Consider the following 72,089-nt stretch of genomic DNA (forward strand, 5'->3'; position numbering starts at 1 on the left):
ACCAAAGGTAGATAAAGGACTTCACAGCTGAAACACCAAAAGCAATGGCAACAAAAGCCAAACAGACAAATGGGATCTAATTAAACTCCAGAGCTTCTGTACAGCAAAGGAAACAATGATTTGAGTGAACCGGCAACCAACAGAATGGGAAAAAATTTTTGCAATCTACCCATCTGACAAAGGGCTAATATCCAGAATCTACAAAGAACTAAAACAGATTTACAAGGAAAAAAACCAACAAGCCCATTCAAAAGTGGGTGAAGGATATGAACAGACACTTTACAAAAGAAGACATCGATGAGGCCAACAAACACATGAAAAAGTGCTCATCATCCCTAGTCATTAGAGAAATGCAAACCAAAACCACATTGAGATACCATCTCAAATCAGTTAGAATGGCGATCATTTTAAAATCTGGAGACAACAGATGCTGGAGAGAATGTGGAGAAATAGGAACACTTTTACACTGTTGGGAGTGTAAATTAGTTCAACCATTGTGGAAGACAGTGTGGCGATTCCTCAAGGACCTAGAAATAGAAATACCATCTGACTTAGCAATTCCATTATTGGGTATATACCCAAAGAATTATAAATTGTTCTATAGACACATTCACACGTATATTCATTGTGGCACTGTTTACAATAGCAAAGACCTGGAACCAACCCCAATGTCCATCATCGATAGACTAAATAAAGAAAATGTGGCATATATACACCATGGACTACTACACAGCCATATAAAATGATGAGTTCATGTCCTTCATAGGGACACGGATGAATCTGGAAACCATCATTCTCAGCAAACTGACACAAGAACAGAAAACCAAACACCATATGTTATCACTCATAGGCAGTGTTGAACAATTAGAACACGTGGACACAGGGAGGGGAGCATCACACACTGTGGTCAGCGGGGGGGGGGGGGGGGGGCGGGAGGGGACGGACAGCTGGGTGGGAAAGTGGGGAGGGATAATGAGGCGAGAAATACCAGATATAGGTGATGGGGAGATGAAGGCAGCAAACCACCTTGCCATGTATGTATCTATGCAACAATCCTGCATGATCTGCACATGTACCCCAGAACCTAAATTACAATAAAAAAAAATGTTTATTGCTTTTCCTTTCAGAAACTCCTCCAAACTATCAAAGATAAACAAATAAGAACAAACAAACAGAAAAGCACAACAAACAAGGCCTGTTATTAGATACGATGTACATACTTTACACAGCACTTCCCGAAAAGAAAGAAATCAATAGTGGTTTATACAGGATTTGGCATGTTATCCACGCCCAGTGATGCATACTGCGTTATAGTCAGAAAATAGCACATTTAACAAAAAGTTGGGTTGGATTCGTGGGCAAAAAAAAAGTAGCATAGATGCGATTTGCATTCGGCTCTGGGCGGGTCCGCCCCCGCCGAGCCCCTCCGCCCCGCCCCATACCCTCCGCCCCGCCCCGCCCCACACCGCCCCATCCCCTCGGCCTCGCCCCGCCCCACCCCTCCGCCCCGCCCCATCCACTCCGCCCCGCCCCACCCCGCCCCATCCCCTCTGCCCTGCCCCGCATCCTGAGGCATGCGCGGTGCGTCCAGCCGGCGGGGCTGGCTGTTTGAGGACTGCCCTCGGAGCTCCCTGGCCCGTCTCTGAAGCCGTCAGTTCACTGCTTGAAACGAATTTACCGGTCACTGGGAATCTGAGAGTCCCTTTCCGCTGTCCTCCTGTCCCTCGGGCTGCTGCGAATCCTCCCGTCGGCCCCCAGGACCTTGGGCTGGCTAAGCGGCCCCGCCCCCGCCCCGCCCCCGCAGGGCCCGCTTAGCGCCCGGCATAATTTGAGAAAAATCACGACGGGAAAAGCCCAGCCCCTTGTCATGCAGACGGGAAGCTCGGGCGCACGTGTCAGGGCCCTTACGCCCCGCTTCGCTGGCACCAACACCTGGATCGGGGCCTCCTTGTCCTGTGGGGGCAAGAACACAGGCCCGAGCCCCGGCGACCCCGCAGGCCTCCCACCCTCCGTGCGCAGCCCGCACTTCTCCGCACCCCAGCACTGCGCCTGGCGGGACCACCTGGGTCATTTTTCCATTCTGATAACGTCCCAGTACTTCGTGGCTGCAAGCTCCTCAAGCTGGAGTACCCAAGCCCCAGGTCTGTGCAGGCACGAGGCAAAGCAGCAGAATATCCGTGCTACATCTTTCTGGGGCACCCATTTTACTACCAGGTTTGGAAGGAATGAAGTTAAGTAATTTCCAAGGTAAGTAATTAAAACTTTCCTATGAAAAGGCTGGAAACTCTTCTGCTGGTAGTAACTGTCAGTTATATCTGTGTCTGAAATGTCAGACTTTCTCTGAGAAAAAAAACTGAGAACCTGTTTCCCATTATTTTAAATAGGAAATATTACAGGGCCACGCAAGTTAATAGTAAAACCCCTTCCAATTTCCTCCCTCAGTGTGGTTTAAGTTGCACATAAATTAGGGTGTAAAGTGCCTAAAATGTTGCCATTTGGTCACTCGCATTTGAAATGGTTGTTAACATGCAGTTGCTTCCTGTGCAGTAGCAGTGGCTAAAATGTTGTCATTTTTGAAAACTCAAACACTATCTCTACAACTATCAGCCAAAAAGTTTGTTTGAGACAGGTTTTTGCTCTGTCGCCCAAACTGCACCATCACAGGGCCTGCAGCAACCCACCTGCTTCAGTCTCCCCAGTAGCTGAGACTACAGGTGTGTGCCACCATACCCGGTTAATTTTTTAATTTTTTGTAGAGACTCCATTTCTTCGCACTGCCCAGACTGGTCTCGAACTTCTAGGCTCAAGCAATTTTCCCACCTTGGCCTCCCAAAGTTCTGGAGTTACAGGTGTGAGCCACTGACCGCACCCGGCCTGAAAAATGTTTTGTGAGGTAAATAGCTGCTATGCAGTTTAGATATTAAAAACTAAGACATGGTCTCCCAGAAAAGTAATAATTTGGGATATATTCTGTGTCACATCCTGTATTATGAAATAGATGGCAAAAAAAATCCCATTGATTTTCAAGATTTTAAAGATGGAAGCTGTAACTTCAAGTAAATTTGGAGCTGAGGATTCTCATCCCCGGCTGTGACCCCAGAATTCTGTACTGATTTCTTGCTAGTATCCACACACAAGCATTCATTAATGCTATGTGTTAAACAAATAGACCTTTGACCCAGGTTTCTATTTGCCGTTCAGTTTCTCTGCTCCATGCAACTACCTCGCCTCATGTCCTCTCTTGAACCCACTCCTTTCTAGCTTTCCTCCAGGGCACTTTGCTGAAATGACTTTTACCTCAGTCATTTAGCTGCATTTGACACAGATGCTACAATTGACGAGTTCCTCCTTGAAACCCTTTCGTCTGGGTTTTAACAACCTTCCCTCTAGGATTCCCTTTCACCTTTATCTTCCTCCTCGTGCTCTTCCTCCACCAGATTTCTAGTGATCCTCTGAGAATGATCCCACACAGTCTCATAGCTTTAAATGCCACTCATCTGTAGAGGCCTCTTCCCTGAGGGGAGCACCAACAGGCATCCCTGACTCTTTTCCCTTCTCCCGCAATCCCCATGCAACCACACAGCCAGTCCTGTGGGTCTGCAGGCAGCCAGCATCCTGACTGACCATCTCCATTTCCACAGCCAGTTTCAGTTACCTTCCTCTCCCACTGGTCTGTTGCCAAAGATCTTCCAACCTCCTTGCATCCTGTCTTGCCTTCCTACAGTCCAGTATCCAGTCAGCATCCGGAGTGATCTCTTGAAAATGTGAAAACATGGTATATGTGTAGGGCTGAGGGCCCCACAGGGTTGTAGGGTGTCCCTTATGCTGTGCTGAGGTGCAGGATCTGAGAAATAAAGAGACAGGACACAGAAGTACAAGGAAAATGCAGCTGGGCTCAGGGGACCACACCACCTATGAGTCGAGTCAGGCGAGGCCCCGAATGTCCAGAAGCGTGTGTATTTATTGTGTATAGGTTAGGGGGCAGGGCAGTGAGTAAAGTCATCTTTAAGGATAGTGATAGGATCGTGAGCAATAAAACAAGGGGTCCACCCCCATTAGGTCACCTAGGCTAGGAGGTGGACAGTGCACAGCAAGGGGTCCATTCCCATTAGGTCATCGAGGCAAGGGCCGTGTGCAGTAAGGGGTCCACCCCATTAGGTCACCGAGGCGTGGAGGTGGGCTGTGCGCAGTGAAGAGGGTGCAGTGTGCAATACCTCTATCTATGGGCAAGCTACTTCTAAGAAGATTTATGGAGGATGCTTTAAGTCACACAGCAATGACAGAGCTGTCAGGGTTACTGCCACCCGCTGGCAGCTTCCAATGAGTTCTATAGGAGAATGCTTTTTGAGCCCACAGTAACAAGAGCTGATAAAGTTCACAGTCACCAAGGTGCGGTTATCTGGAGGGGTTTTGAGCCCTCGGATGCTCAAGGGATAGTTGGTCTGAGGGCAGCCCTCTGCAAGAACTGGAGCAAAGTCCTACAACTCCTTTATCAGGAGGAATGGCTCTTGCCCCAAGCCTGCCATACAGCAGGTATCTTTGTGACACTGAATGCTGTTGCCTGGGCCATGGATTCTTGTCCCAGTATAACTGTTTTCCCTGAAATCATGCTCTGCACTGTATCTGCTGCAGACATTCCTCTGACTATAAGCTGCTTATTCCTTAATTCATGCTCTGTACTGTGTCTACTCTAGGCATTCCTCCAATTATGAACTAAGATATAGTTATATGTAGGTATATATATATATATATATATATATATATATATGGAAATAATTGAGTGGTAAGAGATTCTTTGGGCACTCATCCTATGAACTGACTTGATTATATATTGAGGATTATATAAAGAGAAATAACTAAGTAGTAACATTATAAACTGAGATATTCTCCAAGCCCTAATTCTATAAACTAATATATGATTATATAAAGGATTATATAAAAGGAAATCACTGAGTAGTAACACTATAAACTGAGATATTCTTCAGGCCTTAATTGCGCCAGGATTCTGCTTAGCTCTCCTTCCTCAGTGCCTATATGGGGGGTTACCCACAATATGCATCCCCCCATCCCTGTGTAAACCCTGCTACTGTCTACTCACTGCAGCAGAATAAAAGATCAGACAACCTGGTGCCTGCCTCTTCAGCCTCATCTCCTTCCCTTGCTTGTTCTTGCTATGTGAGTCAGATTATCTAGAGCTGAAAACAGTCTTAACTGACAGACATTAGATCCCTATGCATGGAAGGAAAAGTCTGACAGAATGAGGGCCAGAAACATGTATTTAAAAAAAATAAAAAGCACAGGAAAACTGTAAACCTAACTAACCTGTATGTATATACTCAAAAGAACATGATAACAAAATGAACTTTTCAGAAACTGAGCCAACAGACTTGCAAAGAAATAAAAATATCTTTGGTCATATTCTGAAAACAAAAAGAATCCTTAGTGAATATAAAAGAACAAAAAGTATATGCATCCCATTTGTGGGTCATAATGCAATAAAACTAGAAAGAATTGAAAGAGGATTTAAAGGTGTTCAGCTTCCTGAACATGTTAAATTATCCTTTTAAACAAATTCATGCCTGAGTCAGGGTGCAAATTCAAAACACAAATTCCATGCCTATAAAAATATGTTCTTGCAAACAACAGTGTATCGGGATGTAAGGAGAGAGCTCACTGACTCAGAAGCTCTCATAGTGACCAGGTGTATTCATGGGAACCACAGCACTGCCCTGGAGTCATTTGACATCATCTTATTATAAGTAGGAACAGCCATGCTGAGAGATTCTCAGATGCCAGTAATAAGTCAGAGGATTCTTTCTGAACGTGACCTCCCAGTCCTCTTTGGCACAGGGTTCTAGGCAGTGACCACAAATCCATCAGTGAGAGCTTACAAGATCAACCTGCCCTCAGGCAGTGGAGTGGAAACTGACACTAGCAGGTACTGTGGAAAAAAATGAATGGCCTCTAAGAATATGTTGTCTGCCCCATGCAAAGACTGGATCCCAGAAGTCCTCCTTGTAAGGACTCAGAGCCAGACAGCTTCATTTTTGTCACCTGGGCTGCTCTCCCTCTGACAGCTGTGGAAATTGGTGAAGCACAGGAATGTGTTAGAAATGGCAATGTGTCATGCCAATGTGTGGAAGTGTACAAATTAAGTAATATTTTGAAAACAGAACACACAACAGTTTGCACAGTCCTGCCAAAGTTCTGTCATGTATGTTTCTAGACAAGTGTGAACATAATTTGGAAATGGCTGACATTTTTTATAAAGCTTACTCGGTTTGCTTAAATGTCAAAGCATACACTTAGAAATAAGTTACTATGTAAATTTTTTTTATTTTACTTTAGGTTCTGGGGTATATGTGCAGATCATGGAGGATTGTTGCATAGGTACATACATGGCAAGGTAGTTTGCTGTCTTCATCCCCCCATCACCTATATCTGGTATTTCTCCCCTCAATATCCCTCCCCACCCCCGTTGTCCCTCCCCTAGGCCCCCCCAATTGACCGCAGTGTGTCATGCTCCCCTTGCTGTGTCCACGTGTTCTAATTATTCAACACCTGCCTATGAGTGATAACATACGTTGTTTGGTTTTCTGTTCTTGTGTCAGTTTGCTGAGAATGATGGTTTCCAGATTCATCCATGTCCCTATGAAGAACACGAACTCATCATTTTTTATGACTGTGTAGTATTCCATGGTGTATATGTGCCACATTTTATTTATCCAGTCTATTTATGATGGATATTTAGGTTGGTTCCAGGTCTTTGCTATTGTAAACAGTGCTGCAATGAGCATAAGGTGTGCATGTGTCTTTATAACAGAATGATTTATAATCCTTTGTGTATATACCCAGTAAGGGGATTGCTGGGTCAAATGGAATTTCTATTTCTAGGTCCTTGAGGAATCGCCACACTGTCTTCCACAATGGTTGAACTAATTTACACTCCCACCAACAGTGTAAAAGTGTTTCTATTTCTCCACATCCTCTCCAGCATCCGTTGTCTCCAGATTTTTTAATGATCGCCATTCTAACTGGCGTGAGATGGTATCTCAGTGTGGTTTTGGTTTGCATTTCTCTAATGACCAGTGATGATGAGCACTTTTTCATGTTTGTTGGCCTCATCGATGTCTTCTTTTCTAAAGTGTCTGTTCATAATCTTAGCTATCTGGAAGCTTCAAATACCTAGAATAAGCATTTCCAAAAGGTCTCTGTAATTTGGATTTTACTATAGTTCGGAAACTCTTGCTGGGCATGGTGGCTCACGCTGGTAATCCCAACACTTTGGGAGGTTGAGGTGGGCAGATCACTTGAGCTAGGAGTTAGCAAGCAGCCTGGGCAACATGGCAAAACCCCATCTCTACAAAAAAATATTTTAAAAATAGCTGGGAATGGTGGCAATGCCTATAGTCTTAGCTACTCGGGAGGCTGAGGTGGGAGGACCCTTGAGGCTGGGAGGTCTGGGCTGCAGTGAGCCGTGATCACACCACTGTACTTCAGACTGGGCAACAGTGCCAGATCCTGTGCCCCTCCCTCAAAAGAAAGAAAACTATTAGTTCATAATGCAGTTGATGGAATAACATACATCCACAAAGAAAGGAGCAATCATGATAATGTGTATGTAATTACTCATTATTAAAATATTGTATATAGTATTATGTATATAATATTGAATACCTGTAATGAATGGGGAACTGCTTTAAGCACTTTATACTTATTATCCCACAAGAATTCTCTCTCGGGTAGGTCTTAGTATATTCAGTTCGAAGGCTAATTATTAAGCAATACATGGAATTGAACGAGAAGCTATTTAAAACAGAAGGCTCTCAGAAATGCAGTGTGGAATGAGTGATGCAAGTTATGGAGATACATGGCACATTTATAGAACGTGTAGAAACTTACAAAGCTAAACAGTATATTATTTAAAGAAACAATATATTTATTTCGAGATATTATTATGTAATGAAAGTCAGGGAAATAATGCTTTTTGTAAAGCTTCAGATGAATGATTCTCCTAGATGGGGAGGCAAAGGGCTACATTTCAGAAGGGCCAGCCTTGCAGACAGCTTCAAGTGTAGTGGTGCAGGTGATGGCTGTGGTGTATTTATTTCATTTTTCTTCTGGTGACTCTGTGTGTGTGTGTGTCTGTGTGTGTGTGTGTGTGTGTGTGTGTGTGTGTGATTAAGTATGCATAAAATAGTTCACAATAATGTTTTTGCGTTGGGGCATTTCTCTGTCTCCTAGGCTGGAATGCAGTGGCATGATCACGGCTCACTACAGCCTACACCTCTCAGGCTCAAGCGGTCCTCCCACCTCAGCCTCTCAAGTACCTCAGACTACAAGTGCACACCACCATGCTTGGCTAGTTTTTTTAAATCTTTTGTAGAGATGGGGTCTGGCTCTGTTGTTCAGGCTGGTCTTGAACTCCTGGTCTCAAGCAATCCTTTTGCCTCAGCCTCTCCAATTGCTGGTATTACAGGGTGAGCTGCTGTGCCCAGCCTACTTTTTTGATTTTTTAAACCGCTTTATTGAGGAAAAATTTACAGACCTTATGATCTGCTAGGGTTTAGTGTGATCACAGATACGTGCAACCAACACCATGGTTAATTTTAGAACATTTTTATCAGTCCTATACCCTTTAGCTATCACCCTGTAATCCCCTCACCCCTACCCCATCTGTAAGCAACCACAGATCTAGTTTCCATCTCAATAGATTTGTCTTTTCTGGGCATCTCATATAAATCAATCCGTAGGAGTGTCTTTTCATGTCTGGCTTCTTCCCATTTGTCTCATTCCAGAAGGTGACTGAATTTTTCCACAACTGGGAATACTAAGCTGTGAAGAGAATTGTTGGTTCACAAGTGAATGTGAATGAGGCAGAGTGGAAGGAGAGTTCTTTTACTGAGGGAAGGGGACAAGAACCAATGAAAGAAAGAGACCCAGCAGGAGGGGAGGGAGGAAGGAGGGTAGAGAGCTGCTTGAAATGAACAGAGATCTGGGCCGTGACAGCAGTATAGAAGGCGCAAGTGCAGCAGGGTGTAGGTCCTGAGTGGGTGGGAGGGGAAATGTGGAAAACAGCATGTCACAAACTCTGAGTTCCAGCTGCTAGCGATGGGGTCCCAGGGGCCCGGTTATCCCCTCACAGGCAGGGGCTGAAAAGTGGGGCTCTGCTCAGGTTCAGGAAGGAAGTGGGTACACAGGTCGAGTCGACGTGCGTGGGAGCCCACAGTGTGAGTTCTCCCTGCAGAACTTCAGGGAGAACCTGCATTTGGCCTCCAGGCTGGTTGGAAGTATTCTTTCATTCAGCAGCCTTCTCATTAAGTGCCTTCTGTGTGACAGACACTGCAGAGTGCAGAGATGCAATCTTACCTGTCCCAGCCTTCCAGGGAAGGCAGTGTTAGGAACTTCCAGGGACTTACCTGGAAGGCTGGGACAAGGTTATTTTCCCTCTCCCCACAGTTCATGGCACTGTGTTCTGCAGAGAATGGGCAAATTACAACTATCATGGATTAGTAATTGAGGAAATGAAGCTTATACCTCCATGTTTTTTACAAAATGCACTATCTGAGATGTATTAAATATTCACATTGATGTCTGTATTAGTCTATTTTGTGTTGCTGTAAAAGAACACCTGAGGCTGGGGAATTGACAGAGAAAAGAGCTTGATTTGTCTCATGATTCTGCAGGCTTCACCAGCCTGGTACCACCATCTGCTTCTGGTGGGACCCTAGGAAGCCTCCAGTCATGGAGGATGGGGAAGTGGAACAAGGAAGAAAGGAGGTGGGTGCCATGCCCTTTCAACCAACCAACTCTCATGTTTAAGAGAGCAAAATTCACTCATTACCACGGGGACAGCACCAAGCCATCCTGAAGTATCCAACCCCATGACCCAAACACCTCACTAGGACGGGCTTTCAACATTGGGAATCAAATTTCTTCCTTCCTTTCTTTCCTTCTTTCTTCCTCCCTTCCTTTCTCTCCTTCTTTCCTTCTTTCTTTTCTTTTCTCTTCCTTTCTCTCTCTCTCTCTTCCCCCCCTTTCCTTTTCCTTTCCTTCCTTTCTTCCCTTCTTTTTGCTCTGTCACCCAGAGTGGGGTGCAGTACCATAGTCATAGCCCACTCTAGAAACCATGGCTGAGCTGAGCCATTGCTTACTGTGGCATCCAACTCCTGGGGCTCCAGAGATCCTCCCACCTCAGCATCCTGAGTAGCTGGGATTACAGGCTCAAGCAACCATACCCAACTACTTTTTTAGTTTTTTGTAGAGACAGGGTCTCATTAGGAGATCAAATTTCAACATGAGATTTGGAGGGGACAGATATTCAAACCATATCAATGACAATAGGTTTTTTTCCTCATAAAAAGTGTCTATGTGTTAGGAACTTTAGATGTTTAAAAAGTGGGGGCGGGAGGAAGAAATATATAATAAGGGGCACATACTTTATAATCTGCTCACATTTTAAATTATTCTGATAACTAAGACATACATAGATTCATGGGTCTGGAATTTTTTCAGTGACACATTTGTTTATAATTAAAACATGGATTTTTTTCATTTATTTACTTAGAGGTAGGCAGGTGGGCTTGCATATATATTTATTTATTTATTTTCTTTTTTTAATTGCATTTTAGGTTTTGGGGTACATGTGAAGAACATGCAAGATTGTTGCATAGGTACACACGTGGCGGTATGATTTGCTGCCTTCCTCCCCATCACCTATATCTGGCATTTCTCCCCATGCTCTCTCTCCCCAACTCCCTAACCCCTGCTGTCCCTCCCCTATTTCCCCCCGACAGACCCAGTGTGTGGTGCTTCCTTCCCTGTGTCCATGTGTTCTCATTGTTCAACACCCACCTATGAGCAAGAATATACGGTGTTTGATTTTCTGTGTCAGTTTGCTGAGAATGATGTTCTCCAGGTTCATCCATGTCTCCACAAAGGACACGAACTCATTGTTTTTTATGGCTGCATAATATTCCATGGTGTATATGTGCCACATTTTCCCTGTCCAGTCTATCATCGTAAAATGTGGATTTTATCTCCTTGTTCCTTTTTAATTCAGCCCCAGGCCTGAGCCACCATCAACACATTCCTACACTAAATTTGGGGTAGGAAAAAAGGAGGCAGTTGCCTTGAGACAGCTGACCTTGGCCGCCATGCTGCTCTCAGAGTGTTATTCAGCTCGAAGCTTTGTTCCCTGCATGGCATTGCAGCCCCTCAGCCCTAAACTCAGCAAACACTGTCCCACTTCACTCCCAGTGACAAGCACAGGGGCACCATCACAGGCCAGTACCCAGTGTGAACTAAGTCTTGGGAACTTACTGGAATTGTTGGAAGATATGTCCCTTTTTAGTAATGTACACAGCTGTGAATATTAGGTACAATTTGACTCCAGACTCAATTCATCATGTGTTTTGGCTCAGGTGTGGCCTGCTTATGGTATTACTGATAATTAGAAATGAAAATGCCGGTGAGCCACAGAAAGAAAAATCCTGTGTTTTCTGAAAGCTTCAAACACTTTTGGCCTTGTTCCTTAATCATCTGGGAGGAAGAGAACCTATAAAAGCTGGAAAGGCAGTGGCCGGCAACCAGCCCTTGAGAGGCTCGCTGAGCTGTGAGGGTCTGGAGGAGGAAGAAACACTGCATTGCTCCTGCCGCCCCAGTGCAAAACGATGCTGAATTCCAGCATGATACTGAAATGAATGTATTTTATTTTAATGTTAAATCTTAAGTTTAAGGTAATATTGGGGTGAAAAGCTTTATTAAGTCCTTTGTTCACAAATGGAAACAGCCAAATGACAAATTATTTAAAATGTTCAGATTTCATAACCTTCCTGGCCCCTAGCATTTTGAGGAGGCAGCCTGGGCTTTGGAAGGGAGGCAGTCCTCCAAGATAGCCATGTCCAATAGAAACGGAATATGAGCTCTGCCTGTCTGTAGTTTTAAATTTTGTACTAGCCAGGTTAAGGAAGATAAAGAGAAACAGGTGAAATTGATTTGTAATAATATAATTTATTTCACCCAATGTATCCAAAATATCATTTTGATGTGTGATCAGTATAAAATTATTAATGAAACTTTTTACATTCCTTTGTCCTAAATCTTTAAAACCCACTCCATATTTTACACTTCTAGCACATCTCAGCTCAGAACAGCCACATTCCAGATGTTCTGAGGACTCTGACTTACCTGACCTCAGGGAGGTGAAGGGCCTGAACCCCACTTCTCTGCCAGGAGTGAGGGAGCTCCCCCTCCCTGCTCACATCTCTTCTCAGTCCCAAAGGAAGAGATGGTGCCCTGAGAAAGCAGGGCTGCCAGCAGGAGGTGTCCACAGGTAGGCCACTGCCACCCACTTGCTGCTTGGTGGGGCCATTCTCCCCTCCTGAGATCAGAGGACAGTGGGGTCCCAAGAGGTGGGACCTGTCCACAGCCTTGAGGGCTCCAGAGTTTAGATGTGGAGAGAATAGATTCAAGACAAACCCCTTACCTTGCCATCTGACCTTGGCCCTAGTGGTCAGGCTGTCATCTGTTTCCTCCTGTGTTGTGTGATCCTGTGTGAGTTTAAGCACATAATTGTCTACATGCATTTCTTTTTTCTTTTTGAGACGGAGTTTCGCTCTTGTTACCCAGGCTGGAGTGCAATGGCGCGATCTCGGCTCACCGCAACCTCCGCCTCCTGGGTTCAGGCAATTCTCCTGCCTCAGCCTTCTGAGTAGCTGGGATTACAGGCACGTGCCACCATGCCCAGCTAATTTTTTTGTATTTTTAGTAGAGACGGGGTTTCACCATGTTGATCAGGATGGTCTCAATCTCTTGACCTCGTGATCCACCTGCCTCGGCCTCCCAAAGTGCTGGGATTACAGTCTTGAGCCATCGCGCCCGGCCTCTACATGCATTTCTTTATCACTCAAGGGATCCAATTTCTAATAAGGGGAAAGGGAATTCAGTACCTAGATGGTCCCTTAGTTTGCCAACTAACTTGTAATCAACATGTTGTTAACGCTGGCATCCTGTCAGCACTGGGTGTGTTAGTTAGCTGTTACTGTATAATAAGCCATCCCAAAACTTATATAGCTTACGATTGAGCAGGTCAGCAATTTATGGCAGGTTCCTGCCGTAGATTAATTGCTTTACCTTTATAAGGTATAGCAATCTGTGTGTGTGTGTGCGTGCGTGTGTGTATGGGAGAGGGGGGTCAGCTGCTGGTGAACAGGCAGCTCTGCCCCTGGGGGTGAGTTGGCTGTGGACTGGGCAGCTTTGATTCTCAACCCCAAAGTGTTTCATCCTCTGTCAGGCTAACCTGCGCTTGTTGTCATGGAGACAGCAAGGTTCTGAAAGAAAAGCAAGAAGCATTCAAGACGTTTTGAGACTGGCCCCAAAACTGCCAGCTGGATCCAAGTCTTGGGAAATAGATTCTACCTCTGGATGGGAGCAGCTGTAAAAGTGCATTGCAAAGGGCGCAGATAGAGGGAAGGGTGAAGAATTGCTGTTGTTTTTGAAATTAGCATCTTTATGCCTTTTCTTGCTGACAAGGTTTATGTAACTGTCCAAGTCAAGGAACTTGTCCAAAGCCCCACAGCTACTAAGCAGGCTGTGCTGGGACTCAGGATCTGTGCCCTGCCTGACTCCAGAACACATGCACTTCCATGGGCCACACTACCACCCAGCTTCCCTGCACCTTCAAGATTCTGGAGGGTCTCTTCTGCAATAGAGGCAGGATTCTTGCAAGATCCTCATCCTTGCAGTATTCTTCTCAAAATAATCCTCTCCAGTAAATGATTATGAGATTATGAAGCATCTTGGAAGAACTTGGAATAATTTGGGGAACAGCACCTTAAGAAATCGGGGTGCTAGCAATATATTTTTCATTTCTAATCATAGAAGAAATTTGAAAACACATATAAAGCACGCCACATGTGTGGAAATTCTTTTCATCCCATTTTGGTATTTGTAGGCTATTACTGGTCTTCAACACAGACTAAATCAAAATGCTGTGCCCAAAACAGCCTCTAACTCTGAAAGCAAGTGATGTAAAGATAGATCTGCTGAGAAGTCATTTTCTCCTGCTGCAATTTAGCCAAGCAGCTGAGTACATCTTGAAGCCGTCCTTTGATTTTAACAGGGCAGAGTGTTTTCTAAGACTGCCTGTCACCCCTCCCCGCAAAGCTGAGATGCTGCAATGGGGCAAATCCCCACAGCACACAAGGAAATCAGGCACAGTTAATGTATCCTTTAGCACAGCTAAGGTTCTCACCCCTGACACACCTTAAAATCACCTGCGTGGCAGGGGACTTTTAAAATTCCCAAAACCCAAGTTGCAACAGACCAGTGAAATCAGAATACCTGGGGTAGGATCCAGACATCCTTGCCGTTTAAAGCTCTCCAACTGGTTACAACGTGTGGCCAGCATTGAGAACCACTGCTTTAAGCCAACATCTTTTGATGAACTAGTAGCAAATGGTTTCTCGAATGTGAAGCCTTTGCTGCCTTTCGTCTTACCTGCATTATTTTCTTCCTATCTTTTGCAGGATTTGACCTCTGCTACTCATTTTGTTTCTCATTCAACTCAATTTCACAAGTACTGAGTGCATGTGATGTGCAGAGCACCACACTTGGCATTGTGGCCTTAGTTGGGGAAGGACTTTGTTGGGAAAAAAGAAATCTCATCAAAAATAAGAGTCTTGCTACTTACCAAATTGAGGCAGAATGGGAAGACCTAGGAGGTCTCACCCAAGGGTTAGGACATTAAGGCATCAGAATATTTCAGCTCATCCGATGATGCTATGAGTGGAAGTGTACCACTTTGAAACAAAACAAAACACTGCTATTACTCTGAGATACTAAGTTATGTGTGCAAATATGTGGTATTTAAATATTTTGTTGATATGTAACATGCATACAGAAATACATGCCTAAAGCATTCACTTAAGCTCAACATATGACAAAGTTAATACATGTGGGTAACAGAGAAATAGAAGTAGCTTCACTCACATGGCCCACAAGCGCTGTCTCCCTCCCTCCCTCCCAAAGGTACCATCGTCTTAACAGCTGACATTGTAGATCAGTTTTGTCTTTTCATACAAGCGTTGTCTTACAGAAAAAATTTAAATATATAAAAAATAAACAAAATTGTGTACTAGACCCGTGACCCAGCTTCCACAGCTAGTAATCACGTGCCATTTTTGTTTCTTTTGTACCTCAGCCGTTTCCCTACCCTTCACTTTATTATTTGGAGTTCTTTTTCGGGGAGGTAAGATATACATGCACTGAAAGGCACAAATCTTAATTGTACAGCTTGGAAAAATAAACACACCCACATAACCTTCATCCCTTTCCAGAGTAGAATATTTCCATCCCCAGAAAACTCCCTCATGATCATTCCTAGACAATTTTTAACTTCCCCAGAGGAAAGTACGGTTGTGGGGGGTTTTTTAACCATAAATTCATTTTGCTTGAAATCATACAATATGCATTTTTATGTCCAGCTGTCTCAGCGTAATGTTTGTGAGACACTTCTGTAGTGTGTATTTTAGTCGTTTGTTCCTTTGCATTGCTGAAGAGTATTCTGTTGAGTGAGTCCACTGTGGTTTTTTCATATATATCCCTGTTGGTGAATATTTGGGTTATTTCCTATTTTGGGCTATCATAATGGTAAAGATCTATGAACTTTCTTTTACAAATACTTTTTTGTATTGTTGTATTCCTTTATTAGCATTGAAATGGCACAATTTTTCATTTTTTTAGCAGTTGCTCCAAGGATTACAGTGTATCAAAATCTAGAGTTACTATTGTACTGTTACAGTGAGTGTGAAACATAAAAACTTACTACAGAATAGCACCATTTATCTCCTGTCATTTGAGCTGTTGTTGCCATAAATTTTATATCTACAGGTGTCACAAACCCCACACTGCAGTGTCATATTTGCTTTAGTCATAGATCTTTAGAAGAAATTAAGAGAAAAAAAGAAAGAACTATTAATAAATATTTGGAGGGAGTTTCTTTTTGCTATTAAGTTCTGGTGTTCATGTGCAGATCTTACAGGATTGTTGCGTAGGTACACACATGCCATGGTGTTTGCTGCCTCCATCTCCCTGTCACCTACATCAGGCATTTCTCCCAGTGTATCCCCAACCCTTGCTGTCACTCCCTTAGCCCCCCACACCCCAACAGACCCCAGTGTGTGACGCTCCCCTCCCTGTGTCCATGTGTTCTCATTTTTCAGCACCTACCTATGAGTGAGAACATGTGGTGTTTGCTTTTCTGTTCTTGTGTCAGTTTGCTGAGAATGATGGTTTCCAGATTCATCCATGTCCCTGCAAAGGACATAAACTCATCCTTTTTATGGCTGCATAGTATTCCATGGTGTATATGTGCCACATTTTCTTTTTCCAGAATATCATTGATGGGCATTTGGGTTGGTTCCAGGTCTTTGCTATTGTAAACAGTGCTGTAATGAACATATGTGTGCATGTGTCTTCATAATAGAATGATGTATAATCCTTTGGGAATATACCCAGTAATCAAATGGAATTTCTACTTTTAGATCCTTGAGGAATCACCACACTGTCTTCCACAATGGTTGAACTAATTTACACTCTGGAAGGAGATATTCTGAGACCACAGAAACATACTGTTTCTTCTTTAAGTTTCATCCACAATTTTTGCATTCATTGATGACTCTTTCCTTCACTAATGATTATTGTGGTGTTCTAGTAGTAGTTTTCTGTTTGTGCTATCCTTCGACATTTATTATTTGGAATTCTTCTGTAAGAAAAATTTGTCCTTCCTTCCTGATTTATTTAATCTTTTCTATATTAGTATGGACTGTGGATATTTCTTTTATGTTCTGGGTTATAATCCAGTGCTGCCCTAATTATTTGCCACTCACATTGTTCCACCTTAAGTCATCCAGCGCTCTTCCAGGTTGGCTTCTTTTAACATGTCCCCACCCTTTTGTATTTTTTTTTTTAAGATGGAGTTTCACTCTTGTTACCCAGAATGGAGTGCAATGGCGCGATCTCGGCTCACCGCAACCTCCACCTCCTGGGTTCAGGCAATTCTCCTGCCTCAGCCTCCTGAGTAGCTGGGATTACAGGCACATGCCACCATGCCCAGCTAATTTTTTGTATTTTTAGTAGAGATGGGCTTTCACCATGTTGACCAGGATGGTCTCGATCTCTTGACCTAATGATCCACCTGCCTCGGCCTCCCAACGTGCTAGGATTACAGGCTTGAGCCACTGTGCCCAGCCCTCTTATTTTTTAAAAGCACTTTCTTATTTTCTGGCACTGCAAGATGCTCCAGTCTCATCTTGTGTTTTTCATGGCAGGCCTAGAAGAGGTCATTTCTCCAAGAAGCCCTGGTTTCTTTTATAGGTGAATGGTATTCAGAAACCAAGATCTGGGTATGGGGTGTGCTCACTGATACTGGGATATCACTGCTTCTAGCCCCTCTCAGCAGCCATAGGTTGGTAACACGTGAATGTTTACAAACATGTAAACATGAATACAAACTAATGGATCTACCTATCTATATCTATTTATCTGTCTATCTAAACAGATACGTTAAAATAGACATGGGTTCATACTGACATTCCTGACTCCAGTCCAGCACCACAGGGTTTATTCTAGCTTTCTCCCTTTGTTTTTTTGTTTGTAACTCTTTCACATACAGAGAGAAACTGGAAACTTTATTTATTTTTCTAATTCTCTACAATATATTTGCTAACATGGAAAGTCATTTCAAAATTTCTAACCCATGCCCTGAAACAAATTTGTCAACCAAAAAACTGTACAGTTCTTGAGTCTTACAGTATGCAGTCAAAACACTATTTTACAAAGTCACTTGGGTGACTGCCTTTTTCCCCCACACTTTTCAATATGGGTTAGCCATAATTTGTAATGCAGTAAGATTCATTTGCCATTGACTGCATTCCATCTGACCCCCTTACCATCTTTGTTGATTTTTAAATTTACATAGAATAAAACTCACTATTTGTAGCATACAGTTTTATGAGTTTTGACAACTGTATAGAGTTATACATTCACCTTCACAGTAACAGAACTGTCTCATCACCCCTAAAATTCTCTATTGTTGCATCCTCTTTGTAGTGAACCCCTTCTGCAACCCCATTCTTTGGCAATCACTAATCCCTATCAATCCCTATAGTACTGTCTTTTCTAAAATATCATGTAAATAGGATTATAGAATATATACAACACAGATAAATCAATGGGGTTGTTTGTTGTTGTTGAGTTGTCAAAAATCACTTGGCAATATATACGAGAGTATATTTTGGGGCTCTCTACTCTATTCTATTGGTCTATATGTTTGTCTTTATGCCAGCACTACATTGTTTTGATTACTGTAGCTTTGTACTAAGCTTTGAAATAAGGAAGTATGAGTTCCAAAATTGTTCTTTTTCAAGATTATTTGGACTATTCTGGATGCTTGAAATTTCTTATGAATTTTAGGATGAATTTTTCTATTTTGCCCAGGACATCATTGAGATTTTTACATTCTTGGTTTAGTTAATTCCTAAATATTTTATTCTTTTTGATGCTATTGTAAATTGAATTGTTTTCCTCATTTCCTTTTCATATTATTCATTATTAGTATATAGAAACACAGCTGATTTTGTGCACTGATTTTGTATCCTACCGTGCTGCTGAATTTGTTTATTCTGATAGTTTTGTTGGGGGTGGGAGGATCTTTAGGGTTTTTATTATATTGAGGTAGCTTTCATCACCTCTGCATTTGCTGAGTATTTTATCATGGAAGGGTATTTAAATTTGTCAGATGCCTTTTCTACATCAGTTGAGATAATCATGTGATTTACCACTCCATTCTGTTAATGTGGTGATGTTTGAATGTTCAATCATCCTTGCAGTCCAGGAATAAATCCCACTTGGTCATAGTGTATAATTATTTTAATTTGCTACTGAATTTAGTTTGTTGGTATTTTGTTGAGGATTTTGCACTGATATGCATCAGGGAAGTGATATGGGTCTCTAGCTTTCTTCTCTACTGCTTTTTTTTTCTGGCTTTGGTATCAGGGTAATGCTAACCTCATAGAATGAGTTTAGAAATGTTCTCTCATTTTCAATTTTTTGGGTATGGGGTGTGCTCACTGATACTGGGATATCACTTATTCTAGCCCCTCTCAGCAGACATAGGTTGGTCTAAGAGTTGAATTTGTGTTATTTACATGTTTGGTAAGATTCACCAGTGAAGCCATCTGATTTACGCCCTTTCTTTGTCAGGAAGATTTTGATAATTGATTCAATCTTCTTACTAGTTATGGGGTTTACTCTGATTTTCTGTTTTTTCATGATTCAGTCCTAGTAGGTTTGTATACATAAGAATTTGTCTATTTTATCTAGGCTGTCCTATTTGTTGGCAAACAGTTGTTTATAGTATACCTCTTAGAATTCCTTATTTCTGTAGAATTGGTAACAATGTCCCACTTTTATTTTTGGCTTTGAGTCTCTTTTTCTTAGTCAATCTAGCTAAAGTTTTGTCAGTTTTGTTCATCTTTTCAAAAATCAATCTTGGTTTTGTTTATTTACTGATAAGAAGGGATTTATTTCTGTCATATACTGTATGTTGTTTATATGCCTTATAGCTCTTTTGTTCTTCATTTCCTACATACTGTCTTTTGTATTTAATTGATTTTTGCTAATAAAATGTTTCAGTTTCCTCGTTTTCTTTTCTATATGTTTGCATGTGTGTGTGTGTGTGTTTACCACCACGATTACATTTTACATTTAACTTGCTAGTTTATTCATTTTAATTATTCAATTGTATAAACATACTGTAATTTATGTATCCATTCTATTCTTGATGGTTCTTTGGATTTTTTTAAATTATTGGACATTTTTTAGAGCAGTTTTAGCTTCTACAGAGCAAAAGAAACTATCATTAGAGTAAACAGGCAGCCAACAGAATGGGAAAAAAATTTTTGCAACCTACCCATCTGACAAAGGGCTAATAACCAGAACCTACTAACACAAATTTACAAGAGAAAAACAACCCCATCAAAAAGTGGACAAAGGATATGAACAGACACTTTTCAAAAGAAGATATTTATGCAACCAACAAACATATGAAAAAAAGCTCATCATCACTGGTCATTAGAGAAATGCAAATCAAAACTACATTGAGATACCACCTCACACCAGTTAGAATGGCGATCATTAAAAAATCAGGAGACAACAGATACTGGAGAGGATGTGGAGGAATAGGAACACTTTTACACTGTTGGTGGGAGTGTAAATTATTTAAACCATTGTGGAAGACAGTGTGGCAATTCCTCAAGGATCTAGAACTAGAAATACCATTTGACCCAGCAAACACATTATTGGGTGTCTATCCAAAGGATTATAAAACATTCTATTATAAAGACACTTGCACATGAATGTTCATGGCAGCACTGTTTACGATAGCAAAGACTTGGAACCAACCCAAATGCCCATCAATGATAGACTGGATAAAGAAAATGTGGCACATATACACCATGAAATACTATGCAGCCATAAAAAAGGATGAGTTCATGTCCTTTGCAGGGACATGGATGAAGCTGGAAACCATCATTCTCAGCAAACTGACACAAGAACAGAAAACCAAACACCGCATGCTCTCACTTATAAGTGGATATTGAATAATGAGAGCATATGGACACAGGAAGGGGAGCATCAGAAACTGGGGCCTGTTGGGGGATGGGGAGCTAGGGGAGGGGCAGCAGGAGGTGGGGGTATTGCGGGGGATAGCATTAGGAGAAATACCTATATAGATGACAAGGGGATGGATGCAGCAAACACCAAGGCACACGTATACCTATGTAACAAACCTGCATGTTCTGCACATGTACCCCAGAACTTAAAGTGTAATTTAAAATAATAATAAAAGAAAGAAGACAGGGCCCAGTGCTTATCAGCCACAGCATAGACTCAGCACTTGGGAGAGCTGAAGGGTTTATCACACTAAGTCGTGATGTTGAGTTCTAGGTGTCAACTCGAGTGGGTTAAGGGATTCCCAGATCACTGGCAAACCATTATTTCTGGGTGTGTCTACGGAGGTATTTCCAGAAGAGATCAGCATTTGAATTAGGCTGGGTGAAGAAGATTGCCTCACCAGGTAGGCAGGCATTGTCCAGGCTGATGAGGGACCCAGTAGAGCAAGAAGAGGGAAGAAAGTCGGATCCCCTCTCTCCTCCTGCCCTAGGACATCAGAGCTCCAGGTTCTCAGGCCTGCAGCCTCCTGAAATTACACCAGCATCCCCCTGCCTCTCAGGCCTTGGGACTCAGACTGAACTACATCACCACATTTCCTTCTCCAGCTTGCAGATGGAGGACTGTGAGGCTTCTCCATGGTCACATGAGCCACCTCCTCTGAAACCCCCTCTCATATATCTATGTAGATCCTTTTGGTTCTGTTTTTCTGGAGAACTGGCTCATACACCAGCACAGGCAAGAGGGAGTAGATTAGGTTGAAAGTCGGTCAACTGAACAGTTTCTCTCATTCTCCATTTTTGGGTCTTCCCATGATTAACACATCAGCAGCCACCTCCCTCCAACTGACCCCAGCCGTGCTTATCTCTTGGGAGATGTTCAAGGAGACTCACACCTCTTAGACCAGTGAGGGGGCGTTTGTGTTGCCTGAGGGCTGGCACAGCATTCCCCAGGTGTGCTGGGGCCTTGTTCCTCAAGATGCTCAGTGGGAACCTGCCCAAGCCTTCTGGAAAACTGCAGACTTTCCTCTTCTAAGGTTCACAAGGGACATTTGCATTTTCTGGACCAGTTTGATCTTGGGACCTATTAATCAAGTGTCATTTATTAATATCTCAGGCATCTTGAGTTCTACAGAACATCTTCAGGAAAGCATTTTGTGTGTCCGAGATCTTCTTCATGAGAGTCAGTATTCCAGGCAACCCAGTGGAGTGGGTGAGGCGTGCTTTCTGCCTCGATGGTCCCCAGCAGCCCAAGTGCATTTCCCCTGCCCTGCCTTGCCTTTCCAAATGAGTTGTGCTGTGCTCGTGACCTACACAGGCAAGATCTTGCCTGAAACGTGCCTGCTGCCACTGTGCCCTCGGGGCCGGGCCTCAGAAGGCCTGCCTTGCCCTCTTCCTTCCTACCCTAGCTAACTTGGACCCTCTACCCAGTCAGTCTTCTGTTCCTTTAGGAAGCCCCTGCTCCCCCTGACTTCCCACTAACCCAGTCTGCCTCCTCCCCAGGCTGGAATAAGTGCCCTCCTTTATACTTACCTCCACCATTCAGCAAATAGACATAGAGAGGCACGTCTCTATCACTGGCCTGGGAATGACTCTCCCACACTGTGTTGGCCCCTTGAGGACAAGCACTATATTGTACTCATCTTTCTGGTTCTGGCACCACACAAGCACATTAGATAAATTGATTTGTATATTAACAGAAAAGGATTGGGCTAGGGAAAGGACTCTTTAGTGAGTGTTAAATACACTAGAAAATGGGGGCCAGCTAAAACAGAATGAGAGCAAGCCTACAGCAGTTTGGCACTCAGCAGCCCCCTGCCTTCCAGCACCTCATGCAGCTCCCCAAGCCCCGCATTCTCCCCCGTCTGTGAAACGGACATGTGTAACTAAAAGGAATTGGAATGGTCTAGAGAGTCTTTGGCCTACAGTAAATGCTATTGTTATCTGTTGGCGTTAATATTTTTATGCAGCCTGCTCTAGGAAGTGACAATCCTGTGTTCTCTAAGATGAACCTAATGAGAACCACTCAGGTTAGTAGTCACAACCCATCATTAGCAGAAGCTCAGAAACTAAGGGGTTAAATGCCTGGCCATTAAGTTTTCTTATCATCTTTATTTCTACAGAATCGTCTCCCCTGCTCCGCAAACATGAAAGAAAAGATGAGAGAAGCACCCCAGAAGAGGAAGGGAGAAATGCCCCAGAAAAAAAAATCATCCAGTCTCCGAAGCTTCGCCCAGGTGGGCACATGACAGCCAGTCTCTCCTCTGGCTGCCTGGCAGGCTGCAGGCTGTCACTGAACCTTCGGCCCAGCATGCTTTTGAGTGCACAGAAATGCTGCACGCCCTCTTCTTTGAAAACCTGTTGAGCAAATGCCTGCAGTTTATGTACCTTCAACCTCCACTGCCAAAGCCTTCCGAGACCAAGCGTGCTGCGCACACGGCAGCTCTTTGTGTCCTGCTCCTGAGAATCGCCTGCATCATCTTGTTGAGCTCCATTGAACTCCACGGTCTGCGTGCTCTGTGGAACTCAAGGTCTTCATTTCTCATGGAATTCAGGATCATTTTACGCCATGGAACTCAAGGCCTTCATTTTCTGTGGAACTCAGTCTTCTTGCTCTGTGGAACTCGGGGTCCTTTTTCTCCATGGAACTTAGGGTCTTCTTGCTCCATGGAACTCAGGGTCTGCATGCTCCCTGGAAAGCACTGGGACACACTTGACCCCCCATACCCACACATACATCCTTCGTTTTATTCCTGCCCCTCACCTGTCCATCCTATGAGGTTTCTCCACTTCCACTCTGCTTTGAGCCCATGCCAGGTCTTTTGGGCTGGCCCGAAACATGAGAGTTAGTCGGAGGGAGAGGCTGAGGTCACTCCTTAAGGCAAATTCTGCTGGTGTCGCACCTGATAGAGCTGCCTGGGGAGGACGTTTCCTTGGAGTTCATGCCTGGGTGGCCACTGGCTTCTTATGGTGCCAGCACTGCTGCTGGTGCCATCAGGGAGCCACAGGGCCACATGGAGACTGTGCTGGAATTGGTGGGTCTCATCTCTAGGTCAGGCGGGACTGGCAGGCACATTGACTGTCCTCATGGCCTCTCCCCTGACCCTGGTCCTCCCCAGGATGCTGATTTTCTGCACTGCTGCTCTTCCAGGAGGAATTAAAAGGTGGGGATGGCTAAACCCTCTGCTGTAGATTAGCAGAGACCTTAGGCCATGTCTTGCAAAATGGGGAAGGACTGCAGATGGTGGTGGGATCGGCCGAAGGCTGGGGCTTCACGGTGATGTTGAAGCCCTCCGCCCTTGGCATGTTTGTAGAGCAGGTTCAGTTAGGTGGCCCGTCACCAACTCCTGGATCTGGTCTCACTCGCAAGGCATGGACACCATGAGCTCAGTTTGCCAGGACTCTTGGAGTTAGGGAGAGCTCAGCGACAGGGTGGCTCTGATTCCTTCTCATGCTGAGACTCTGCTGGTGCTCCTCCAGGGAGCCCTGGGGTTTTTTCTTAGATGCCTCTCTCACTGGAGTTGAGAATTGGAAGTGTTTTCAGTGGGTTTGCACCCTCCACATATGTAAAAGGTGTTAGGTTTTCTTCCTTTCAGTATCCATTGCTGCAGCTTCCTGAAGTTGTATCCATTAAAAGGCAGGGACCCAGTGCCCAGGCTACAGAGGGTGACTTCAGGCTCCACACCACCACTGTGGGCCAGAGTGCCAGTGGCCTTAGAATTCCCAGATAGCACAAGGAGGCTGCCCCAGAGGGTGTTCAGCTTGTTGCCAACAATTACTGAATGCAGATTCTGCAAGCTTGATGTTCAGGTCAGCAGCCAAAAACAGGTGTTCTGTTTTTAGGTCCCTGTGGACAAGGCCCTTCTGGTCCTCCCCAGGCTACTGATGTCTTGTGTTGCTTCTCTTATGGTAGAAGCTAAAGAGGGAATGGCTGGAGCTCAGCTGACTCCGGTTAGAGCCTGGGCTCTGTATTGCAGACGTGACCCAGCAGAATTCCTCATGGGCCCCTTATGTCATGGGTACAGCTGCTGGAGCCAGGGTTGTCGCAAGCAGTAAAGGTATTTACCAAGACAGTTGTGAGTAAAGAAAGGCAAATGTATTACAGAAAGTATGAAAATACATTGCGAGAATGCCACAAGCAGCACAGCACAGAAGGGGCTGTCTGCAAAGATGCGAGGCTGGAGGGAAGTTTTCTAAGGTTGCGCTTCTCGGGCCTATGTGCAGGTCAGCTTGTGTATATGCTAAGAACATGTTGGAATAATTTTAACTGCCAGATCTTTGCTATCCTGGTGCCCGAGGGAAACCCTCTCCTGCTGTCAGCTGTCTTGTAACCCTCATGCCTTTCATTTCTGGAGTTGCGATATAGCGGCTGTGATTTTTCACACAAAAGGGTTGCAGACTGGGTTAGGTCCCTGTTTCACTAGCCTGGCTCTTTCCCACTTCCTGTTAATTTACTAATCTATTAGAGCCCCACACATTTCTCTTTCATATGGCCATGATCCAGAAGGCAACGCATCACCTCTCCTCAGCTACAGTGCTCCGTGCCCAGGCAGTATATCCTGGGTCTGGAGCACCTCAGTTTCACTGTCAGGGCCTTCACCATACAGACTTGGCAGCATAGTCTAGAGGCTGGAGGGACTCTGTGACTCTTGCTAATGGCAGCCGCAGCCACCGTTTCCCCAAGCAGGATGTGCTGGAAGAACTGCATCTTGGCTTAACAGAATTTTATTACTGGTAGCTCAAAAAAGGAGGGAACAGAGCTTCTCTAGATGATTTCAGGGAACAAGCTACTATTGGAATGTTAATTTAAGACTTTTATCAATTAAAAATGTAAGAACCAAGAATATTCAGTTAGGAAGAATGAATATATTGAATAAATACTGTTAAACTTTATGCTACTTTTCAACAAATATTTTCTGATCATCTCTGTGAGTCAGGCACTGTGGTAGATATCGTAACATAGAAACATAGCGTCCATCAAATACGGTGTGGGTACTGTATTTCAAATTTAAAAATACAATAAAGGTGCTGTATAAGAAACATGTCAGTGTCCTGGAGGCAGGGTCCAGAGACATCTCCTGTGGATAACAGGCTGAGTTTTAAGGGATGAGCCTGGGTGATGAGATGGATGGGAGAGAGCACCTAGGAAAAGTGTCTTCAGGCAACCATGGTTCAGTGCCCTGCAGCCCTTGTGGCAGGAGAGTGAGGAGCACGGTCCTTCTGGTGATTTCTGTGGTTATGTTCTGTAAACTCGCCTCGAGTCCTGAAGTATTGATTCTGGAGAATCACAGGGTAAGGTTCCCAGAAGCCTCTGGTCATAATGTTTTCAAGAGCCAAGGCACCATTCATGTACCATGGGTTCATTTTCCAACATCCTTGTAAAAAAGCCAGTTCTCTCAGTGTTGAAAACTGCCCTTCCACATACCCTTTTCCTGTAGAGCACTTTCTGATCTACAGAGCTGCCGCTCTTGAAAAGCTCCCATTTTCCATGCCATGGCGCCTCTCAAAAGGTGCCAGCCAGGCAGCACTAGCCGAGGAGTGGTTTTGGCTCTCCTCACAGCAGTGCTGCTCACAGTGCTTTCATTGGTCGTCATCTCATGAAGTCTCAAATGTGGCCGCTTCTCCACCTTTTCCACGGTTTCATCACACGCTGTGGGTGTTGGTTTTGCACTTTCCCGAGCAGCCTTGTGTACAGGTTGGTGAAGCTCCTCTTCCTCTTTCTGGATGCCCTGTAGTGTTTATCATTAGCATTGAACTCACAGCTGGCCACACGAGAACCTACACCGAACCAAGCTTGGCTAACAAGTGTTTTCTCTGTAAGGCACACCACAGCCTTCTTGCTTATAAGGACACTAGACAACGCTTCAGTGTTATGTCTGGAGGCCGTTTCAAGCTGTGAAATCAACAACAAGCTCAAAAATGCAAAAGAAGTGTCACTATATAGACCATGAGAAGACTAGTTTGCAGGTTGAGAGTGGGAAAAAGGAGGCAGTGTGGGGCCCTGCATGGCTCAGATTGTTGCCCTGCTCTGCACATGTTTTCCTTTGACTGTGAAAGCAACACGAGTACTGCTTGGGGGACTAAAAATACACTTTAACAAGCAGACAAGTTCACAAATACGAAATAGTGGCTAGCGAGGGACCACCCCCACGCTGGCGCTGCAGATGAGGCTGTTTCAGGTATGAGGCTTGCTTCTATCCCGGGAGCTTCTGGTTGCCACCGCTGCCTTTGTACACCAAGGAGTGGTGTCACCTGTACTGTAGCAAAAGCACCTTTTCTCAATGTAAAGCATGGCTTGCAGAGAGGAAGACAGAGACTGGCTAGAACATGGCTGTGTTGGGGTGAAGCAAGGAGGAGGGTGGATAGACTAAGCCAGGTCAGAGGACCGAGGAGCCAACCTGAGAGCCCCGTGCACCTGTGAGTCCCGGCGAGGGAATGTTGGTCATGGATACTGTTAAGGAGGAAGCATCCAGGACAGCTCACAGGTCCCTGGCTGAGGAGCACGGGGGAGGGATGGCAGGGCTCGGGGATCCAGCCTTCAAGTCAGACACACCTGAGTTCAAGTAAAGACTGACTGGCTGTGTAGCCTTAGACGTGTTCCTTCACTTCCCTAAGCTTCTGTTTTCTCATTTCCAGTACATAGATTCCTATGCCAAATGAATATTAAATCAGTCAGTGATTTTGAGGTTAAAATGAGTGCTGGTACTTTTTATCTAAATAAAGAAAATGGGAAAAGAGGCAGCATTTGAGGTGGGAGGGAGAGGAGTCTAGGCATGGGTAGTTGGACGTGCCCATGGACACTCATGGAAGAATGTCCAGCAGCCATCTGGTGTGCTTCCAGGATGCCAGGGTAGGGACATGGGATGGCAGCGTACAGACCTGGAAGTTACAGCCAGGCAGGCGGCTGCTGCAGCTGCGAAGAGCAGGCAGTGCAGGATCAGAGGGCTGGGGGTAAAGCCTGGGGAATGCCCACATTTAGGAAGAGACCAGGAAGGAGATCAAAAAAGCAACAGGAAAAGCAGGAGGGTGTGAAGGGATGGGAGGTGCAGGAGGAGGGTTTCCAGGAGGGAGTGGCAGGGGTCGGTGTTCTACAGACAAGGACTGGAAGTCAGCACTTTTGAACTGTAGGGACCTAAGAGATCCTTTAGTCTAATCCCCTTATCTATCCTGAGGAAGAAATCAAGATTCCAAGGTGATGTGGGTTGCTTGCTATAGATCACAATGTGATTTCACAGTGGGATACCTCGATTTCTAAAGAGTAATAAAATATTTAATAAGTATTCTAGGATTGGAATTGCTCCTATTCAGTCACACTGGATATTTTCCCAATTTGGTGAAACTGAGATTTTCACAACTGTTAACCATTCCATGTACTAAGATGCCTCTTAAACCTGTTTTTATCATATATTTCACAAATTTTGCTATAAAAATAAGGTTAAAAACAACCTCGTCAAACTGCATTTTAATTTTAGTAAATACAAATTATGCTGAAAGAGGAGGGTTTGATGGCCCCCCTCACAGGATGTGTGACAAGGGTGTGGCTCATGTGTTCGGTCACCACCACCTATTCAAACCCCTTACAGAAGGGGGATCGTGCAGATGGACAGGTGCAGGAGCACAAGTGGGTGTGTGTTACAGTGTGCTCTTTTAGCCTTGCCATCTGTGGATGGCTTGAGTGTTAACCAACTCAGTGGACCCTCAGACTTTCTGCAAAGGCAGAAGGCCATTGTGACAGCTTTCTATATCCCAAGCCCTTGTCCGCATCCTGGAAGAATCGAGTCACACACGGACTTGAAGGATGAATGCAGGGGTTTCACTGAGGGGTTAGAAGTGGCTCTCAGCAAGATGGATGGGGAGCTGGAAGTGGGGATGGAGTGGGAAGGTAATCTTCCCTGGAGCTGAACGGAAGAACCACCCCCAGCTGAACTCGTCTCGGCTTTCAGATGTTCCTCATCTTCTCACTTTTTCTCCCATGCTGTTCTGTTGTTTATCTGCTTGTCTCTTCATCTCCTCATCTGCTCCTGGAACCTGCAGTCTGGGGTTGATATGGTTACAGAATATGGGAGCGTGGTGGGCCAAAAGGCACGTTTTAGGTATGAAAACAGAAATGCCTGTTCCCATTGAGGGCCACAGGTTTTCAGGCTTCAGGGTGGGCCTCTGCTGGGGAGCCACCCTCTTATACGCAGTATTTCCCTGTCTCCTTTCCATATTAACACCTCCATAAAATTCAGTTTGAAAAAACAGCACAAGTTAAAAGTTTGGCTATTTAAACTAAAAAGTAATTATTTGCTAAATTATTTTGTATACAAAGACCCAAGGATTAGAAATACTTTAATATTTGGAGCTTGACTCTCCTTTGAAGGCACCATTCATTCCTGAGCCATCTTGGTTTCCCTCATGAGGCAGCAGGAGTGCCACCAAATGAGCACGGGCAAAATCGCTGGATACAGTTAGTCAGTACATTCTATTTTCTGAAAAATACCACCTAACTACTTGTATAGATATAGAATTGCATTTTCAAGCCAAGTTGGAATTACAAATTGTAGCCCATTTGAAAATGTATAAATGTGTGACATACACACCCAGAGGAAAAGAAGTCACAATTATGAAAGAACAAAGTGGGAAAATAACTCTTTCATGTAAGATTGAACATTTTGGTTGCTTACTGAAATAAAAATACCTGTGACTGATTCTCTTTTTCTTATTTATTTATTTATTTTTATTGCATTTTAGGTTTTGGGGTACATGTGCAGAACATGCAAGATAGTTGCATAGGTACACATGTGGCAGTGTGATTTGCTGTCTTCCTCCCCTTCACCCACATCTGGCATTTCTCCCCATCTTATCCCTCCCCAGCTCCCCCGCCACTGTCCCTCCCCTATTCCACCCAATAGACCCCAGGGTGCAGGGCTCCCCTCCCTGTGTCCATGTGTTCTCATTGTTCATCACCCATCTATGAGTGAGAATATGCAGTATTTCATTTTCTGTTCTTGTGTCAGTTTGCTGAGAATGATGTTCTCCAGGTTCATCCATGTCCCTACAAAGGGCACAAACTCATCGTTTTTGATGGCCGCATAATATTCCATGGTGTATATGTGCCACATTTTTCCAGTCCAGTCTATCACCGATGGGCACTTGGGTTGGTTCCAGGTCTTTGCTATTGTAAACAGTGCTGCAATGAACATTCCTGTGCATGTGTCCTTATAGTAGAACGATTTATACTCCTTTGGATATATACCCAGTAATGGGATTGCTGGGTCAAATGGAATTTCTATTTCTAGGTCTTTGAGGAATCGCCACACTGTCTTCCACAAGGGTTGAACTAATTTACACTCCCACCAGCAGTGTAAAAGTTTTCCTATTTCTCCACATCCTCTCCAGCATCTGTTGTCTCCAGATTTTTTGATGATCGCCATTCTAACTGGCATGAGATGGTATCTCAATGTAGTTTTGATTTGCATCTCTCTAATGACCAGTGATAATGAGCATTTTTTCATGTTTGTTGGCCTCATGTATGTCTTCTTTTGTAAAGTGTCTGTTCATATCCTTTGCCCATTCTTGAATGGGCTTGTTTGTTTTTATCTTGTAAATCTGCTTGAGTTCTTTGTAAATTCTGGATATCAGCCCTTTGTCAGATGGGTAAACTGAGAAAATTGTTTCCCATTCTGTTGGTTGCCGATTCACTCTAGTGACTGTTTCTTTTGCCGTGAAGAAGCTGTGGAGTTTGATTAGGTCCCATTTGTCTATTTTGGCTTTTGTGGCCAATGCTTTTGGTGTTTTGGTCATGAAGTCCTTGCCTACTCCTATGCCCTGAATGGTTTTGCCTAGATTTTCTTCTAGGGTTTTTATGGTGCCAGGTCTTACGTTTAAGTCTTTAATCCATCTGGAGTTAATTTTAGTGTAAGGTGTCAGGAAGGGGTCCAGTTTCTGCTCTCTGCACATGGCTAGCCAGTTTTCCCAACACCATTTATTAAACAGGGAATCCTTTCCCCATTGCTTGTTTTTGTCAGGTTTATCAAAGATTGTATCGTTGTAGATATGTTATGTTGCCTCCGATGCCTCTGTTCTGTTCCATTGGTCTATATCTCTGTTTTGGTACCAGTACCATGCTGTTTTGATTACTGTAGCCTTGTAGTATAGTTTGAAGTCTGGTAGTGTGATGCCTCCTGCTGTGTTCTTTTTGCTTAGAATTGACTTGGCTATGCGGGTGCTCTTTTGGTTCCATATGAAGTTCAAGGTGGTTTTTTCCAGTTCTGTGAAGAAAGCCAATGGTAGCTTGATGGGGATAGCGTTGAGTCTATAAATTACTTTGGGCAGTATAGCCATTTTCATGATATTGATTCTTCCTAACCATGAACATGGAATGTTTCTCCATCTGTTTGTGTCCTCTCTTATTTTCTTGAGCACTGCTTTGTAGTTCTCCTTGAAGAGGTCTCTTACATTCCTTGTTAGTTGTATTCCTAGGTATTTTATTCTCTTTGTAGCAATTGTGAATGGCAGTTTGTTCTTGATTTGGCTCTCTTTAAGTCTGTTATTGGTGTATAGGAATGTTCGTGATTTTTGCACATTGATTTTATATTCTGAGACTTTGCTGAAGTTGCTTATCAGTTTCAGGAGTTTTTTGGCTGAAACGATGGGGTCTTCTAGATGTACTGTCATGTCGTCTGCAAATAGAGACAATTTGGCTTCCTCCTTTCCTAATTGAATACACTTTATTTCTTTTTCTTGCCCGATTGCTCTGGCTAGAACTTCCAGTACTATATTGAATAGAAGTAGTGAGAGAGGGCATCCTTGACTAGTGCCAGATTTCAAAGGGAATGCTTCCAGTTTTTGCCCATTCAGTATGATATTGGCTGTTGGTTTGTCGTAAATAGCTTTTATTATTTTGAGATACATTCCATCGATACCGAGTTTATTGAGGGTTTTTAGCATAAAGGGTTGTTGAATTTTGTCAAAGGCCTTCTCTGCATCAATTGAGATAATCATGTGCTTTTTGTTTTTGGATCTGTTTATGTGGTGAATTACGTTTATAGACTCGTGTATGTTGAACCAGCCTTGCATCCCCGGGATGAATCCTACTTGATCATGATGGATGTTTTTTGATGTGCTGTTGCAATCGGCTTGCCAGTATTTTATTGAAGATTTTTGCGTCTATATTCATCATGGATATTGGCCTGAAGTTTTCTTTTCTTGTTGAGTCTCTGCTGGGTTTTGGTATCAGGATGATGTTGGTCTCATAAAATGATTTGGGAAGGATTTCCTCTTTTTGGATTATTTGGAATAGTTTCAGAAGGAATGGTAACAGTTCCTCTTTGTGTGTCTCGTAGAATTCAGCTGTGAACCCATCTGGACCTGGGCTTTTTTTGTGTGGTAGGCTCTTAATTGCTGCCTCGACTTCTGCCCTTTTTATTGGTCTATTCATAGTTTCGGCTTCCTCCTGGTTTAGGCTTGGGAGGACTAGTTTACTAGTTTATGTGAATAGAGTTGTTTGTAATATTCTCTGATGATGGTTTGAATTTCTGTGGAATCTATGGTGATTTCCCCTTTCTTGTTTTTTATTGCATCTATTTGGTTGTTCTCTCTTTTCTTTTTTATCAGTCTGGCTAGTGGTCTGTCTATTTTGTTGATCTTTTCATAAAACCAGCTCTTGGATTTATTGATTTTTTGAAGGGTTTTTCGTGTCTCTACCTCCTTCAGTTCTGCTCTGATCTTAGTTATTTCTTGTCTTCTGCCAGGTTTTGAGTTTTCTTGATCTTGCTCCTCTAGCTCTTTCAATTTTGACGATAGGGTGTCAATTTTAGATCTCTCCACTCTTCTCATGTGGGCACTTATTGCTATATACTCTCCTCTAGAGACTGCTTTAAATGTGTCCCAGAGATTCTGGTATGTTGTGTCTTCTTTCTTTTTGGTTTCAAAGAACTTCTTTATTTCTTCCTTCATTTCATTGTTCATCCAGTCAACATTCAAGAGCCAGTTGTTCAGTTTCCATGAAGCTGTGCAGTTCTGAGTTCGTTTCTGAATTCTGAGTTCTAACTTGATTGCACTATGGTCTGAGAGACTGTTATGATTTCAGTTGTTTTGCATTTGCTGAGGAGTGATTTACTTCCAATTATGTAGTCAGTTTTAGAGTAGGTGTGATGTGGTGCTGAGAAGAATGTATATTCTGTGAATTTGGGGTGGAGAGTTCTGTAAATGTCTATCAGGTTTGCTTGTTCCAGGTCTGAGTTCAAGTCCTGGATATCCTTGTTAATTTTCTCTCTGGTTGATCTGTCTAATATTGACAGTGGGGTGTTAAAGTCTCCCACTATTATTGTGTGGGAGCCTAAGTCTCTGTGTAAGTCATTAAGAACTTGCTTTATATATCTGGATGCTCCTGTATTGGGTCCATATATATTTAGGATCGTTGGCTCTTCTTGTTGTATCGATCCTTTTACCATTATGTAATGTCCTTCTTTGTCTCTTTTGATCTTTGTTGCTTTAAAGTCTATTTTATCAGAGACGAGAATTACAACTCCTGCTTTTTTTTTTTTTTGCTCTCCATTTGCTTGGTAAATCTTCCTCCATCCCTTTATTTTGAGCCTTTGTGTATCCTTGCCTGTGAGTTGGGTTTCCTGGATACAGCACACCGATGGGTTTTGTATTTTTATCCAATTTGCCAGTCTGTGTATTTTGATTGGTGCATTTAGCCCATTTACATTTAGGGTTAATATTGTTATGTGTGAATTTGATACTGCCATTTTGATGCTATCTGGCTGTTTTGCCCATTAGTTGATGCAGATTTTTCATTTTGTTGATGCTCTTTAGCATTTGGTGTTATGTTTTTGGAATGGCTGGTACTGGTTGTTCCTTTCTATGTGTAGTGCCTCTTTCAGGAGCTCTTGCAAAGCAGGCCTGGTGGTGACAAAATCTCTGAGTACTTACTTGTTCGCAAAGGATTTTATTTTTCCTTCACTTCTGAAGCTCAGTTTGGCTGGATATGAAATTCTGGGTTGAACGTTCTTTTCTTTAAGGATGTTGAATATTGGCCCCCACTCTCTTCTGGCTTGTAGGGTTTCTGCCAAGAGATCTTCTGTGAGTCTGATGGGCTTCCCTTTGTGGGTGACCCGAACTTTCTCTCTGGCTGCCCTTAGCATTTTCTCCTTCATTTCACCCCTGGTGTATCTGACGATTATGTGCCTTGGGGTTGCTCTTCTTGCAGAATATCTTTATAGTGTTCTCTGTATTTCCTGGACTTGAATATTGGCCTGCCTTGCTAGGTTGGGGACATTTTCCTGGATAATATCCTGAAGAGTATTTTCCAGCTTGGATTCATTCTCTTCGTCACATTCAGGTACACCTATCAAACGTAGATTAGGTCTCTTCACATAGTCCCACATTTCTTGGAGACTTTGTTCATTCCTTTTTCCACTTTTTTCTCTAATCTTGGCTTCTCTTTCTACTTCGTTGTGTTGATCTTCGACTTCTGATATCCTTTCTTCTGCTTGGTCAATTCGGCTGTTGAAACTTGTGCATGCTTTGCGAAGTTCTCGTGTTGTGTTTTTCAGCTCCTTCAATTCACTCATACTCCTCTCTAAGTTGTCCATTCTTGTTATCATTTCCTCAAATCTTTTTTCAAGGTTCTTAGTTTCTTTGCATTGAGTTAGAACATGTTCTTTTAGCTCATGGAAGTTTCTCATTACCCACCTTCTGAAGTCTGATTCTGTCATTTCATCACACTCATTCTCCAACCAGCTTTGTTCCCTTGCTGGTGAGGAGCTGTGGTCCCTTGTAGGAGGTGAGGTGTTCTGGTTTTGGGTGTTTTCCTCCATTTTGCTCTGGTTTCCTCTCATCTTTATGGATTTATCCACCTGTCGTCTGAGTAGTTGTTGATTTTCCGATTGGGTCTCTGAGTGGGCGCCCAGATTGTTGATGATGAAGTATTTTTGTTTCTTAGTTTTCCTTCTAACAGTCCAGCCCCTCTGCTGTAGGACTGCTGAGGTCCACTCCAGGCCCTGCTTGCCTGGGGAACACCTGCCGCAGCTGCGGAACTGTGAGGGTTGCTACCCGTTTCTTCTTCTGCTATCTTTGTCCCTGAATGATGCCTGCCAAATGTCAGTCTGATCAGTCCTTTGTGAGGTGACTCTTCGGATATGCGGGTGTCAGGGAGCTGCTTGTGGAGACAGTCTGTACTTTATAGGAGCTCAAGTGCTGAGCTGTGAGCTCCGTTGTTCATTCAAGGCTGCTAGGTAGGTACGTTTAAGTCTGCTTCAGCAGAACTCATAAAGCCCCTTTTTTTCTGCAGGTGCTTTGTCCCTGGGAGTTAGGACTTTATTTATGAGTATCTGTTGCACTGTCCTGTCCAGGAAGGAGGCAGTCTAATTACTGCCTACCTGTAGTGGTTATGCTGCGCTGCCGTGGGCTCTGCCCTGTTGCCATGGGCTCTGCCCTGCTGCCGTGTGTAATTCCCTGTAGTCCTGTTTATATGGGTGTGGTTAGTGCTGCCATGGTGATGATGGCCTGCCTCTGTAGGGGTGGACTCTCTCTGTTATGGTGGGTTGCCTTGGCAACAGCAGGTTGCCTTGGCAATGGCAGGATGTGTCAGCAATGGCAGCGTACCTCCGTAGGGGTCAAGTGCCTCAGTAATGGCGGATGCCCCTCCCCCTTTGAGCTGCACCATCCTGGGTTCAGCTATGCTTGCCATGAAACTCTCAACCCTGAGCATTTCCAATTGCTGTTTTGTTTGTTTTTGTGGGGGTGGGACCCACCAAGCCTGATCACCTGGCTCCCTGCCTCAGAGCCCCCACTTTTTTTTCTAAGTTGAATGGTTGACTCTCTTCTAAGTGTTCCAGTCACCTGCTGAAAGGACGCTGGGATCTGTGTGATTTCCCATGCAGCGACCCACTGCACTGGCTGGAACCACATTGCTGCCTGGGAATCTTCTGGCCTGGCTTTCTGTTTTAGTCCCGTTTAGTCAGATGAATGTGCTAATCTGCCTTATGAAATCTCCAATTGCTGGTTTAACAGGGCAACCAAACCAGTGAATTTTGTATGGAGTGCTGCTACGCTGCAGCCCCAGCCCAAACAACCACGCCGGCCCAAACAGCCATGCTGGCAGCCCGTGTGGCTCCTACACCTGGGAATCTCCTGGTCTGTGGGCAATAGAGATCTGTCTGGAAATGCAACATGCACTCACCATCTGTGGTTTCACTGGGAGCTGCAATCCTGAGTTGGTTCTACAGCGCCATCTTCTCTCTCTCTCATTCTCTTTTTCATTTAAGTTTTTAGTGTCATTTGCACTCTGCCCAACTCAAATAAAATTGTATATGATGTAAATGGCAGGAGACTATAAATGATGTTATTGTCCTAAAAGGAAGCCACTTCATTTTTCACAGGTTACTTCCACAGAAGGGATCTAGGAGTGTGCAATGATGGAGTTTTGCATTTCTAGAGCCAGCAGGGTGTGTGCAGCCAGAAGAGGAGGCTTCTAGACACCAAGGGCAAATTCCACCCCCTGGGAGGGGATTGGAGGGCCCAGTAAGGAAGCTGGGCTCCTGGTGACTCCCCACCCTGCATCCTGCCTCCCATAACCCCCTAGGAGGTCCACACTTTGAGTTGTCAGCCAGAGACAGTAACTCAAAACCTCAGCTTTGGGCAGCCAGAAGCCCAGAAATGGAGGAGAGGGCAGGCCTCAATACCAGGGACAAAAATAAAAGCAAAATTGGAGGAGGTGTTAGTTGGAGAATGTCATGCTTGAAATTGAAAATTTGGGTGAAACTCCGTGACCCCAGAGAAGATGGCGCTGTAGGACCAACTCAGGATTGCAGCTCCCAGTGAAAGCGCAGAGGGTGAGTGGATGCTGGATTTCCAGACAGATCTTTATTGCCCACAGACCAGGAGATTCCCAGGTATAGGAGCCCCACGGGCCACCAGCGTGGCTGTTTGGGCTGGCATGGCCGTTTCAGCTGGTGCCACAGCGCAGCGGCACTCCGTACAAAATACACTGATTTGGTTGCCCTGTTAAACCAGCAATTGGAGATTTCAGAAGGTAGATTAGCACATTCATCTGATTAAATGGGACTTAAACAGAAAGCCAGGCCAGGAGACTCCTGGGCAGTGACGTTGTTTCAGCCGGCACAGTGGGTCACAGCACGGGAAATCACACAGATCCCAGTGACCTTTCAGCAGGCGACTGGAACACCTGGGAGAGAGTCAACCATTCAACTTAAAAAAAAAGGGGGGCTCTGAGGCAGGAAAAAAAGCAAAATTGGAGGAGGTGTTTCTTAGTTTTCCTTCTAACAGTCTGGCCCCTCTGCTGTAGGACTGCTGAGGTCCACTCCAGGCCCTGCTTGCCTGGGGAACACCTGTAGCAGCTGCAGAACTGTGAGGGTTGCTACCAGTTTCTTCAGGGAGCCAGGTGATCAGGCTCGGCAGGTCCCACCCCCACAAAAACAAACAAAACAGCAATTGGAAAGGCTCGAGGTTGAGAGTTTCAAGGCAAGCACAGCTGAACCCAGGACGGTGCAGCTCAGTGAGGGAGGGGTGTCTGCCATTACCGAGGCACTCCACCCCTACGAACGTACTCTGCCATTGCTGATGCAGCCTGCCATTGCCAAGGCAACCCACCATAATAGAGAGAGTCCGCCATTACAGAGGTGGGTCACCATCGCCATGGCAGTTCTAACCACACCCATATAAAAAGGACTACAGGGAATTACACATGGCAGCAAGGTGAAGCCCATGGGAGCAGGGCAGAGCCCATGGCAGCACGGCAGGGCCCATGGCCACAGGGCAGAGCCCACACCAGCAGGGCAGAGCCCAGAGCAGCTCAGCATAGCCACTGCAGGCAGGCAGTAAATAGACTGCCTGCTTGCTGGGCAGGACAGTTCAACAGATACTCATAAATAAAGCCCTAACTCCCAGGGACAAAGCACCTGCAGAAAAAAAGGGGCTTTATGAGTTCTGCTGAAGCAGACTTAAACGTACCTGCCCAGCAGCCTTGAATGAACAACAGAGCTCACAGCTCAGCACTTGAGCTCCTATAAAGTACAGACTGTCTCCACAAGCAGCTCCCTGACACCCGCATATCCGAAGAGTCACCTCACAAAGGACTGATCAGACTGACATTTGGCGGGCATCATTCAGGGACAAAGATAGCAGAAGAAGAAACGGGTAGCAACCCTCACAGTTCCGCAGCTGCGACAGGTGTTCCCCAGGCAAGCAGGGCCTGGAGTGGACCTCAGCAGTCCTACAGCAGAGGGGCTGGACTGTTAGAAGGAAAACTAAGAAACAAAAATACTTCATCATCAACAATCTGGGCGCCCACTCAGAGACCCAATCGGAAAATCAACAACTACTCAGACGACAGGTGGATAAATCCATAAAGATGAGAGGAAACCAGAGCAAAATGGAGGAAAACACCCAAAACCAGAACACCTCACCTCCTACAAGGGACCACAGCTCCTCACCAGCAAGGGAACAAAGCTGGTTGGAGAATGAGTGTGATGAAATGACAGAATCAGACTTCAGAAGGTGGGTAATGAGAAACTTCCATGAGCTAAAAGAACATGTTCTAACTCAATGCAAAGAAACTAAGAACCTTGAAAAAAGATTTGAGGAAATGATAACAAGAATAGACAACTTAGAGAGGAGTATGAGTGAATTGAAGGAGCTGAAAAACACAACACGAGAACTTCGCAAAGCATGCACAAGTTTCAACAGCCGAATTGACCAAGCAGAAGAAAGGATATCAGAAGTCGAAGATCAACACAACGAAGTAGAAAGAGAAGCCAAGATTAGAGAAAAAAGTGGAAAAAGGAATGAACAAAGTCTCCAAGAAATGTGGGACTATGTGAAGAGACCTAATCTACGTTTGATAGGTGTACCTGAATGTGACGAAGAGAATGAATCCAAGCTGGAAAATACTCTTCAGGATATTATCCAGGAAAATGTCCCCAACCTAGCAAGGCAGGCCAATATTCAAGTCCAGGAAATACAGAGAACACTATAAAGATATTCTGCAAGAAGAGCAACCCCAAGGCACATAATCGTCAGATACACCAGGGGTGAAATGAAGGAGAAAATGCTAAGGGCAGCCAGAGAGAAAGTTCGGGTCACCCACAAAGGGAAGCCCATCAGACTCACAGCAGATCTCTTGGCAGAAACCCTACAAGCCAGAAGAGAGTGGGGGTCAATATTCAACATCCTTAAAGAAAAGAACGTTCAACCCAGAATTTCATATCCAGCCAAACTGAGCTTCAGAAGTGAAGGAAAAATAAAATCCTTTGCGAACAAGTAAGTACTCAGAGATTTTGTCACTACCAGGCCTGCTTTGCAAGAGCTCCTGAAAAAGGCACTACACATAGAAAGGAACAACCAGTACCAGCCATTCCAAAATCACACTAAATGCTAAAGAACATCAACATAATGAAGAATCTACAATAACTAACAGGCAAAACACCCACTTAGCATCAAAATGGCAGTATCAAATTCACACATAACAATATTAATCCTAAATGTAAATGGACTAAATGCACCAATCAAAAGACACAGACTGGCAAATTGGATAAAAAGCCAAAACCCATCAGTGTGCTTTATCCAGGAAACCCATCTCACATGCAAGGATACACAAAGGCTCAAAATAAAGGGATGGAGGAAGATTTACCAAGCAAATGGAGAGCAAAAAAAAGGAGGAGTTGCAATTCTCATCTCTGATAAAATAGACTTTAAAGCAACAAAGATCAAAAGAGACAAAGAAGGCCATTATATAATGGTAAAAGGATCAATACAACAAGAAGAGCTAACGATCCTAAACATATATGGACCCAATGCAGGCGCACCCAGATACATAAGGCAAGTTCTTAACGACTTACAAAGAGACTTAGACTCCCACACAATAATAGTGGGAGACTTTAACACTCCACTGTCAATATTAGACAGATCAACCAGACAGAAAATCAACAAGCATATGCAGGGCTTGAACTCAGACCTGGAGCAAGCAAACCTGATACACATTTACAGAACTCTCCACCCCAAATTCACAGAATATACATTCTTCTCAGCACCACATCACACCTACTCTAATACTGACCACATAATTGGAAGTAAAGCACTGCTCAGCAAATGCAAAACAACTGAAATAATAACAAACAGCCTCTCAGACCATAGTGCAATCAAGTTAGAACTCAGAATTCAGAAACCGACCCAGAACCGCACAGCTTCATGGAAACTGAACAACTGGCTCTTGAATGTTGACTGGGTAAACAATGAAATAAAGGCAGAAATAAAGAAGTTCTTCGAAACCAATGAGAACGAAGACACAACATGCCAGAATCTCTGGGACACATTTAAAGCAGTCTCTAGAGGAAAGTATATAGCAATAAGTGCCCATATGAGGAGAATGGAAAGATCCAAAATTGACACCCTATCGTCAAAATTGAAAGAGCTAGAGGAGCAAGATCAAAAAAACTCTAAACCCAGCAGAAGACAAGAAATAACTAAGATCAGAGCTGAACTGAAGGAGATTGAGACACGAAAACCCCTCCAAAAAATCAATAAATCCAAGAGCTGGTTTTTTGAAAAGATCAACAAAATAGACCACTAGCCAGATTGATTAAAAATAAAAGAGAGAACAACCAAATAGATGCAATAAAAAATGATAAAGGGGAAATCATCACAGATTCCACAGAAATTCAAACCATCATCAGAGAATATTACAAACAACTCTATGCACATAAACTAGTAAACCTGGAAGAAATGGATAAATTCCTGGACTCCTGTGTCCTCCCAAGCCTAAACCAGGAGGAAGCTGAAACTATGAATAGACCAATAAAAAGGGCAGAAGTCGAGGCAGCAATTAAGAGCCTACCACACATAAAAAGCCCAGGTCCAGACGGGTTCACAGCCGAATTCTACCAGACACACAAACAGGAGCTGGTACCATTCCTTCTGAAACTATTCCAAATAATCCAAAAAGAGGGAATCCTTCCCAAATCATTTTATGAGACCAACATCATCCTGATACCAAAACCCGGCAGAGACCCAACAAGAAAAGAAAACTTCAGGCCAATATCCATGATGAACATAGATGCAAAAATCTTCAATAAAATATTGGCAAGCCGATTGCAACAGCAAATCAAAAAACTTATTCATCATGATCAAGTAGGATTCATCCCGGGGATGAAAGGCTGGTTTAACATACCCAAGCCTATAAACATAATTCACCACATAAACAGAACCAAAAACAAAAACCACATGATTATCTCAATTGACGCAGAGAAGGCTTTTGACAAAATTCAACAGCCCTTTATGCTAAAAACCCTCAATAAACTCGGTATTGATGGAACGTATCTAAAGTAATAAAAGCTATTTACAACAAACCAACAGCCAATATCATACTGAATGGGCAAAAACTGGAAGGATTCCCTTTGAAATCCGGCACTAGACAAGGATGTCCTCTTTCACCACTCCTATTCAATATAGTACTGGAAGTTCTAGCCAGAGCAATCAGGCAAGAAAAAGAAATAAAGAGTATTCAAATAGGAAAGGTGGAAGCCAAATTGTCTCTATTTTCAGACGACATGATAGTATACCTAGAAGACCCCATCGACTCAGCCCAAAAACTTCTGAAACTGATAAGCAACTTCAGCAAAGTCTCAGGATATAAAATTAATGTGCAAAAGTCACAGGTATTCATCTACACCAATAACAGACTTAAAGAAAGCCAAATCAGGAACGAACTGCCATTCACAATTGCTACAAAAAGAATAAGATACCTTGGAATACAACTCACAAGGAACGTAAGGGACCTCTTCAAGGAAAACTACAAACCACTGCTCAACGAAATCAGAGAGGACACAAACAGATGGAGAAACATTCCATGTTCATGGTTAGGAAGAATTAATATCATGAAAATGGCTATACTGCCCGAAGTAATTTACAGAATCAACGCTATCCCCATCAATCTACCATTGACTTTCTTTACAGAACTGGAAAAAACCACCATGAACTTCATAGGGAACCAAAAGAGAGCCCGCATAGCCAAGTCAATTCTAGGCAAAAAGAACACAGCGGGGGGCATCACACTACCGGATTTCAAACTATACTACAATGCTACAGTAATCAAAACAGCATGGTACTGGTACCAAAACAGAGATATAGACCAATGAAACAAAACAGAGGCACTGGAGGCAACATAACATATCTACAACGATACAATCTTTGATAAACCTGACAAAAACAAGCAATGGGGAAAGGATTCCCTGTTTAACAAATGGTGTTGGAAAAACTGGCTAGCCATGTGCAGAAAGCAGAAACTGGACCCCTTCCTGACACCTTACACTAAAATTAACTCCAGAAGGACTAAAGACTAAAACATATGACCTGGCACAATAAAAAACCTAGAAGGAAATCTAGGCAAAACTATACAGGACATAGGAGTAGGCAAGGACTTCATGAACAAGACACCAAAAGCATTGGCAACAAAAGCCAAAATAGACAAATGGGATCTAATGAAACTCCACAGCTTCTGCACGGCAAAAGAAACAATCACTAGAGTGAATCGGCAACCAACAGAATGGGAAAAAACTTTCTCAGTTTACCCATCCGATAAAGGGCTGATGTCCAGAATTTACAAAGAACTCAAACAGATTTACAGGAAAGAAACAAACAAGCCCATTCAAAAGTGGGCAAAGGATATGAACAGACACTTTACGAAAGAAGACATATATGAGGCCAACAATCATATGAAAAAATGCTCATCGTCACTGGTCATCAGAGAGATGCAAATCAAAACCACATTGAGATACCATCTCACGCCAGTTAGAATGGCGATCATTAAAAAATCTGGAGACAACAGATGCTGGAGAGGATGTGGAGAAGAAGGAACACTTTTACACTGTTGGTGGGAGTGTAAATTAGTCCAACCATTGTAGAAGACAGTGTGGCGATTCCTCAAGGCCTTAGAAATAGAAATTCCATTTGACCCAGCAATCCCATTACTGGGTATATATCCAAAGGACTATAAATCGTTCTACTATAAGGACACATGCACACGAATATTCATTGCAGCACTATTTACAATAGCAAAGACCTGGAATCAACCCAAATGCCCATTGATGATAGACTGGATTGGTGAAATGTGGCACATATACACCATGGAATATTATGCAGCAATCAGAAATGATGAGTTTGTGTCGTTTGTAGGGACATGGATGAATCTGGACAACATCATTCTCAGCAAACTGACACAAGAACAGAAAATGAAACACCACATATTCTCACTCATAGGTGGGTGATGAAAAATGAGAACACATGGACACAGAGAGGGGAGTACTAAACACTGGGGTCTATTGAGGGGAAAAGGGGAGGGCCAGTGGGAAAGGGAGGTGGGGAGGGATAGCCTCAGGAGAAATGTCAAATGTGGGTGAAGGGGAGAAAGGAAGCAAAACACACTGCCATGTGTGTACCTATGCAACTGTCCTGCATGTTCTGCTCATGTACCACAAAACCTAAAATGCAATGAAAAATTAAAAAAAAATAAAAATAAAAAACAAGAACGGGGAAATCACCATAGATTCCACAGAAATTCAAACCATCATCAGAGAATATTACAAACAACTCTATTCACATAAACTAGTAAACTAGTCCTCCCAAGCCTAAACCAGGAGGAAGCCGAAACTATGAATAGACCAATAACAAGGCCTGAAGTTGAGGCAGCAATTAAGAGCCTACCACACAAAAAAAGCCCAGGTCCAGATGGGTTCACAGCTGAATTCTACGAGACACACAAAGAGGAACTGTTACCATTCCTTCTGAAACTATTCCAAAGAATCCAAAAAGAGGAAATCCTTCCCAAATCATTTTATGAGACCAACATCATCCTGATACCAAAACCCAGCAGAGACTCAACAAGAAAAGAAAACTTCAGGCCAATATCCATGATGAATATAGACGCAAAAATCTTCAATAAAATACTGGCAAGCCGATTGCAACAGCACATCAAAAAACATCCATCATGATCAAGTAGGATTCATCCCGGGGATGCAAGGCTGGTTCAACATACACGAGTCTATAAACGTAATTCACCACATAAACAGATCCAAAAACAAAAAGCACATGATTATCTCAATTGATGCAGAGAAGGCCTTTGACAAAATTCAACAGCCCTTTATGCTAAAAACCCTCAATAAACTCGGTATCGATGGAATGTATCTCAAAATAATAAAAGCTATTTACGACAAACCAACAGCCAATATCATACTGAATGGGCAAAAACTGGAAGCATTCCCTTTGAAATCTGGCACTAGTCAAGGATGCCCTCTCTCACTACTTCTATTCAATATAGTACTGGAAGTTCTAGCCAGAGCAATCGGGCAAGAAAAAGAAATAAAGTGTATTCAATTAGGAAAGGAGGAAGCCAAATTGTCTCTATTTGCAGACGACATGACAGTACATCTAGAAGACCCCATCGTTTCAGCCAAAAAACTCCTGAAACTGATAAGCAACTTCAGCAAAGTCTCAGAATATAAAATCAATGTGCAAAAATCACGAACATTCCTATACACCAATAACAGACTTAAAGAGAGCCAAATCAAGAACAAACTGCCATTCACAATTGCTACAAAGAGAATAAAATACCTAGGAATACAACTAACAAGGAATGTAAGAGACCTCTTCAAGGAGAACTACAAAGCAGTGCTCAAGAAAATAAGAGAGGACACAAACAGATGGAGAAACATTCCATGTTCATGGTTAGGAAGAATCAATATCATGAAAATGGCTATACTGCCCAAAGTAATTTATAGACTCAACGCTATCCCCATCAAGCTACCATTGGCTTTCTTCACAGAACTGGAAAAAACCACCTTGAACTTCATATGGAACCAAAAGAGCACCCGCATAGCCAAGTCAATTCTAAGCAAAAAGAACACAGCAGGAGGCATCACACTACCAGACTTCAAACTATACTACAAGGCTACAGTAATCAAAACAGCATGGTACTGGTACCAAAACAGAGATATAGACCAATGGAACAGAACAGAGGCATCGGAGGCAACATAACATATCTACAACGATACAATCTTTGATAAACCTGACAAAAACAAGCAATGGGGAAAGGATTCCCTGTTTAATAAATGGTGTTGGGAAAACTGGCTAGCCATGTGCAGAGAGCAGAAACTGGACCCCTTCCTGACACCTTACACTAAAATTAACTCCAGATGGATTAAAGACTTAAACGTAAGACCTGGCACCATAAAAACCCTAGAAGAAAATCTAGGCAAAACCATTCAGGGCATAGGAGTAGGCAAGGACTTCATGACCAAAACACCAAAAGCATTGGCCACAAAAGCCAAAATAGACAAATGGGACCTAATCAAACTCCACAGCTTCTTCACGGCAAAAGAAACAGTCACTAGAGTGAATCGGCAACCAACAGAATGGGAAACAATTTTCTCAGTTTACCCATCTGACAAAGGGCTGATATCCAGAATTTACAAAGAACTCAAGCAGATTTACAAGATAAAAACAAACAAGCCCATTCAAGAATGGGCAAAGGATATGAACAGACACTTTACAAAAGAAGACATACATGAGGCCAACAAACATGAAAAAATGCTCATTATCACTGGTCATTAGAGAGATGCAAATCAAAACTACATTGAGATACCATCTCACGCCAGTTAGAATGGCAATCATTCTAGAAAAATCTGGAGACAATAGATGCTGGAGAGGATGTGGAGAAATAGGAACACTTCTACACTGCTGGTGGGAGTGTAAATTAGTTCAACCCTTGTGGAAGACAGTATGGCGATTCCTCAAGGACCTAGAAATAGAAATTCCATTTGACCCAGCAATCCCATTACTGGGTATATATCCAAAGGACTATAAATCGTTCTACTATGAGGACACATGCACACGAATGTTCATTGCAGCACTGTTTACAATAGCAAAGACCTGGAACCAACCCAAATGCCCATCGATGATAGACTGGACTGGGAAAATGTGGCACATATACACCATGAAATATTATGCAGCAATCAAAAACGATGAGTTTGTGTCCTTTGTAGGGACATGGTTGAATCTGGAGAACATCATTCTCAGCAAACTGACACAAGAACCAAAAATGAAATATTGCATGTTCTCACTCATAGGCAGGTGATGAACAATGAGAATACATGGACACAGGGAGGGGAGCACTACACACTGGGGTCTATTGGGGGGAATAGGGGAGAGACAGTGGAGGGGAGCTGGGGAGGGATAGCATGGGGAGAAATGCCAGATGTGGGTGAAGGGGAGGAAGGCAGGAAATCACACTGCCACGTGTGTACCTATGGAACTATCTTGCATGTTCTGCACATGTACCCCAAAACCTAAAATGCAATTAAAAAATAAATAAATAAAAGCAAAATTGAAAATTACATACATGTGATGTTTCATGTATTCTATATATTTTAATACAAATGCCAGAAGTGTTTAAACCACAGTGACTCCATCGTGAATAGGAGCCAGATAAACAAGGCCCCCCCTCAAGCCTGGAGAATCTTGAAAAAGGCTGAGACCTACCAAGCTACATTCCCAGGAGGGTAGGCATTCTAATTCACAGGTTGATATATGAGGTCAGCACAAGATACCGGTCATGAAGACCTTGCTGATAAAACACACTGCTGTAAAGAAGCCAGCCACAACCAAGATGGTGATGAAAGTGACCTCATTGGTCATTATATGCTAATTATGATGTATTAGCATGCTAAAAGACACTCCCACCAGCACCATGACAGTTTACAAACGCCATGGCAATGTCAGGAAGTTACCATATATGGTCTAAAAGGGGGAGGAACCCTCAGTTCTAGGAATTGCCCACACTTTTCCTGGAAAACTCGTGGATAATCCACCCCTTGTTTAGTATATAATCAAAAAGTAACAATAAGTATAAGCAGTTGAGCAGTCCATGCCACTGCTCTTCCTGTGGAGTGGCCATCCCTTTATTCCTTTACTTTCTCTAATAAACTTCCTTTATGGAATCACTTAACGGATTTGCCTCGAATTCTTTCTTGTGCGAGGTCCAAGAATCCTCTCTTGGGGTCTGGATCAGGACGCCTTTCCAGTAACATAAATATGTAGTAAAACAAAGGTTCATAACTTAGCCCCACTGGAAACACAATTTATTAAAAGGATTTATATAACCAAGAGATAAAAGGGGCACTGATTGGCTTTTGTGCCTGTGCCACATGGGCTCGAGATTAACAAATGCTAACATGCACCAATTGACAAAGCTTCATGAACTTAGTCAAAGCAGGGACCTGGGAATCTCACTAAATTTAAACACCGCAAGGGCTGTATTCCTGGCAAAATAACTCTAGAGGAAAAAGAGGCATGCTTTATTTTAACTGCAGCTTTGCCTAACTTTGTATAGGCATAATACCCATTGCCCTAAAATATGCTCTAACACAATGAACAATAGATACGACTCATTTAAGTCTTTGGCACTTCCAAATTGGCTTGATAAAATATGAGCTTGCAGGTCCCCAGTTAAAACAGTTAATATGACTATGTAAGTTATAGCAAGATGTGTTAGTCTGCTAGGGCTACCAGAGAGTGGGTGACTTTAACAATAGAAATTTGTTTTCTCACTGTTCTGGAGGCTGGAATTCCAAGACTGAGTTGTAGGGGTTTGGTTTCTGTGCGGCCCCTCTCCTGACCTCTGATGGCCTTTTCTCTGAGCACACCCAGCAGTGAGATCTCTTTATGTCTCCAAATTTCTTCTTTTACAGCGACACCTGTCATAGTAGACAGAGCCCACCTTAATGGTGTCACTTTAACCACCCCCTTTAAAATGTGTATCTGTAAATATGGGCATATTCTGAGGTGCTGGGGCTACGGGCTTCAATATGTAAATTTGGGAGACACAATTCAGATGTACAGGACCTTCAAGTTTAAAACTTTATATATAAAACCTAAATAATGACCAGACACAGTGGCTTATGCCTGTAATCCCAGCACTCAGGATCACCTGAGGTCACCTGAGGTATGGAGTTTGAGACCAGCCATGATCAACATGGAGAAACTCGTTTCTACTAAAAATGCAAAATTAGCCAGGCATGGTAGCACAAGCTTATGTGGGAGGCTGAGGCAGGAGAATTGCTTGAACCCAGGAGACAGAGGTTGCAGTGAGCCGAGATCACGCCATTGCACTCTAGCCTGGGAAACGAGTGAAACTTCATCTCAAAAAAAAAAAAACAAACACCTAATTAATAAAAGGGTGATTTTTTCCACTCCTTCTCCATTTAACAGCTCAATCATGCCTGTGCTTAAGCATGGAAAAAATAAATGGCGCTTTACATGGATTACTACAACCTTAACATTGTAATCCTTTCATTAAAACTCTATGCCCAATACCCAATATTATGGAATTTACCAACCCATCCAATCAACACCTGGTAAATATTTTGCTGTTACAGATGTGGCTACCATGTTCTGTTCCATGCCTATTTCAATAGCCTCTCTGCCCTAATTCACCTTCACCTGCAATGGGACACAGTACTTCTTTTTTAGGCTACCCATGGGTAGCTACACCCCAATAGTGTTGCCACCACATACAATCTTCATAGAGCTCTTAACTGCACCCAGCTTTCTCCAGGAGCTCAGGATGCCCCAGACCCTCATCCCAGACAGCATGGCCCCGGACCTCACAGCTGGAGATGACATCACCGCAGATGATGATGTCATCTGTGGTGTCCCGGGAGCAGAATTCTGGCCTCCCTAGTTAGGCCTCAGAACTGGCTGACCACCTGGCTTCATAAACCTGGGTGTTTTCAGGGAAAACTTTGATCTCTACAAACCATGACAGGCAGAGAGGACACACATCTGATTCAACAGTCCCTGATCCAGCAATCCGTGAACATTTGCCCACAAAGAAGAACCTAGAATCTCTCTAGTGGAGGTCAGGGGCATTACATGAGCTGAGCAGAGCTTAGTTTTTAATCACTAGACGTAGGCAAGGTGTTTAAGTTACTATGCTTTCAAGCAGCGTGATTCTCACTCAAGGTGAGACAAATATTGCTGCAGGGGAACAACAGCTGCCTTGTTGGAGCTCCGCTATTGAGGGGTGTGTGTGTGTGTGTGTGTGTGTGTGTGTGTACGCACGTGCCAGTGTGTGTGTTTTTCTTTCACATTTTCAAATACTTCCTTACTCCAATCAACATTGTCCCTTCCTTTTTTTTTTTTTTTTTTTTTTGAGTCGGAGTTTTGCTCTTGTTACCCAGGCTGGAGTGCAATGGCGCAGTCTCGGCTCAACGCAGCTTCTGCCTCATGGGTTCAGGCAATTCTCCTGCCTCTGTGCCCAGCTAATTTTTTTTATTTTTAGTAGAGATGGGATTTCACCATGTTGACCAGGATGGTCTCGATCTCTTAACCTCATGATCCACCTGCCTCGGCCTCCCAAAGTGCTGGGATTACAGGCTTGAGCCACCGTGTCTGGCCCTGTCCCTTCCTTTTAAATACATTTTTTAAAAACGAATAAAACCTATTTTATTTATTTACACTTTTTATTTACATTTCTTTAAAAGTGTTTGGTATTAGTCTATAGTGAAAAGTCAACACTTTATTTTAAAAAATTGGCATTTAAAAGTTTGCCAATTGTAATACTTTGAAAGGCTCTACCCATTTTCAGGAAGTCTGGGCTATTCGAAATATTTTATAAAATTCTGAAACTTTGACAAACCATAAGATTTGGGAGCAGCAAGACTAGTTTCTTTCTAACAGCCAGTTTTGTTCACTATATTATGAAGTAAGTACTTTTTAAATTAACAGCTTGAATTCTAAAATATGTTTTTGAAAAGCAATAGTCATTTTTGTAAAAGTAGAAAATCTGTTGTACATTTATCTTCAGATTCATTTCTTATCTATTTTCTAGATTTGATGTTTTGCCATTTTAAAGGATACTAGACAAGAGGATCTCTATTTGAATCACTGTATTGGGCTTCTAATATCTTAATATAATTTTAAATCATCCAAAAAGATGCATTATTACCATATACATCAGCATTTCCCAAACTGCTATAGGCCATGTATACTATAGATACTTTTCAGCTAAAATATACTTACAAATACATAAGAAAATATAAAAATAGATTTATCTGGGATTACAAATACATACAAAAATATAAAAATATATTTATCTAGGTGTTGTTATGAAATAATGCACTTTTCAAAAAGAATTGATATACCAGACTGAAGAATACCTGGAAGCTACATGGAAATTCTTCCTTGTATATTTAGTAAGAGAAAAAGATGTAAATCTAACAATTGGTTATCTTTATTGCATGAAGTTTTTTCTATTAGCACATGAATTAAGTATTCATTATTCCACATTTCCCATATCACTGGGGCTAAGTGCCCACGGCAGAGTTATTCCAGCGCTGCAACTGCAGGGCTGAGGCTGGCAGACCCGGCACCTGCACTGAGCTGCATTCGTCTTCCAGCTTCTCCAGCCCTGATCGGGGGCAGAAGCATCCTGACGTGAAAAGCTATTCGCCAAGTACAATGACCACACGTTTTGTCTATTTTGAACACACCGTCACAACAAACTCTACACTCTTGACAAATGAAATGGGCGGACATGGTCTTTGAATACAACTGAGAAAGACGGTCACATAGCCCCCATTATACCTCACACGACTGGAGGATTAAAATGGCAGAGTGGGGCAGATGGTCAGCTCAGGGGCAGATTGGTGACACTGTCATAGCTATTGTAGAACCTGAAATACTTATATGAGCTGTTCCAAACTCTAACACATAAATAATGAACTCAGAACTGGACACAAAGAGAAATAAAAAACCATTCTGACAGTGTCCAGGTCCCTCATAAACTCCCCAGCAGTCAAGAAAGTCAAGGCTGGTCTCAAACTCCTGGGCTCAAGCCATCTGCCACCTCGGCCTCCCAAAGCTCTGCGGTTACAGAAATAAGCCACTGCACATGACCTAGTAAGCTCTTTCGACATGTTTGGAATGAATGTGTTTCCAAGGATTAAGAAATATAGTGACATCTTTCTTAACTGTAACATACCCAAAGAACAGAGACAGGGTCCCCAAGCTGTCTGAGCATCCAGAACACAGGGGGAGTTTTAAAAACATCAATATACATTATTGTGCCTCATCCCTTACTTCCTGAGTCAGAATCCCAGAGGTGAAAGCACCCAGAGTTCTGTCTTTTTAGAACTTCTCCGGCTCTCCAGGCTGTGCTGGCAATCAGGCAGATGGGGACCCAGGGCTGCAGGCAGCTCATCCAAGACCTTGGGTACAGGGGAGTCACCCAGGGCCAGGTCAGACTGAAGGTCCTGGTGCACCAAGTGTGGGTGCTTTCACATAAGTTTCCCAGACTGGCTGATTTGCTGATCCTCAGACCAGGCTTTGAGGGGGCGCCCTCTGCCTCCAGGTGTGTGTCCACACGCCTGGCACCTTTGTTGTAGCATTGCCCCAGGTATAAAGTGCAGGGTGCCTTCAGCCCTGCTCTCTCCCTGCTGACACCCAAATCTCTGGGGCTTGGACTTGCCTTCATAAAGGGAGCTCTCAGCTCAGGGATGGGCCCTCTGAGCTGCCCCCACCTTCCCAAGGCCCAGCATCAGCAGGAGCTGCTTGAGCAATTCATCGTGAGGGGTCTACGTGGGAGACCATTCAGTGTATTGTCAATGGCCGGGAAACACAGTCTGGAAATGCTCATCCTAGTGGTGATGAGCCGACAAGACAGGGCAGGGTGCAGAAGAGACCCCGACACACAGCAGGACTGAGTGAGCCAGTTCTTCCTTCTAACACTGCACCAAGGAGAGACCGGTGTCCCTTCCCACAAAGGCTGTGGACAAATGAGAGCGTCACTTGGTGTGTCAGCTCCTTTGAGGCAGGAGAACAAGAGGTGACTTGAAGCGGGCCGGGAGCCCCATCCCAAGCACAGTGGATGCTGAAGGGGGTCCCAGGATCCCCAGGTCCTGGGCTTCTCTTGATTCTCATTGTTAAGCTTGTTCATTCAATATAGTTGGTTCAGGTGGACCCTAAGGCAAGGAAAAGACACAGGCCAAGAACTGGGGGCCTCAGTCAGCACTGAAAAGTCAGGAAAAGCTTTTTTTTTTTGAGACAGAGTCTCGCTCTGTCACCCAGGCTGGAGTGCAGTGGCAAGATCTCAGCTCACTGCAACCTGTGCCTCCTGAGTTTCAGTGATTCTCCTGCCTCAGCCTACCAAGTAGCTGGAATTACAGGTGCGCACCATCACGCCCAGCTAATTTTTGTATTTTTAGTAGAGACAGGGTTTCACCATATTGGTCAGCTGGTCTCAAACTCCTGACCTTGTGATCCACCCACCTCAGCCTCCCAAAGTGCTAGGATTACAGGCATGAGCATTTCTAACATCGAAATGCAAGCGTCTGCCACTCCAAGCTGCTCCCCTCTGGAAACTGCACCACAGGTACAGCTGGTCCCAGGTTTGCCGTTCCTGATTCCCTATACCATCCAGCTCAGCTCCCGCCTCCCTCACTCTGTGGGCTGAGAGGTCCACATGCCCATTCATTCTCACCTTTGAAATGGCAGTGGGGTATGCAGCCTGAATGCCGAGGCTGTCCCGAGTGGGTGAGACCCCAACCAGGGGCCCTGGGTGCCTGCTGGCCGCAGGCTGAGCCATCCAGGCTGTGCACAGCCAGGCCTCAGATACCAGGATTTCCTTCCTGTGGAACTGGCCTTCCATCCATCCAGGGAGGCTTGCAGCAGAGAGCAGAAATGGGCTTTGTCTCTGCTTGCGTAGGAAAGTCATGGCAGGAAAGCAGTACCAACAACATGCAGCTGCCTGTCCCATGCAGGCTCCCGGACCTCCTGCCTCCCGGCTTTCCTGCCCCTTTCCTTTGTAAGTGTCCTCTTTTTAATTGTGTCCAAATGTTCACACTGTCCCATGTGATGCTGGAACCAGTCTGGAGCCACTGCTGGTCTTTCTGCCAGAGCAAAGGGTCTTGTCACAGTGTTTCTCTAAAAGCATATCCATCCTGAGTGACTCTTATTTTAGAAACACATAGAATTGGTAGATAAAGGACTGAGCATTAGAAAATCTCTCTGGATTTCAAAAAAGTTGGCCACTATCTTTGGAGAATTGGGGGTAAGTAATGTTCTTTAAGTAAATGAGAACATGAGAACAGGCCAGGCACTGTGGCTCATGCCTGTGATCCCAGCACTTTGGAAGGCTGAGGTGGGTGGATCACTTGAGGTCAAGAGTTCGAGACCAGCCTGGCCAACATGGCAAAACCCCATCTCTACTAAAAATACAAAACTTAACCAGGCATGGTGGCATGTGCCTGTAATCCCAGCTACTCGGGAGGCTGAGGCAAGAGAATCACTTGTATCTGGGAGACGGAGGTTACAGTGAGCCAAGATCACGCGCGCCAACTGCACTCCAGCCTGGGTGAGAGAGCAAGATTCCATCTCAAAAAAAAATGCAAATGAGGGCCAAATCCCAAAGGCTAGAGCCACCGCCCAGAGCAGGCACAGAATCAAGATGCTCCTGGGGTTCCCCTCCCACGTGAATGCTCTATTTTAAAATGAAGGGCCAGGACAAGGGGAGAGCCTGTCATTAGTGAATTCAGTGTTACATAGGGACACTTTTCCATGGATGAGAGCCGCGATGGGCCACCTGAGCTTTCTTCAGTTTTCCCTGCCACCTGTGTGGTCCTCCACTGCACTTGAACATGGCGTCCTGAGGATCCAAGTGACTTGCAGGGATTGCTGTGCTGCCAGGAGCAAGTGAAAGAAGAGGTGAGAGCAGCCACCTCAGCTAAAAAGAAAGCCAGGGGAGAGAGTGGGTATTTGGGGGGCGGGGATTTTTAATTTCAAGTGAATTCTGTAATTAAGGAAAAGGGGCAGTGGTGGGGGACTCGGGGCTGGGTGCTCTGGCACTGTCCCTAACGGCAGTCACAGTGATGGCTTTGCTCCTGTGCTGCAGTCCCTCCTCCCTGTCGGCAACAGAAAGAACACATGTGCCTTTGATGCACATGGTGCTGCAGGCCTAGGATGCCGTGTTTCACACAAGCATCAGATGACCCTAGTGCTGCTGGTCCAGGGACCATACTGTGAGTAGCAAGGTCGCAAACCCCCCTGCAGAAGGGGAGTCGCCGGGCTGGGTTTCTGAGAGACCCTATTACTATTGGACTACTTTGGGCCTCCTTCTTGAGAACCCAAAACAGCTGCTGGGTGTGCTGATGCCATATTCGCCCCACCACAAAGAGGACAGTCAGTACCTTTCTCGACACAATGGAATGTGGTTTTGTTTTCATACAAAACCTCAACAGACGAATGGGCCCACTATCAATGATTTTCATAAAGAAAGGCTAAAATACCAACTATTCTTTTTTTTTTTTTTTGAGACAGACTCTTGCTCTGTTGCTCAGTCTAGAGTGAGGTGGCATGATCTCTGCTCATGGCAACTTCCGGCTCCCATGTTCAAGCAATCCTCTTGCCTCAGCCCCCCGAGTAGCTGGGACTACAGGTGCACGCCACACCTGACTAATTTTTGTATTTTTAGTAGAGACAGGGTTTCACCATGTTGGCCAGGCTGGTCTTGAACTCCTGACCTGAAGTGATCCACCTGTCTCGGCCTCCTTAAAGTGCTAGGATTACAGGTGTGAACCACCGCACCCAGCCCCCAAATACCAACTATTCTTTAAAAAAAATTACTATATTGGAGGCACAGTGGCTCATGCCTGTGATCCCAGTACTTTGGGAGGCCAAGGCAGGCAAATTGCTTGAGCCCTGGAGTTGGAGGCCAGCCTGAGCAACATGGTGAAACTCTGCTTCTGCAAAAAAAATTTTTTTAATTTGCCAGGCAAAGTGGCATGCATCTACAGTCCCACTACTCAGGAAGCTGAGGTGAGAGGATCGCTTGAGCCCAGGAGGTTGAGGCAGAAGTGAGCTGTGATGGCACCACTGCCCTCCAGACTGGGTGACAGAGTGAGACCTTGTCTCAAAAAATAGATCTATTTGTTGGGAGTGATGTCCCTCATAACTAAATTAGGTTAATACAGATGATTTTGTTTAACAGCTGAAATGGTTCCATTACCTGGGAGCTTGTTTTACATCTAATTGATTTTGGCGGATTCATCATGAACCCTAGAAACACCCACAGTTATGTGTTCCATGAGTAGAGTTGTCCAAAAATGCAATGGCCTGGCTCAGTGAGCTGTGAATTCTCTGTCCCTGCGAGGGGTAGAAAGTGAGGATGAGAAAGAAGGACTATGCCAGACAAGGGTTGAACCAGACAGGCTTCTTCCAGCTCCCAGCTTCATGAATACAGGTACTGTCCATGTCTCCAGGATCTACCTGGGATGCCTCTGATCATGTAACTGTGTATCCCCATTTCTCTTGGGCAGTTTATTCTAAAATGTGAGCTGTGGTGCAGGCATTGGGCCACGTGGTGTCTGTTTGACTTCAGGAGCTTAGGTCAGCTTGGTGGAGTTCTCTGGGTCCCTCTAGAGAGTTATCCAACCCAGGGATGGCCTGCAGGGTCCTGTCCCACCCCTAAAGCACTTACATTCACACAAAATCCTGGAGCCGAATGTTCTCAGCAGGTTTATCCCTCATAGCCAAAAGCCAGAAGCAAATCCAGATGGTCCAGGAGTGAGTGGCAAAACATTTGGGGTCATTGTGGAAGTGGAGAGACGTCTTTGGAGGTAGGTATTGGAAGAATGAACAGGACTCAGTAATGAGTTGTTTATAACGTCAGGGAGATAAGCTGAAGCAACTCTTCTGGAATCTAGAATGGGGTTCCTGAGTGAGCCGTCACACCATTTATTTAGACAGTAATTCTGGGACACAGCCAAGTCAAGGAAGATGACCTGGACTGTAGCATGGGACCAGTTTTAATATGTAATGTCGACCGGGCGCGATGGCTCATGCCTGTAATCCCAGCACTTTGGGAGGCCAAGGTGGATGGATCACGAGGTTGAGAGATCGAGACCATCCTGGTCAACATGGTGAAACCCCGTCTCTACTAAAAATACAGAAAAATTAGCTGGGCATGGTGGCACGTGCCTGTAATCCCAGCTACTCGGGAGGCTGAGGCAGGAGAATTGCCTGAACCCAGGAGGCGGAGGTTGCAGTGAGCCGGGATCGCGCCATTGCACTCCAGCCTGGGTAACAAGAGCGAAACTCTGTCTCAAAAAAAAAAAAAAATGTAATGTCTAAGGCATTTCAGTCAGGAAATCAGCTAGGCATCTATTTATATAATTCCGAGTGGAGATAAAATCTGGAGGTTGTAAGAATAGACTTAATAATAAATGCCTTAAAATGAATTTGATAACCCAGAGGTTTGGGGTTCTTTTTCTAAGGCACATCAATAAAAAGAATAACAGAGTCCAGGGGTGAATCATGACGTACTTCAGATTTTCAATCCCTGGCAGGGGGTGGAAGCGCGCTGGCAAAGCTCGGGGAGGAGCATTCAACAAGGCAGGATGAGAAGAAGCATCGGCATACAAAGCCAGAAGCAAGATGGGCCCCAGAAATGCAAAGCAGCCACTTACCTGGGCTGCTCCTTGGATGTGGTAAATGGAAAGCAGCCATTAGATTTTCCATCATGGAACTGTCAAAAGACAAAAGTACAACAGCTTTTGTTTTAAGATCCTAATTGGCTTCATTTGCTATTCTAGAATCAGGCAACACTTCATTCCGTAAAACAGATTGAGTGTTCATCCAAACGGGGTGGGAGAGATGGGCTTTATGGATGGAAAAGGTTGAAGCCGAAACAGAAAAAAACACAGATTGGTTTCAAAGTTACTTTCCTTGTAAATGTTAAAGCAGAGGGGAGGAACTTTCTATCATGCTGGCTACAGCTGGCTGGTTTGGGAATTTGCCTTTTAATCTTTCTGTGTCCTGACTTCTCAGAAGGTCAGGTGAACAACTTAGTTTTGGTTTGGGTAAGTGGAAATTTAGCACAAGGAGCTCTGTTCCAGTCTGGTCTTGTTACTGAACTGAACCTGGATCTGCTTACCCCGTGCAGCAAAACCAAACACCCACATCGGGCTTTGTAGCAGGAGAAAGGAGGGTGTGGACTTGCAGGACACCAAGCAAGGAGAATGGGGCAGCTTACACTTCAGACCCAACCTCCTGGATGGCTTACAACCAAGGGATTTGAAAGGCAGGGGAACATTTCAGGAAAGCAGAAGTTACAGGGAAACCATAAATCAGTACATGGAGGGTATACATTGGTTTGGCCCCAAAAGGCAGAAGCTCCTGAAGCAAGGAGTTTACAGGTCGTAGGTGGCTTCAGGATTCCTTGATTTGTGATTGGTTAAGTAAGTCGAGCTTTGTCTAAAAACTTGCGGTCAGCTGAAAGGAATGCTAAGGTCTGGCCTATGGGCATGAGTCTCTCCAGGCCCCTGAAGGAGAAATTTAGAATGAAGAGCAGCCGTCAGAGTGGGGCCGTTCCGGCTATCTGAGGTCTCTGTGATGGTGGTCAGTATTTTCCATCGAAGGTGGGTTCAAGTTCAGGGATATATGCTAAGATGTAGTCTTTGGTTTCAATAGGGGACCAAACTCCATGCGGCTCTGACTTACCTGAGTGGCTGTTACTTGAAGCTATGAATCCCTTCTTGCTTATCAGGCTGCTCATTTGCTTCTCAAGGCCAGCTGGATGCCTGGAATTTCCCTTGAAGGAAACCAAGATTTTCCATTGTTTCCATGCTTGAAGGAGGCCCAGCAAGCCTCCAACAGGGGTCTCTGCTCCTTCTCAGTCTGTTGGGTCTAGTACAGAAGCTCAGTCCAAACCAATGGCCTCTTGTTAAATGTATCTTACAGAAGTCAGCAGTATCCACAGCAAGGGAGAACAGTTTCTTTTTTTTTTTTTTTTTTTTTTGAGACAGAGTCTCACTCTATCGCTCAGACTGGAGAGCAGTGGCATGGTCTTGGCTCTCTGTAACTTCCGCCCCAGGTTCAAGTGATTCTCCTGTCTCAGCCTCCCGAGTAGCTGGGATTACAGGCATCTGCCATCATGCCCTGCTAATTTTTGCATTTTTAGTAGAGGCAGGGTTTCGCCATGTTGGCCAAGCTGGTCTTGAACTCCTGACCTCAAGCGATCCACCCACCTAGGCCTCCCAAAGTGCTGGGATTATAGACGTGAGCCATCATGCCCAGAGGGAGAACAGTTTCTTGAACAACCTGCTAGAAGACGTAGGAGTGAAATACAGAGTGAGTGTCAGCTGAAAACATTGAAAAGGTGAGTATTTACAGAGGGTTAACACTGAAGTGGCTCCAACAAACTGGGATCTTGAAAAGCAAGTTGTGGAGGGAAAATTGGCTTTCCCCTTACCTTCTAGGTTCCTTGGCTGGGCTAGGAATTAAATTGACATAAGATAGGCTAATAGGAGAAAATCCATTTTAATTACATCTATATGTACAGGAGTCCCACAAAACATGGACCAGGAGAAGGGCCAGATGAATGAAGCTTAGAAAGTGTCCTGAGTTACAGAAAGGAACAGCGACTTGGGCCTTCTCGGGGAAGGGCGTGAGTTCTGGGTGAGAGGAGGAAACGTCTGGTGAATAAAAGGTGTCTTGTTCTGCAGAGAAAAGTCTCTTGGGTGATAGACGTTGTCTGGAACCAGCCCTCTTCCTGATACAGATACTTCACTAGTGTAGATTTCTTTTATAGTTTTAAATTTCTTTTACAAAAGGGCAGCTTTTCAGACTACTCCTGTGTCTGCAATTTCTTAGAATAACAAGCTCAAAATTTGCCTAAGAAGTGGATTTTGTGTTGACATATATAATTTTCTATTGTCATATTTTGGGGCGGTGTGTCCTGAGCCCCACCAGCAAGGGCCATGTTATAGGAATATAATTTTTAATTGACTTTTTTAGAGTTGTTTTGAATTCACAGCTGAAGGGGCTCAGAGTATACCATCCCAGAATATGCCACTCTGACATAAAGATTATTTTGAGCTGAAGACAACTGAGAACAAGTAGACACAGGACAAACTCTCTGTGCTGCCCCCATCTACCAGAAGGGCAGGATGACTCTTAATCATCGAGACTACTCTTGCCACTTAACAGGCCGGAGGTGGCACCAGAAAAATCAGCATCACAAGCATGCGAAATCAGCCTTATCTGTCAGTTTCCTCCACATATCTACCTTCCCACAACTCGTTATCCAAAGCACCTCAAGTCCCCTTCCTTGGTCTTTTCACTTCTCTACGAATATATTGCTCTCTCATTAGGGTGCTAATAAGCCCAAGTTCTAACCACCTCGTTATACTTATCACTGAGCTCTCCCATTAATTGATTTGTGATGCACGAATTCATAAATGTGGTGTTTTCTCTTGTTAATCTCCTTTCGTTGGTCTAAATTTGTGGGGCCCAGCCCATAAACCTAAGATGGGTGGAGGAAAATATTTATTCTGCACCTATACAGCAAAATTGAGCCAAGGGTGAAGAGAGCTCTCATATGCACCCCTTACCAGCTTCACGCATGCACGGCACGCACACAGGCACGCACAAGCACGGCACACGCATGCACGGCACGTGTGCACGGCCTGCCCTACTGTCCATGTCCCACTAACTACACCAACTACTAAACCTACACCAACACATCATTATCACCCAAAGTCTGTGGTTCACATTAGGGTCACGCTTGGTGTTGTATTGTCAATGAAAAGAGCCAAACTCTGTAAAATATTTGAAGAGATTTATTCTGAGCCAAATATGAATGATCCAAAGGACAGTTTCCAGAGGCCCTGAGAACGTGTACCCAAAGTGGTTACAGTTTGGTTTCATACATTTTAAGGAGACATAAGACATTAATTAGTACATGTGAGATGTACATTGGTTCAGGCCTGAAAGGTGGGACAGCTCGAAGGAACTCGGGGGAGGAGGGCTTCCAGATCATAGGTGGATTCAAAGATTTTTCTGATTGGCAATTGATTGAAACAGTTATTATCTAAAAACCTGTAATCAAGAGTGTCTGGGTCAAGATAAAGCGTTGTAGAGACCAAGGTTCTTACCACGTACATGAAGTCTCATGGGGGTCGTCCTTAGAGATAAGATGGCAAATGTTTCCTATTCAGACCTTTAAATTATGCGAGGCTTTCAGCTAATCTGCAGAATTGGAAGGGCCTGGAAGGGGAAAGAGCTAGTTATGGTGATAGAGATTCTTTACAGACACAAACTTTCCCCACAAGAGACAGCTTTGCAGGGCCATTTCAAAGTGTGCAAAAAAAAAAAAAAAAAAAAGTCCTATTTGGGAGCAAAATATTTTTATTGCCTTCTTTTTTTTTTTTTTTTTTTTTTTTTTCCAAGACGGAGTTTCGCTCTTGTTACCCAGGCTGGAGTGCAATGGCGCGATCTCGGCTCACCGCAACCTCCGCCTCCTGGGTTCAGGCAATTCTCCTGCCTCAGCCTCCTGAGTAGCTGGGATTACAGGCACGCACCACCTTGCCCAGCTAATTTTTTGTATTTTTAGTAGAGACGGGGTTTCACCATGTTGACCAGGATGGTCTCGATCTCTCGTGGATCTCGTGATCCACCCACCTCGGCCTCCCAAAATGCTGTGATTACAGGCTTGAGCCTCCGCGCCCGGCCTTTATTGCCTTCTTTATCTGTTGTGTGATATTATACTAGAGTCGGGTTGGAAAGTAAGATGTGTTATATAAGGTTAAATGAAGTCCATCTGTTGAAACGCTATGGTTTACAGGGTATGACTCCCCAAGACCCCTTAGATAGGAATTGGGGCAAGAAAGAAAAAAAATGTCAGTTTAGTCCTCAGTACATTTTGTGGGTTTGAACAGATGGCAAATGCCGTCTCCACCATTGTAATATCACACAGAGTAGTTTCACGGTCCTGCAAATCCCCTGTGCTCTGCCTGTTCATCCCTCTCTCCCCCACCCTCTGCCAACCACTGCTCTTTTTGCTGTCTCCATAGTTTTGCCTTTTCCAGAATGTGGCAGATTGGAATCTCACAGTATGCAGCCTTTCAGATTAGTTTCCCTCCGTTAGTAATCCTTCATGCAGCTCAATAGTGTTTGATGGAGACTCAAAAGGCAGGGAGAGGAATGGGAAAGCTGTGTGCTGGAAAAGGGGAAGAGGAGCCCCGATGGGTCTGCCCGCTGCTTGAGGAAGTCAGAGGCAGCTGCTAGTGAAGTGGTCTCACTGTCTGGGGTGACAGCCAAGGTTCAGTCTCACAGCCACAGAGATTGAGGACGAGGACACACAAAGAGTGAGGTTAAGAGTGGAAATTTAACAGGTGAAAGAAAGAGAATAGCTCTCTGCTAGAGAGAGGGGTCCTGGAAAAATAGGCTGCCGATACACAGTGAAATGCAAAGATTTTTATAGATGAGCTACCGGGGAACAGTGTCTGATCTAGGTAGGGTGCCCTCTGCATAGGACACAAATCTCTGGAAGCCCCCACACCCATCTTTTATTATGCAGGTGGGTATCTACTCCATGTTGCTTATTTCTTTCTTACTGTGCAGGTATTAACAACAAAAAGAGGGAAGGTGGATCCCTCATGGTACACATGCCTGGCCCCAGATGGTCCTTTTTATCGGTGCACCTGCAGGCCTCCCCCTTTGCAAGCTTCCAGCTTCCTTATCTATGTTCGCAGCTCAATCTTTCAGGCTGCTCGTTGCTACAAAAGAAATGATTTCTTGGACTGCTTTTTGTTAGAAGTTCTGCCGAAGACTCTTGCCCTATCTGCCTAAGTAATTTTCTATCTCCTGTATCACTGGAAGAGGGGACCCTGATTGTATGGTAAGACGGTGCATATTTGGTTTTCCCTGTTGGTCCTAAGTTGGAAGCAAGGACAAAAAGAGGGAAGCCACCAGTGCAGTCCTGACCATTAGGGTCAGTGTTTGCAGAGGTGTAGTCTGACTTTTCCAGCTAGTTGCTTCACAGACTGTGGGTCAGGGCGTCACCAGGTTCTTGGGTGAATCTTTTAAATCCGACGGCCTTAAAGTCTTCTTTTGTGTCTTCAGTCACTTGAACATCTTTCTGTGATAGACAGTTTATTCAGTGTTATTTTTTTTAAAGCTGCTACTATTACTACTACTACAATTACTATTTATAATGGCAATAATTACAGTAATGATGAATCGCAGCAATGACAAAATAATTATAATTATTGGTTTAATATTTATACATATTTATTAAAATATATGATCTATATATTACACAAGTTTATACTGTGACGTATCTAGTATTTACATAATTATATATTTGTATATTTATGACAATTTATATTGATAAATAACATAATAAAAAATATTATTACTACTACTACTATAAGCCTCAGGATTTCCCCCACCCCCGCGTCCCCCACCATAACCGAATATCCCCTTTAACCATCCAGCCACCTACTCCCCGCCCCATGCCACGTTGCGCCCGCGGTTGAGCTTGCTGTATGTAAAGGCGGCCGCCAGGTGTCGCCAAACAACCAGCCTGAAAGCCCGCGGGATGGATGCGGATTGCCGGCCGGCGGGTCGGACGCTAAGTCTCCTCCGGGTCCACCTCGGGTCCTACCTCGGGGCTTCCTGGCAGGCATGAGTGGAACCGTGAGAGCCCTAGCAGACCAAAGAAGCCTTGGAAAATTAGTGGGGGAAGCGCCGTGGGCCAGGGACAGCTTCTGGGCAGGGAACAGACTCCCCAGCACCTCCCGGGCCAGCCCAGGAGGCTCCCCACCAGAGTGGACTTCAGAATTCACCGGCGTTGGCCTGCCTTAGCCTCCCCAGGGGCATTTAGAAATTTCTGCGGACCGAAAACCCCTCCTGCGTCCTCTTCAGAACTGTAATTGTTTATGTCTAACAGCCATTTATGTAGATTTATTACTTATAATGTATCATTTATACTTATAATTCTATAAATGTATGTTATTTATACTCATATAATTTTAAAATGTGTATAAATTATTTGTCTATAGTGCTTGCTTATTACTATTGCTATATAAACCTCAGGTTCCCGCATCGCCCTGCCCCTGTCCTCCCCCCTCACCTCCCCCAACGCCTTCTCCCCCACCTTTCCCCCTTCTCGTCTCCCATATTCTAGTTGCCCATCTGCTGAGTTGGGCATCTGCTGGGTCCATCTGATGGACTTTCTGAGACCACATCGAAACTGCAGAAATGAGGAGGCAGATCGACCCAGCAACGCTAACAAAGATCGCCCATCGGACATCTGGTCTCCCATCCGGCTCTGTAGGAGCCAGAGGCTGTACGCTCTTCCCCCTGTGGGGAGGATGGGGCCCCAAAGTCCAACCACGAGATCCTATTCTGCCGGCCGCGGCTAAGTCCAGGGCGCCTCCCGGTTTCCCTTGTACTACCCAAGCCAGTCTTCCCCTCCGGGACAAGACTCGGGAAAAGCTGTGAAACTCAAGTCCGATGACCACGTGGCCACGGACCGGCCGGTGTTACTCTTCTCAATCCTCCCGGAACAGCCGGGTGGTCCTCACCTCCGGGACGGGGCTCGGATATAACGGGTGTATTAGAAGGTCTGAGGACCGGGCCCCACATGGGTCGGCGTCCGGGAGGGGTACCCCATCTCGCGTGCACACTCTCGGAAGGCCCATCCATTCCCGCATGTACTGAGCGACCCGCTCAGGCGACAGCACTCCGAGCTCAAGAGCGCGCCTGCAACGCCGACCGGCAGGTTTAACCTCCCACGTATGGACGAAGAGTCTACACCCAGCAAAGCCGGCCTCATCTTGCCAGCGCTGTGGGTCCCCTGGAACTCGGCACCGCGCACTGTGGCCAGAACCCCGCTTCCTGCCGGCTTCTCCAGCGCGCTGGAGAGAAAGCCTTAACACTGCCGCCAGGTGGCGCGCGCGGCCGCGGAACTGATGGGCATCGCAGGCGGGCGAGGCCTCTCCGACACCCCGGCCATCTGGGAGAGCGTTTATCCGCCTGGAGTGGGCGAAGGAGCTCCCATGGCACGGCCCGGAATGGCGCGACCCCGCAGCCGACGGGGACTTGAACATTTTTCCTAACCACCGTTCCGCTCCGAGGAACCGCTGCTTGCTGGGACAGCCCGCCCACGCGGCTCCGGACCGGACGATCTCCCGCGGGAACCGGGAACGTTTCCGGAGGGCCCCGCAGGACGGCGCCCTGCCTTGCTTCCCAGAGCCGCGCGCTCCAGGGCTCCCCGCGGATTAGAAAACTCGGAGGGGCTCCGGCGGGGGAGGGACCTGAAGCTGAAACTATGAAAGGGAGAACATGTCAACATTCCTAAAATAGTAGATTTTAAATATTCTCATCACAAAAAAATAGATGTGTTGGTGATGGATATCTTAATTAGCTTAAAGTAATTGTTCCACCAGTGTCTACATATATCAAAACATCACATTGTATCCCATAAATGTATACAATTATAATTTGTCAATTAAAAATAAACTTTAATCTTTTTAAAAGATTTTAGCATTATTTACTATAATAAGAAAAAAACTAGGTGGCAGATAATAGCCATTCATTAAGAGGGTCTGGGTTACATAAACTCCAGTACATCGACACATACAATGCTGTGAATTTGTTTTGTTTTGTTTTAGGTGAGATAAATGTTGATGAAGAAATGTTAAATGAAGAATTTAAAATGAGAATTAAGTTGCCCCTATTTCAACACATTAAATAGCTAGTAAAGACCCTGTGGTGTAGACAGAGGGAGATATCTGCAGAACAGAACAGAGACCCAAACAAAAGTACCCAATTGGTTTTTGACAAGCATGCAACAGCAACTCGCAGGAGGAAAGGTAGCCTTTCCGTCAAATGGGAGGAGGGCAAATCGCACATCACAGGTATATCGAACAAGCAGGCCGACCAAAACCCTTAACCTAGACACTGTCAACTTTAAAATCCTAAGCCCCCACCAAAGGAATGGACCCCCTCTTGGCCAAGGGAACCTCAGAAAAATCTTAAAAATGTAACTCTAGTCATGGTGGGGTGGGAGGCCAGACAAGCCTCATTACCCCCCGTACCTTGTGGGATTTCCATCAGCATTAATGTGAACATAGAGATCAGAAGACTGACAGAACAGACTGTGGCAATAACATACCAAATTATAAACAGGACAGAAGGCCACAGCAGGCAAAGTTTAAGTCACTAACTGTACACCTAAATAATAAACTGTCTAATGGCCACAGGGCTTTTCTTTTTCTCTGGCACCTAAATAACAACTGGCCTCAAGATAAACAAGATTAAAACAATATGCAGCTCACCACCCACTTACTTACTGAAGCCCTGATCTGCCAGCCATAACTTCCTGATCAGAAGACCACCAACCACAGCTTTTCTCTGGCCAGTTTACAGAGGCTGCGCACTTATGTGCCTTCATGCCCTGAAAAGTCCTGTTGACATATAGGACCTGACTGTAAAGCATTTAAATTTTAAGTCTCCACCGCAAAGTGAACATGGGTCATATGCTACATGCATGTCTGTTCAATATGCCTGTGTCAGGACCACCTTCATGAATATTCATAGCTCCTCCTGTAACCTGTTGAATATGTATGTTTAGCCAACCTGTCCATCATAAAGCTCCTACCCCAACCCCTCCTCCTTCGAAGTGCCTGTCTCTGGCCTCTTGGCTGGGATGACCACCTTGCAGGCTGCAATCCTTATGAGAAATAAAAGTCTCCTCACCTTTCTAAATGTATAAAGAGGGGGGCGGTTTCCCTCACACCTTGTACAAACATTAACTTCAGATGGAACACACATTTCAAAGTAAAATGTAAAACTATAAAACTCTAGGGAAAAAAATCATAGAGAAAATTGGGATCTAGTCTTTAAAAAGAGATTTTATACTTGACATCAAAATCATGATTCATAAAAACAGATGGATAAAATAGAGGTCATCAAAATTTAAAACCCAGGCTCTGTGAAAGGACCTCTTTTTCTTTTTGAGATGAAGTCTCACTGTGTCACCCAGGCTGGAGTGCAGTGGTGCAGTCTCGGCTAGGTGCAACCTCTACCTCCCGGGTTCAAGCAATTCTCCTGCCTTAGCCTCCCGAGTAGCTGGGACTACAGGCATGCACCACCATTCCCGGCTAATTTTTTTATTTTCAGTAGAGATGGGGTTTAACCATATTGGTTAGGCTGGTCTTGAACTGCTGATCTCATGATCCACCCACCTCAACCTCCCAAAATGCTTGGATTACAGGCGTGAGCCACCCTCTCCCAGCTAAAAGATCCTCTTAAGAGGATGACAAGTATAAATCAGAAGAAGATATTTGCAAACCACATATTCTACAGTAATGTGTAAAAAAAAAAACTCAGAGAGGGACTCAAGATGGTGCAGTGAGAACAATCCAGGATTGAAGCTCTCGGTGAATGCGCGGAGAGGGTGAGTCAGGGCCGCATTTCCAGACGGATCTTTGTTGCCCACAGAACGGGGAAATTCCCAGGTATAAAAGAGACGCGGGACACCAGGCAGAGGTTTGGCTGGTGCAGCCGGCAGCTGGTGCAGCCGGCAGCTGGCGCTGTAGCACAGCGGCACTACACAGTGCTCCGCACAAAGCGCACTGATCCGGGTGCCCTGTTGAACCGGCAATCTGAGACTTGAGAGGGCTGAACCTGAGACTGAATGGGACTTGGACAGTGAGCCAGGCCAGGAGATTCCAGGGAAACAGCCTTTGGGGTAGCGCAGTGGGACAAACAAAACGGCGATTCCAAACGCTCCGGGTGGAGAGGTTCCCTGCGGGCACAGCTGAACCCAGGACGGTGCAGCTCTGTGGGGGAGGGGCGTCTGCCATTACCGAGGCAATCCGCCCCTACTGAGGTACACGCCCATTGCTGATGCAGCCTGCCATTGCCGAGGCAACCCGCTACAACAGAGAGACTCCGCCACAGGGCGTAGCCCATGGCAGCAGGGCGGAGACCGCAGCAGCAGGGCAGAGCCTGCAGCAACAGGGCGAACCTCACACCAGCAGGGCAGAGCCTCAGCAGGCAAATAGTGACTAGACTGCCTCCTAGCTGGGCAGGACAGCACAACGGACACTCACCAAGAAAGCCCCAACCCCCCCCTGAAACGGAGCATCTGAGAAAAAAAAAAAGGTTTTTTTATGAGTTCTGCTGCAGCAGAATTAAATGTAGCAGCCTAACAGCCCTGAATGAACAACAGAGCTCACAGCTCAGCACTTGAGCTCCTATAAAGTACAGACTGTCTCCTCAAGCGGCTCCCTGACCCCTCTATATCCAAAAGACTGACATTTGGCAGGCATCATTCTGGGACAAAGATAGCAGAAAAAGAAACTGGTAGCATCCCTCACTGTTCCGCAGCTGCTATAGGTGCATCCCAGAGAAGCAGGACCTGGAGTGGACCTCAGCAGTCGTACAGTGTAGGGGCTAGACGGGTAGAAGGAAAACCAAGTAACAGAAATACTTCATCATCAACAATCTGGGCGTCCACTCAGAGACCCAATCAAAAAGTCAGCAACTACACAGACGACAGGTGGATAAATCCACAAAGATGGGAAGAAACAAGTGCAAAAAGGAGGAAAACACCCGAAACCAGAACACCTCGCCTCCTAGAAAGGACCAAAACTCACCAGCAAGGGAACAAAGCTGGATGGAGAATAACTGTGATGAAATGACGGAATTAGACTTCAGGAGGTGGATAATGAGAAACTTTTGGGAGCTAAAAGAACAAGTTTTAAATCAACGCAAAGAAACTAAGAACCTTGAAGAAATATTTGAGGCAATGATAAGAATGGATAACTTAGAGAGGAATATGAATGAATTAAAGGAGCTGAAAAACACAATACGAGAACTTCGCGAAGCATGCACAAGTTTCAACAGCCGAATTGACCAAGCAGAAGAAAGGATATCAAAAGTTGAAGATCAACTCAATGAAATAAAAGGAGAAACCAAGATCAGAGAAAAAAGCGCAAAGAGGAATGAACAAAGTCTCCAAGAAATGTGGGACTATGTGAAGAGACCTAACCTACGTTTGATAGGTGCACCAGAATGTGACGAAGAGAATGAATCCAAGCTGGAAAATACTCTTCAGGACATTATCCAGGAAAATTTCCCCCACCTAGCAAGACAGGCCAACACTCAAATGCAGGAAATACAGAGAACACCACAAAGATATTCCGCAAGAAGAGCAACCCCAAGGCACATAATCGTCAGATTCAACAAGGTTGAAATAAAGGAAAAAATACTAAGAGCAGCCAGAGAGAAAGGTCGGGTCACCGACAAAGGGAAGCCCATCAGACTCACAACAGATCTCTCGGCAGAAACCCTACAAGCCAGAAGAGAGTGGGGGCCAATATTCAACATCCTTAAAGAAAAGAACTTTCAACCCAGAATTTCATATCCAGCCAAACTGAGCTTCAGAAGTGAAGGAAAAATAAAATCCTTTGCAAACAAGCAAGTACTCAGAGATTTTGTCACCACCAGGCCTGCTTTACAAGAGCTTCTGAAAGAGGCACTACACATAGAAAGGAACAACCAGTAACAGCCACTCCAAAATCACACTAAATGCTAAAGAGCATCAACATAATGAAGAATCTACAACAACTAACGGGCAAAACAGCCACTTAGCATCAAAATGGCAGTATCAAATTCACACATAACAATATTAACCCAAAATGTAAATGGACTAAATGCACCAATCAAAAGACACAGACTGGCAAATTGAATAGAAATCCAAAACCCATCAGTGTGCTGTATCCAGGAAACCCATCTCACATGCAAGGATACACAAAGGCTCAAAATAAAGGGATAAAGGAAGATTTACCAAGCAAATGGTGAGCAAAAAAAAGCAGGAGTTGCAATTCTCATCTCTGATAAAATAGACTTTAAAGCAACAAAGATCAAAAGAGACAAAGAAGGACATTACATAATGGTAAAAGGATCGATACAACAAGAAGAGCTAACGATCCTAAACATATATGGACCCAATACTGGAGCACCCAGATATATAAGGCAAGTTCTGAATGACTTACAAAGAGACTTAGACTCCCACACAATAATAGTGGGAGACTTTAACACTCCACTGTCAATATTACACAGATCTACCAGACAGAAAATCAACAAGGATATCCAGGGCTTGAACTCAGACCTGGAGCAAACTCAGACCTGATAGACATTTACAGAACTCTCCACCCCAAATCCACAGAATATACATTCTTCTCAGCAACACATCACACCTACTCTAAAATTGACCACATAATTGGAAGTAAAGCACTCCTTAGCAAATGCAAAACAACTGAAATCATAACAAACAGTCTCTCAGACCATAGTGCAATCAAGTTAGAACTCAGAATTCAGAAACCTACCTAGAACCGCACAGCTTCATGGAAACTGAACAACTGGCTCTTGAATGTTGACTGGATAAACAATGAAATGAAGGCAGAAATAAAGAAGTTCTTCGAAACCAATGAGAACGAAGACACAACATGCCAGAATCTCTGGGACACATTTAAAGCAGTCTCTAGAGGAAAATATATAGCAATAAGTGCCCATATGAGCAGAATGGAGAGATCCAAAATTGACACCCTGTCGTCAAAATTGAAAGAGCTAAAGGAGCAAGATCAAAAAAACTCAAAACCTATCAGAAGACAAGAAATAACTAAGATCAGAGCTGAACTGAAGGAGATACAGACACGAAAAACCCTTCAAAAAATCAATAAATCTAAGAGCTGGTTTTTTGAAAAGATCAACAAAATAGACAGACCACTAGCCAGACTGATTAAAAAGAAAAGAGAGAACAACCAAATAGATGCAATAAAAAATGATAAAGGGGAAATCACCACAGATTCCACAGAAATTCAAACCATCATCAGAGAATATTACAAACAACTCTATGCACATAAACTGGTAAACCTGGAAGAAATGGATAAATTCCTGGACTCCTGTGTCCTTCCAAGCCTAAACCAGGAGGAAGCTGAAACTATGAATAGACCAATAACAAGGTCAGAGGTCGAGGCAGCAATTAAGAGCCTACCACACAAAAAAAGCCCAGGTCCAGATGGGTTCACAGCCGAATTCTACCAGACACACAAACAGGAGCTGGTACCATTCCTTCTGAAACTATTCCAAATAATCCAAAAAGAGGGAATGCTTCCCAAATCTTTTTATGAGACCAATATCATCCTGATACCAAAACCCGGCAGAGACCCAACAAGAAAAGAAAACTTCAGGCCAATATCCATGATGAACATAGATGCAAAAATCTTCAATAAAATACTGACAAGCCGATTGCAACAGCACATCAAAAAACTTATCCATCATGATCAAGTAGGATTTATCCCGGGGATGCAAGGCTGGTTCAACATACGCAAGTCTATAAACGTAATTCATCACATAAACAGAACCAAAAACAAAAACCACATGATTATCTCAATTGATGCAGAGAAGGCATTCGACAAAATTCAACAGCCCTTTATGCTAAAAACCCTCAATAAACTCGGTATCGATGGAACGTATCTCAAAGTAATAAAAACTATTTACGACAAACCAACAACCAATATCATACTGAATGGGCAAAAACTGGAAGCATTCCCTCTGAAATCCGGCACTAGACAAGGATGCCCTCTTTCACCACTCCTATTCAATATAGTACTGGAAGTTCTAGCCACAACAATCAGTCAAGAAAAAGAAATAAAGGGTATTCAAATAGGAAAGGTGGAAGCCAAATTGTCTCTATTTGCAGACGACATGATAGTATACCTAGAAGACCCCATCGCCTCAGCCCAAAAACTCCTGAAACTGATAAGCAACTTCAGCAAAGTCTCAGGATATAAAATCAATGTGCAAAAATCACAAGCCTTCCTCTACACCAATAACAGACTTAAGGAAAGCCAAATCAATAACTAACTGCCATACACAATTGCTACAAAGAGACTAAAATACCTAGGAATACAACTCACAATGAACGTAAGGGACCTTTTCAAGGAAAACTACAAATCACTGCTCAACAAAATCAGAGAGGACACAAACAGATGGAGAAACATTCCATGTTCATGGTTAGGAAGAATTAATATTGTGAAAATGGCTATACTGCCCAAAGTAATTTACAGAATCAATGCTATACCCATCAAGCTACCATTGACTTTCTTCACAGAACTGGAAAAAACCACCATGAACTTCATATGGAACCAAAAGAGAGCCCACATAGCCAAGTCAATTCTATGCAAAAAGAACACAGCGGGGGCATCACACTACCGGATTTTAAACTATACTACAAGGCTACAGTAATCAAAACAGCATGGTACTGGTACCAAAGCAGAGATATAGACCAATGGAACAAAACAGAGGCATCGGAGGCAATACAACATATCTACAATCATACAATCTTTGATAAACCTGACAAAAACAAGCAATGGGGAAAGGATTCCCTGTTTAACAAATGATGTTGGGAAAACTGGCTAGCCATGTGCAGAAAGGAGAAACTGGACCCCTTCCTGACACCTTACACTAAAATTAACTCCAGACGGATTAAAGACTTAAACATAAGACCTGGCACCATAAAAACCCTAGAAGGAAATCTAGGCAAAACCATCCAGGACATAGGAGTAGGCAAGGACTTCATGAACAAGACACCAAAAGCATTGGCAACAAAAGCCAAAATAGACAAATGGGACCTAATGAAACTCCACAGCTTCTGCACGGCAAAAGAAACAGTCACTAGAGTGAATCGGCAACCAACAGAATGGGAAAAAACTTTTGCAGTTTACCCATCTGACAAAGGGCTGATATCCAGAATTTACAAAGAACTCAAACAGATTTACAGGAAAAAAACAAACAAGCCCATTCAAAAGTGGGCAAAGGATATGAACAGACACTTTACGAAAGAAGACATATATGAGGCCAACAATCATATGAAAAAATGCTCATCGTCACTGGTCATCAGAGAGATGCAAATCAAAACCACATTGAGATACCATCTCACGCCAGTTAGAATGGCGATCATTAAAAAATCTGGAGACAACAGATGCTGGAGAGGATATGGAGAAAAAGGAACACTTTTACACTGTTGGTGGGAGTGTAAATTAGTTCAACCATTGTGGAAGACAGTGTGGCGATTCCTCAAGGCCTTAGAATTAGAAATTCCATTTGACCCAGCAATCCCATTACTGGGTATATATCCAAAGGACTATAAATCGTTCTACTATAAGGACACATGCACACGAATGTTCATTGCAGCACTGTTTACAATAGCAAAGACCTGGAATCAACCCAAATGCCCATTGATGACAGACTGGATTGGTAAAATGTGGCACATATACACCATGGAATATTATGCAGCAATCAGAAATGATGAGTTTGTGTCATTTGTAGGGACATGGATGAATCTGGAAAACATCATTCTCAGCAAACTGACACAAGAACAGAAAATGAAATACCGCATATTCTCACTCATAGGCGGGTGATGAAAAATGAGAACACATGGACACCGGG

General features: G+C 44.1%; 1 long non-coding RNA gene across 1 annotated transcript; it reads left to right on the top strand.

Moving 5' to 3' along the window:
• The first annotated feature begins 1,378 nt into the window (after positions 1-1,378).
• LINC02693 (long intergenic non-protein coding RNA 2693) lies at positions 1,379-25,769 on the top strand. The gene is made up of 3 exons (XR_013536259.1): positions 1,379-1,581; positions 1,854-2,247; positions 22,853-25,769. It is a non-coding gene; the product is annotated as a long intergenic non-protein coding RNA 2693 (long non-coding RNA).
• Positions 25,770-72,089: the final 46,320 nt, after the last annotated feature.

This window comes from Callithrix jacchus, chromosome 5, assembly GCF_049354715.1.
Source record: "Callithrix jacchus isolate 240 chromosome 5, calJac240_pri, whole genome shotgun sequence".
NCBI lineage: Eukaryota > Metazoa > Chordata > Mammalia > Primates > Cebidae > Callithrix > Callithrix jacchus.